The 72,089-nt window shown below is 36.5% G+C and overlaps 1 protein-coding gene, 3 long non-coding RNA genes and 1 pseudogene across 5 annotated transcripts; all 5 read right to left on the bottom strand.

The window, feature by feature from the left end:
• Positions 1 to 43,033: 43,033 nt before the first annotated feature.
• LOC109074918 lies at positions 43,034 to 43,769 on the bottom strand. Its single transcript, XR_002015110.2, has 3 exons — positions 43,587 to 43,769; positions 43,337 to 43,425; positions 43,034 to 43,231 (listed from the first exon to the last, which is right to left on the bottom strand). It is a non-coding gene; the product is annotated as an uncharacterized LOC109074918 (long non-coding RNA).
• A 3,703-nt stretch (positions 43,770 to 47,472) lies between these two features.
• LOC122134645 lies at positions 47,473 to 49,790 on the bottom strand. Its single transcript, XM_042761284.1, has 6 exons — positions 49,581 to 49,790; positions 49,344 to 49,448; positions 48,971 to 49,161; positions 48,735 to 48,876; positions 47,912 to 48,553; positions 47,473 to 47,820 (listed from the first exon to the last, which is right to left on the bottom strand). The coding sequence occupies exons 1-6, from the start codon at positions 49,705 to 49,707 to the stop codon at positions 47,753 to 47,755; spliced, it is 1,275 nt and encodes a 424-aa protein (XP_042617218.1). The 5' UTR covers positions 49,708 to 49,790; the 3' UTR covers positions 47,473 to 47,752.
• An 81-nt stretch (positions 49,791 to 49,871) lies between these two features.
• Positions 49,872 to 51,227, bottom strand: LOC122145815 (annotated as a pseudogene).
• A 176-nt stretch (positions 51,228 to 51,403) lies between these two features.
• LOC122145733 lies at positions 51,404 to 52,884 on the bottom strand. The gene is made up of 3 exons (XR_006160545.1): positions 52,548 to 52,884; positions 51,720 to 51,891; positions 51,404 to 51,506 (listed from the first exon to the last, which is right to left on the bottom strand). It is a non-coding gene; the product is annotated as an uncharacterized LOC122145733 (long non-coding RNA).
• Positions 52,885 to 54,196: 1,312 nt separating this feature from the next.
• Positions 54,197 to 59,748, bottom strand: LOC122145724. 2 transcript variants are annotated; one of them, XR_006160532.1, is made up of 6 exons: positions 59,643 to 59,657; positions 59,448 to 59,526; positions 59,249 to 59,317; positions 56,884 to 57,037; positions 56,609 to 56,701; positions 54,197 to 54,933 (listed from the first exon to the last, which is right to left on the bottom strand). It is a non-coding gene; the product is annotated as an uncharacterized LOC122145724 (long non-coding RNA). The 2 variants fall into 2 exon arrangements; XR_006160531.1 differs by having other exon boundaries at positions 59,249 to 59,526; positions 59,643 to 59,748.
• Positions 59,749 to 72,089: the final 12,341 nt, after the last annotated feature.

Here is a 72,089-nt window from a genome sequence, read left to right as displayed (position 1 = left end):
AGTGTTTAGAGACTGCTAGAGTTGTTATTTAGTAACGTGATGTCAGTCGTAATGGAGAAGTGAGATCAGCTCGAGCCGTTTTAACTGTAAAACCCGACAAGAAACTTAACTCAAACCGTTTGAGTAAACAGATATCCTTAAAAACCTGAAAAGTTATGACAAACCGTTTGAGGCAACCGATTGCCTTAAACCATTTAAGTTTTACAAACTAACAGTTATGAGTACTCTGAACTTAATTCAGTTGAGTTCACTGAAAGAAGATATACTTTGCAATTAAGTAATTAAGTGATTAATTGAGGGATAATTGAGCATTAGTGATGAACAGCTGCTGTTAACAAACAGAATTACTGAAAAAAGAGAAACACAAGAACTACTACAACTGACTTCAGACACAGTCTTAGATAAAAAAAACTGAAATAAAATACATTAAATCTCTCAAGATCTGATTAAACAACCCCACAAACAGCATCACCAGCTCCACTTATTAATAACCAGACTGACTTTATTTCTGTCAGACGTCTACAGAAGATCAATTACGTAAAACCTAACCATAACCACTAACCAGACACGACAGCGATGGTGAAACATGTTCTTCAGTGTGAGAACTGAACACTGTTAACCACTCAACACACATTTTACTCTGAACCCGATCTACAGACTGTTCTTCAAATTACTCTTAGTTCACTTCTTTCTTTCAGCAGTTCAATTCTAGACAGAAAATCATTCAAATATAGAAAACTGATCAAACTGGTTTCCACTATCAATCACTTCCTATCAATGACTTCCTATGATTGTTTTCATACTGAGAGAAATAATACCCATAATGCACTTCCTGTCTGCTGTTTTGAAAATCTTTAAAAATCTACTTTTTCAAACTCTTCCTAAGACTTTCAGTAAAAAATGATAGATTTGTTGTTAATATACCAAACTGTAATGTTTTTACCACATCAACTAATGTGATGACATGATGTCAGAACTGTTTGATCTCTGAGGCTTTCACATGTTGATCTTTCGTCTCGTCTCGATATCCACACTTGAGGACATGAGCACTTGAGAACGTGAATGTGACAGGAATTAAAACTTTGCCCTGTATGTTAATTTAATTTGAAAATAAATAAAAATACAAATTAAAAAATATATTATTTGTTGTAATTTGTTATTGCAAAGGTGTATTGTAAATATATAAAGATGTATTTTGAAGCAGCACCACTGAACAGACAAGTGTGTGAATAAAGCGCTGTATAAACTGTTAGTTTTTCTCTCCTCTCAACACTATGATGGTCGTCTTTCGTCTCTTTGTGGGAACTCAGTGAGTTTGACCGCACTGGTTTAACACACACTGATCTGAGATCACCTCTGAACACAGTTTAGACGGACGCTGTGAATTCTCACACATTCACACAACACTTCCTCTTCTTTCTTTAACTGAATTCCTCAACTGTTTCCTTTCGTATAAATGTTTTCGATAGTTGCTGCAAACCATTTACAAGTTCACTGTTAGTTTCACAGGTTCAGTGTTTCTAAAGTGTTTATTTCAGTGATTTTATGTGAAGCAGGGCTCCTCATCCACACAGCTGGCTGTGATGTTCAAGCAAACTCAAAGACATTGATTAGTTGATGGAGGTGTTTTGAATTAATGTTAGAAAGTGTCTCTCTAGGAGCAGGAACGAGGAACCTGATGCAGCTAAAGCACAGATCTACACACATTCATTTCTGCAGGTTTATATAAACCAGCTGCTCCCAGCCCGTTCCTGAGTTTCCCAAAAGCTTCGTAAGCCTAAGAAGTTCGTAAAAAACGATCGTACGAATGATCTTAATATTACGGTCTGTCTCCCAAAAACGAGTGCTCTGAGTAATCGTATGAAAAATCATCGTAGATCTGCGAGTGCTCTGGAGTAATCGTAATGCCCTTAGTGCATCATAAGAAGACAGATTTATGCAGTCACCTGCAGGACAATCGGCAGATTACACCTTTAACTTTATTCAAGTGCTTTATTCATGTGATTATAGTTAAATTTGAATTTATAAATGCAATAATTAAAAAGGAAAGAAAAAAAATACAAATACACACTAAATTAAATGACTGAACAAAAAAATTAATAAAATAAATATAGCTGCAAGCAGCAATTACGGGGCCAAGCACTCCAGCGGCAGGTTGAGGAGCTAAGCATGGCATGGAGCATCAGACCAAATGCAACAGTGAGCAATAAAAGCAATTTTAGGACAATTGTAATTGTAATGGTGGAAAAATCATAAATACAACCTCTAGTAGCGTGATTTATTGGCTTATCAACTATGACGAATAGGTGGCGCTGTTATCAAATTGATGTGGTGTGTTCTGTGTGAGTTGACAATGACACACACAAAGTTTAGTGTCAATATGCCAAAGCACTGCAGAGGTACAGGTACAAGTGCCATTTTGGCATCATACCTCAAATTCGTTGCTGTGGTATGCGAAAACGGTTTTGTCTATCGACACAAAATCCATAACTTTTTGTCAGCACAGTCTGAAGATCATCTGGCTCGATGTTGATGAAAATTGAACCAACCGTTGATGAGGAGTTCGAAAAAGTAGGTTTTCAACATAAATCAAAATGGCAGAAAGGAAGTTCAGCTTACTCTGGCATATTTGGTATCTATGTTGTATGTCATTGCAATAGGCTAATGCAATAAAAAAGTTATTAGCATTTTTATAAATGTAATTATTAATGGTTAATGAATGGTTTATTACTCTTGACCAATAGGTGGCACTGTTACCAAATTGATGTGGCATGGTCAGTGTGTGAGGTGACAATGACACATAAAAAGTTTGGTGCAAATATGTCAAAGCTTTGCAGAGATATAGCCTCAGAACCATTTTGGCACCGTGCCTAAACTTTGTAACGGTGCTGTATGAAAATGGTTTTGTCAATCGACACGAAATGCATAACTTTTTGTCAGCACAGTCTGAAGATGATCTGACTCAATTTTGGTGAAAATCGGACCAACAGTTGAGTGGGAGTTAGAAAAAGAAGGATTTTAACATAAATCAAAATGGCGGACAGGGAGTTCAGATTTCCTACTAAAAAATTGATATGTCTGTTGTCGGCACGACCCAACGAATATTTTGAGACCAGTTTCATTACAATAGCCTAATGCAATCAAAAGTTATTAGCATTTTTTGGAAATTTTTATAATTAAAGGTTAATGAATGGTTTATTACTTCTTTGCCAATAGGTGGCGCTGTTACCAAATTGATGTGGCATGGTCAGTGTGAGGGGACAATGGCACATACAAAGTTTGGTGTAAATATGTCAAATCTTTAACAGAGATACAGCTCTCAGATGCAGTTTGGCATCTTTCCAGCAAATTCGTTCATGCGCTAAACGAAACCCGTTATGTGTAGCAACACGAAATCCATAACTTTTTGCCAGTTTTGTCTGAAGATGATCCGAGCCAAATTTGGTGAAAATCGGACCAACGGTCTAGGAGGAGTTCGAAAAGAATGTTGCCAACATGAATCAAAATGGTGGACAGGAAGTTCAGCAAATATTGGAAAAATTGGTATTGGTGTTCTCGACATGATCCTAGGAATCTATCAACATCAGTCTGATTACAATAGGCTAATGTAAGCAAAAGTTATTAGCATTTTTCTAAATTTTATCATAACTTTTGACTACAAGGTGGCGCTGCCACCAAACTTTTTGAGTACCTTCAGGGCATGGAGCCGAAGATTTTTGTAATTATTTTCGTAATGATACGATAATGCGTTCACAAAATACAGCAATATAGAACATAATTCAAAATGGCCGACACCTAAAATGGCTGACACGGGAAAATTGGATATCATTCAACTCAACATGGCCCACCGAATCTAATGAGACCATTTTTGTGATTTTTGGCCAAACCATTCAGAAGTTATAAGCAAAAAAATGCATTTTTTCATATCTCCTGACCACTAGGTGGCGCTACGTCGAAACACTGCAGGTAGTCTCAGGGCATGCTTTTTATAACACAAACCAAGTTTGGTCTCAATATGCCAAAACCGTTGTGGAGTTATAGCCCCACAAGCATTTTTGTGTGCTTTTCGTAGAATTTGTTTGCATGGTATTCGAGAACGATTGGACGAATCAACTTGAATTCCATAACTTTTTTCCGGCATCATCTGAAGATGATCTGAGCCAATTTTCCTGAAAATCGGACTTACCGTCTAGTACGATTAAAAAAAACTATTTTTTTCAAACAACTCAGCATGAGCCAAGGATTCAGAGGAAAAAAAGATTTTTCCTTCTGTGCCTTACGGTTCACATGAGCCAAGGATTCAGAGGAAAAAAAGATTTGTCCTTCTGTGCCTTACGGTTCAAAAGTTATTAACATAAAAATATTGAAATTTTGGACAAGTGGTGGCGCTAGAGAGTTGGAGTTAGAGACTCCAAATTTGCTATGGTTAATGTTGACACTGTCCTCTATCAGTGTGCCAAATTTCACAACTTTCCCGCAAGCGGTTCTATGGGCTGCCATAGACTTGCGGCGGAAGAAAAAAATCACGCTAACGGATACAATAGGTGCCTAAGCACCTTCGGTGCTTGGCCCCTAATAATGTAGGAAACATGCTTCAAAGACTGGGAAAAATAGAGATAAACTTAATAAATAAATAAATAAATAAATAAACTGTCAATGACTTACTGACGTGCAGCCATCTTGGGCCTGGAAATAAAGTCTCTACAAATATACTTATTATATTATATTATATTATATTCGAGCTGTCTGGAACGCAGCATTAGGTTAACATTTCAATAAATGAGTGTGTAGCCTACTATTAGAGCCATTCTATTTGGTGACATTTCAGCACTTGACAAATGGATAGCGACTCCTAAGTAGCATTTAAAGCACAGCTACGTGAGATTGTGTTAGGTGCATTTTTGGGAAATGCACATGAAACGATAACAAACATTCGTAAAATTACTCGTAGAAAACGCTCTTAAGTGCTAAGATCAGTCGTTATCGGGAAACCGGGCCCTGTTCTGGAGTCTCCTCAACACTGCACATGCTGAATATCTCTACCACTGGAGTCTCTACCAATGAGCTGATGAGCTGAATCAGATGTGTTTGATTAGGGTTAAATCTGTGCAGGGCTCCAGTGCTCCTGATCTACATTATCATCACCTGTCAAAGTTAAATTTTCAGGACTCATGAACACAAGTGCTGAGAAAGCATGAAAGTAGCTGTTCTTGTAATGGAGGATTCATGAGATGCATCTGCTGTTGCTGCTCTGATGGGACGATACAGATTAAGATTAACCCTAACGTGACCGTTAGTCACTGTGTCAATCATGAGTTAGAGCTTACGCTTCATGATGCTGTAATATATATTACAGAGGAGAGTCATTTTCAGATGTTCATTGAGTCTCTGTACTCATATTTCTCTCAAAGCCCCAGAAACATGTGAGAGCTGGAGTCTGCAGCTTCTGACTGTGTGCTCACAGGACAGGAAGAGTGTCTGACCTCCTCCTGCACTCCTCTCACATCACTTCTGAAACAAGTGTGTTTGGTGGAGATGTGGATGACCCTGCAGGCCTTACTCTGTTTCTTCAGAGGAGAGACACCGCAGCTGTCATGCTCCAGCTGTCAGAGCTGATTCTGACAATACTGCCATCTATCAGACAAGATCTTGGAAGTTTCCACACGTTCTCAACCAAGTGACAGAGACAAAATGATCGTTATGAATTCTTTTTGAGTGAATTATGGTATATAGTCAAGTCAAGTCAAGTCACCTTCATTTATATAGCGCTTTAAACAAAAAACAGATTGTGTCAAAGCAACTGAACAACATTAATTAGGAAAACAGTGTGTCAATAATGCAAAATGACAGTTAAAGCAGTTCATCATTGAATTCAGTGATGCCATCATGCAGCTCAGTTCAGTTTAAATAGTATCTGTGCAATAATTTGCAATCAAGTCAACGATATCACTGTAAATGAAGCAGGTAAAGCAGGTTCATATGAATTGCATCACACTGTTTTTTCACACACTGGAGTTTGCAGTGTTTGCTGCTCCTACTGTGATTCTTCTTAGAGGGTTGTTAATTTTTATTATTTTTTCTTCTGAGAAAACAAGAAAAAAACTCTGACCAGCACTTGACAGCAGATTCCCCTTCAGTCAGGGGCGTAGCGTCTGGGTTTGCACGTACAAATGGGCCCGGGCTGATTAGGGTTCCACCAAGGGGGACCATTTAATTACATTGAGAGAATTAATTTTTAATTCATGGCCTAAATAAGTTTTCTGCATGTCATGTGCAGGGCTCCATAATTTATTGTGTGCATTTGTTATATTGCTGTCGTAGAACTGCCTCTTTGTTTTTTTAAATGGCGTGCAAACGCTGCATTGCCAAGGCCAAATAAAATAATTAATTAAAAAAATAAAAATAAATCTGTGTGCGATTGGTAGCTAGCTTTAGCGACACCTGCAACGTTGTTTCCATTGAGAAAACATAAGCCTTAAAGTGGAAATGAAGTAGTCAGTAAAGTTTGCATTATTCAGGAAAATAACTTCCATTTTAATAAAAATATGTAAAAAAAACATGATTAATGTAACCGTTTTAAAGAAAAAGGATTGTTTTGTTATAACTTTTGGAGCAGGGGCGCCTCCATCTTACAGTACCACTGCATGTGACGTCACGGGGTTGGTTCGCTCGCTGGCCAGTGCAGAAATATAAGCCTTTCTTTACATTCTGAACACACACTTGTTTTGAAATGAGGAAGATAAGATTGAAAGCACTGTTAAGTTCATAATAAGTGCATTAGAGTGTATACGTCGATGGGGCCGAGCAGTATTAGTGATGAAGAAGTCGTGAAGCTGCTGGTTTGGGGTAAAGTGTGGGTCAGAAACAGTACTCATTTACATGGATTCTCCTCAAGACTGTCATTCCGACGTGCTTTGAGTGCATTTGCTGATGAAGGTGCGAAAGAAAGCTCAATTTGGCCTACTCACATGCTGTCCGAGCCCAGCTGTGTGTGTGTGTGTGTGTGTGTGTGTGTGCGGCGTGAACAGAAATGATCGATTACATTCACAACGCGTGAGAACCGCAATTAATCTCTTTCAGAAAAGATCTATCACAGCGTGTAATACTGCATTGAAATATAATCCGTGCTGTCTCACACTTGAATGGCATAAAAACACTTTAATATTTAAATGACACAACGATTTAAAACACGTGAGAATGATAAACTTTATTGAGGAAGCAGCACTGGTCTGATTGTTCAGAGAGCTGATTAGTTAAACACTGCGTCCTGTTAACAGCAGGAAAGCTAATTGTATTCACAGGTGAACATAAAATATGATACATACAACTGGTGAACCAATCAATGTAATACATGTCTTAATGGTCTGACATAACAATAAAACGTGACATGAATGATATTGTATGAAGCGTTGTTTATTTACAACACGTTGTGCCTCGCATTATGAAAACAATGTTTGGGATACCACGATCAAAACTTAGCATATAGACAGTTTGATGTCGAATATTCAACCAAATTATGGTAAAAAAAAACTAATTATTTGTGTGTTATAATAACATTAATGTGTTCAAAATGTAAAGAAATGCTTATATTACTGCACTGGCCAGCGAGTGAACCAACCCCATGACGTCACACACGCACTGGTGCTGCAAGATGGAGACGCCCTTGCTCCAAGAGCTATAAAAAAACATCATTTTTTACTTAAAAATGCTTACATTGTTATATATTTTTCAATCAAAGTGGAAATCACTTTACTAAATAATATTAACTTAACTGATTGCTTCACTTCCACTTTAAAAGTGCCATAGAATGCACTGATATAATATTTTAAATTGTTCTCTGTTTGTATGTGAAGTTTTATCTCAAAATACCCACAGATAATTTTTTTGTATAGCTTGTTGAAACTGCCACTTTAGGGTATGAGCCAAAACGCGCTGTTTTTGTGTTTGTCCCCTTTAAATGAGAATTCTCAGAAGAGGGCGGAGATTCAAGAGCTCATGCTTGCGGGCAGACCACAGGTGTTACGGTTTAACTGCTGGTGAAAGTGTTACTGACCTCACAGTGCTTCCAAACACAATTTTAACTACCACATTCCTATTCACGATCATTCTGGTAGCACTTGAAAGCAGCATTACTCAAAACAGGCAGAGACAATGGTAGCTTTAACAACATTAACCTTACAGAGAGACAAAATATGACACGTGATGATGCTTACTTTGTCTGGAGTCTGGACATATGCACATGAAGCGTTGGTATCCATCCCTCTTTCAGAAGCAATCTTTGCACACCTCCAGTGCTGAACTGACCCTCATTTGCGAGGCCGTCCTGCGTAAAATGTTAGCACAAATGTATAGGACATTTCTGGTTTTTTTTTTGGTTTTTTTTTGGGACATTTCCTTCTAAAATGAAATGTAACCACCGTGTCCTCAGCGCTCTTTGGCGCTGACATGGTATCTCCAGCAGCTACAGCAGTAATGATGGACTGCTGCTTCTCACTCAGGGCTGTGTAAATGCTAAAGTTGAATGGCTGTCAACCATCTCAACATTGTAAGAAAATCTTGACTCTGGAATCGATTCAAAACCTCACCGTAAAAACTTAAAGTGAAGTGACATTCTGCATTTAACCCATCCAACACACAACACAAACACAGAACACAATTCACAATCCAAACTCATAATTAATATCAATTGTCAACTTTACACACACCCGGAGCAGTGGGTATAATTTATGACGCGGCGCCCGGGGAGCAGTTGGGGGTTCAGTGCCTTGCTCAAGGACCCCCCCTTCGTGGTATTGCCGGCCCGAGACTCGAACCCACCCTTAGGGTTAGGAGTCAAACTCTCTAACCACTAGGTCAGACATAGTGGAAGATCATGGAATATGTTGATTCCATAACCACTATAATCATAATCATTTGCAGAAATACAGCAAATAAAAGCTTGTATATGTTCACTCATGGAAGTGTGGAGACAGTAGTGAGCACTTTGTGCAGATTCTCTCCTGACCCTGATGAGGAATTCCTTGAGGAGCGTGGGGACTGGATGCAAGAGTCATGTGGAAACTTCCAAGATCTTGTCTGATAGACAGCAGTGTGGTCAGAATCAGCTCTGACAGCTGCGGTGCCCACCAACGTTTACCATCCAACCTGACAGAACTGGAGAGGATCTGCAAGGAGGAATGGCAGAGGATCCCCAAATCCAGGTGTGAAAAACTTGTTGCACTCTTTCCCAAAAAGACTCATGGCTGTATTTGATCAAAAGGGTGCTTCTACTAAATACTGAGCAAAGGGTCTGAATACTTAGGACCATGTGATATTTCAGTTTTTCTTTTTTAAGAAATCTGCAAAATATTCAACACATACAAAATATTCAAGATTCAAGATTCAAGATTTTTTATTTGTCACATACACAATTATATAGAGCATATATAACCAGCAGTGAAATGTGAGTCAGGTCCGCTCCATGGACAGTGCAATTATTAAAGAATACAACACAGATGAAAAATATACATAAAGATAGCTATGAAACAATGAAATAAAAGTAAACAATAAAAATATAAGAATAAAATATAAAATATATAAAAGAGATGTATACTGTAGAATTAAATATATAGTGGAAAATAATGTGCATGAAAGTAAACTGTAGACTTAAATATTAAGATACACAGGAATGTACAAGAGGCAAATGTGCAAACAGGTTGACACTTTCAGTATGTCAATGTGAGGTAGTGAATGATGAATATCTTACTGATAAAGTGAATATTAAGTGGAGACATGAAGATGTTAAGAGGCTGGTTTTGAGTTAAGGAGCCTGATGGCCTGGGGGAAGAAACTCCTCCCAAATCTCTCAATTTTTGCCATCAGGCTACGGAAACGCTTACCAGATGGCAGCAAAGTGAAAAGATGATTACTGGGGTGAATGGAATCCTTGATGATTTTAACAGCTCTGCTTTTGCAGCGTTTGAGGTAGATGTCCTGCAGAGAGGGGAGAGCAGACCCTGAGACCCTGAGATGCACTCAGCTAAGCGCACAACTCTCTGCAGGGCTTTGCAGTCATGACTGGAGCTTTACCATACCACACTGATATACACTGAGTCAATACACTTTCTATGGCCCCTGAATAGAAAGTTTTCAATATTGCTGGTGAGACCCTGAATTTTCTCAGCTGTCTCAGATGGTACAGTCTTTGCCTGGCTTTATTAACCCGAGTTTGAATATGTGTAGTCCAAGTCAGGTCCTCTGAGATGTTTACACCGAGGTACTTAAAGCTGTTCACCCTCTCCACAGGGGTCCTGCTGATCATAAGAGGAGTATGGGGCTGCTGCTGTCTCTTCCTGAAGTCAACAATCAGCTCTTTGGTTTTGCTCACATTCAGAGAGAGACAATTGTCCTGGCACCATGATGTTAATTTCTCTACCTCATCCAAGTATGCGGTCTCATTATTGTTGGAAATGAGGCCCAGAACCACAGTATCATCAGCAAATTTAATAATAGATGTGGAGCTGTGGGAAGACACGCAGTCATGTGTGTAGAGAGAGTAGAGCAGGGGACTCAGGACACAGCCCTGTGGAGCTCCTACGTTCAGAGTGATGGAGTTAGAGGTGAACTGGCCTACTTTCACCACTTGAGGTCTACCAGTGAGGAAATCAAGAATCCAGATGCAGAGTGAAGAATTCAGGCCGAGGTCCATGAGTTTAGAAGCTAGCTTGATGGGGACTATAGTATTGAAAGCTGAGCTATAGTCGATAAATAGCAGCCTTACATAGTTCCTGTTATTGCTGTCAATGTGTGTGAGAGAAGAGCGCAGGATGTGAGAGATGGCATCATCAGTGGATCTGTTGGGGCGATGAAGGGCAAACTGAAGAGGGTCTAAAGTATCCGGAATGGAGGAGCAGATGAAGTTTTTAACCAGTCCCTCAAAGACCTTCATGACTATTGATGTGAGGGCAACTGGACGATAGTCATTCAGGCAAGAGGGGTTATTGTTCTTAGGCACAGGGATGATGACAGATTTTTTGAAGGAGGTGGGAACCACCGATGTAGCAAGAGACTCATTAAAAATGGATGTAAACAAACCAGCGAGCTGATCAGCACAAGACCGCAGAATACGGCCAGAAATCCCATCAGGTCCGGCTGCTTTCCTGACATTCACTCGCTTTAGAGCCCTCCGAACCTCGTCCTCAGACACGGTGATCACATGATTATCGCTGCTCTGACTGCTGTTTCCTGACGCGCTGATCGGCAGACTCGCGCTGCTCAGATTGCTTTCAAAGCGGCCGTAGAAAGTGTTTAGCTCGTCAGCCAGCGACGGATCTGCACTCACCTCTGCAGAGGATTTATTTCCAAAGGCACAGATGGTTCTTAGTCCTTGCCACATGCGTCGGGAGTCATTGAGCTGGAAATGTGACTCTATTCGTTCCCTGTATCGGAGTTTGGCGGCTCTTACTGCGCGGCGGAGAGCATAGCACGATGCTTTTTACTCACTCATGTTTCCCGACAAAAGACCGGCGTTGTAAGCAGCAGTGCGTTTGTTTACTGCTGCACGGATTGTACTGTCCACCCAAGGTTTCTGATTAGAGAAGGTCCTTATAGATATTGTATCCGTAGCTTGTTCGGCTAGCGTGTTTACAAAGCTTAATGCTACATCCGTGAACTCGCTGACGTCAGATGAACTTGCCCGAAACATGTCCCAGTCTACGTCATCAAGAGCCGCCTGTAGCATGGCTTCTGAGTGGGCGGACCAGCGCGTCACCACCCTCTGCACCGGGGGATCTTGAACGAGCCTTTGTTTATATTCCGGTGTGAGGAAAATGGTGGCATGGTCCGACTTGCCGAAAGCCGGTAGTGAGCGAGCTTTGTAGGCATGCTTAAACTGAGTGTAGCAATGATCCAGTGTATTCGGTCCTCTGGTTGGACAGGATACATGTTGATAAAAATTAGGCATAACCTGCCTGAGGTTGGCTTTGTTAAAGTCCCCTGCGATGATAACAGCAGCATCAGGATGTTTGTTGATGTTGCCGCTGAGCGCATCGTGAAGCTCGGACAGAGCCAAACCGGTGTCAGCTTGTGGTGGGATGTAGACAGCAGTAACGATGATCGATGAAAACTCACGGGGAAGATAGAATGGGCGGCAAATAATAGATAAATGTTCCAGATGAGGCGAGCAGAGCAGGAGCGCGACAGAGTGGAGATATTCCTGGGGTCACACCATTTCTTGTTAATCATGAAACACACTCCTCCACCTTTGGATTTACCGGCCTCGGCTGTCCTGTCCATCCGTAAAACAGAGAAGTTTTCAGACGGCGTTACAGCAGCGTCCGGGACCGAGGGCGTGAGCCATGTTTCAGACAAACAAAGGATGTTACAGTCCCTAATGTCCCGTTGGAAACTTATCCTGGCTCTAAGATCGTCCATCTTATTCTCCAGAGACTGGACATTGGCGAGCAGAATGCTCAGTAGAGGAGGACTGTGAGCTCTTTTCCTCAGTCTGTTGCGGATCCCAGCGTGTTTCCCGCAGTGTTACTTGATCCGTCGCTGCGGTGGGTTATTCAGGTGGCCATTGTTCATCTCGGTGTTCCGGAGAATCTCAGATGGCCACGATGGGTTGGAGGATAAAGTGTCCTGAAACAGGTTAGTGAAGCGGTATCCAATGTCCAAAAGTGTTCCTTTGTCGTAAGTGATCAGTGCAGAGGTTATGTGTGCAAAAAGAGAAAGCAAAAGTAGGTAAAAGAGGAAATAAAAACACAATCTAAGCGGAGCGACCTGGACGGCGACTGAACTCGGCAGCGCCATCTTGGATATGGGGCGCTGTGTGTACATTAATGAGGAAAAAAAAATGAACTTATATGATTTTAGCAAATGGCTGCAATATAACAAAGACTAAAAAATTTAAGGGGTCTGAATACTTTCCGTACCCACAATATATATATATATATATATATATACACACATACATACATACAAAGAAAACAAATATTTATACTTTTTTCCGTTTCTTTATTTAGACATTTATGCATATATTTATATATTTTTCTATAATTATTTATTTCCACATTTATTTATTCATTTCTACATTTTATTTTCACATTTATTCATTTCTACATTTCTTTGTCCGTAGGGTAATGATGAGGCTGGCTGCATCTGCAGCTGACTTGCTGCCTCGCTTCTGTATCAGGCAATGACTTTGCAGGCAGCGTTTTTGCATGAAGTCTCCTCATGAAACTGATTTCTTACAGGCTTCTGAGGCAGAGTAACAGTTTAATGATCTACAACAAAATAGAATTAGTTTTTGTGATAACTAAAACAAATATTTAATTGGTATAATACTAATTTCTCACTAGAAATAACATCAAAAGTGCAAAAAGTTAGTCAGGAATATACATTTACACACAAACTGACCACCAAATGCAACTTTCAGATGCCATCTTTATTTTTTTAGCTCAACCATCACGGAATGGAACACATGGGGTTGTGGGATATCAAAGGCAGCGAAGGATACATCTATGCTGCCTTCAAAATTAGATCTGAAGTAAGGTACCTCTGGAGACAGGAAGTATAGCAGAATTTGGATTCAGACATGCCCATTCCTCTGAAGGAAGCATTTTAGAGTTTTCGGATGCAGCCGGTGTGTTTTTCCTCAGGAATGGTTCTAATTTTGTCAGGTTTGGCATTCCATAACGATCATTTTCTGACAATGTCATTTTTACATTTCTTTGTATATTTATTTATATTTTTTATTCATTTCTAATTTTGTCAGGTTTGGCATTCCATAACGATCATTTTCTGACAATGTCAGAAAGTCAGCATGATCATCACACAGTGTGTTTGCTGCTACGACCCACATTTACTGGCCAGCCAATAAAAATGAGACATGAAATCAACGCAACACGGCGCTTAAACATAAAACTGCTTACCTCGAGCTTTTATCCCTTCCCAGGGTATCTGCTGGATGTTTAGGCTCAAATTTAAGACTTTTTAAGACCTGCACAAATAAAATGAATAACATATGAGTGTGGTAGGCAACATATAATATAAACATCAAACTTAAAAATAAAAATCTGTATTTGATTATCATACAAATAATGCAGATTGCAGACCTATAAATCACAAAATATTAAAAACTATATGTTTTATATATGTGTATTATACAGAATGCATTAATGCTTTGTACAGTACATACACATTTTTAAAAGATACGATAAAAAAAACAGCAAAAAAAAAAAAAAAAAAAAAAAAAAAACGATAAGCCTATTTGATTTTCATGCAAAAAGCTTCAGAAGATTTTTTCATAAATTGTTTTTAAAACTTTTCAAAAGTTTATTTCAGAAGGTTTAAATTTGGGGACGATAAGACAGAAAAGTATTTAAGTGTTACTTTTAAACAATTACACTTTATTTTTAGGTATTTAAGTGTTACTTTTAAACAATTACACTTTATTTTTAGGTTATTATCTGTTTATAATTCCTTAAGTTGCACAAGCTGTGTCATTATAGTTTTGTTACAGCACTTAATTTGGTCATTTTGGAGTTGATATTTTTGTTACAGGTTTTGATAAGTGACTTTGCACATTCATTTTTGACCTACTACTATTGTGCCCTAATTACAATAAAAACAGACCAAATTGCCACTTACAAGCAGCATTCTTGCACGCCTGTGGACACCGTCAAACCAAGAGTCATGCCGGGGGTGACAGACAGATTTGGTGTTAGCAAATCAAGTCTTTCCAAACATCTACATGGTTTTTGTTTGTTTGTTAACACTCACGTGGCACATCATATTTTCTGGCCAGGAGGCCGAAGGCTGCAGATGTCACAGTTAGGTTTTGAGAGAGCTGGTTTCTGAACACAGTTTGTGCAGTTCCCAATTATGAGACCTCGCTGTGATGATACCTTGGCATACTACAAGAGAAAACAGTTTTATTCAGTTTTTGTGATAGCGGTGGTTCTGCCATATCAGTCACAATTTTACAAAGATCTAGAAAGATCAAATCTAGGAGTTATAGAGTAATGATGAACTAAAAAGAGGGACACTTTGTATACTGGCACACATGGGTTTGGTATAATCCATTCCTGCAGCGACTGCCTGTTCTTGAGAGGGAAGCGGTGTGTTTGTGGCCATGTTTTGGGAACACATTTCATTCAGGACCAGTGGAATGGAGTAAATTGTAGCAGCTGGTGCACTTCCAGGCCCAGAACTGCCAAACAGGGGCTGGAATGGAGCACTGGGTGGTTGGAGGTGCTGTAAATTGGGTAATGGCTTGAGATGAAGCTGCAGATGCAGTCAGTGTTACTTAAAGAAATAATCCCATCTGTTCATTATTTGGTACATGTTAACACTGTAAAACCTGACAAGTCACGTAACTCAAACCGTTTGAGTAAACAGATTGCCTTTACTTAAACCATGTAAGTTTTAAAACTTTGCAATTATGTAATCAAGTGATTAATTAAGTGCTGACTGAGCTTTAGTGATGAACAGCTGCTGTTAACAAACAGCATCACCAGCTCCACTTATTAATAACCAGACTGACTTTATTTCTGTCAGACGTCTACAGAAGATCTGAATTAGAATTAACTAAGGTTTAGATGTTGATTTATTGTTTCATTTGAAGTAACCATGTTAGAGATCAGTGTAAAAAAAATCTGAACACAATAACCTATATCACTCCATAAAAATATTTTTTATAACTCAAAAAACCATCTAAAATAGAAACATGTTTGTTATAACTCAAAAACCCAGAGAAAATATTATCAGGTATTGGTTGTTATACAGCATATTGGTGATGACAATCATCAATTATGAAGCTGTTCAGAGTAAATATGTGTTGTATAATTAGTTCAGTTGATTGCAATGAAAGCCATTTAAAGAGCCAGTGGTTGTGTTATAATCAGTTAATATAAAAGACTTTCCAAACAGTTTGGTCTTCTATGGTGTTAATTAGTCACACACAGACATCCATAATCAGAATATGAACCTCAACAATGGTTCCAAAAAAAAAAAACATGCTGCAATGCATGCTGGGTACTATTGTAGTACAAAACTCATCCATGGCTCCCAGCATGCTCTGCTGCATTGTTTTTATTTTTTTATGGTCACCGTTGTAACAATCCCCTTACACTTCCCCAAAAAATTACAATAAGGGATTTCACAGTAATATTTCAAGGGCATAAGTTGGATCCATTTGCGACTGCAACTAACATTTTGATCAAAAAACAACAACAACAACAACAACAACAACAACAACAACAACACACATCATACTTCATAGATTGCTTAAACAAAGGGCGTGTATTGATCTCATTTCTCATCTTCTAAACCACTTTTTCCCCTTGTCACCCCACATAGCTTACATTGCTCATAACCCAGTACCTTTTAAACAATTACAAATTACATTGCATCACCGACAAGGAAATTCCACCATAATAACCTGCAAAGTCCATTAGAACCAATCAAAGTCCGTTTTCCAGTCTCTTCCAATTTAGTCCACTTTAAAACCAGTTCATTTTGCGGCCGTTTGACTCCATAGCGATCATAAGCAGAACACAGCAGTTCACACATTTAAATCCCCGCTGCTTACCACACCGGCACTTTGCGTCAGCACAGCTCACTCGTGGAAAAATACCGTGCTCGGTCCAAAAATCCACCACAGGGCCCATTGTTCCGACTTTCGATGAAGCATTCCACGTAAGTGAACGCCGGTCTAGCTTCGCCGGCATAAGCGGAACTGTCCTTCTGCTCCGTTTGCGCTCCCCTTATATACATCCGAGTCCACACATCATTAACATGCTAGTTCCACCTCATACTTTCTCCTCCGCATCACGTTATCAATCTTCGTTCCCAGATCAGATATACACAGGGTAAATATGACACGATATGCATACAAAATACATGACGATCAAAATAATAATAACAAAAACAAAACAACAATCATTCATGTACAAAATAACATGCATAAAGCAGACTCAGCTAATGGGCACCATTACATCCCCCCCCCCCCCAGCCTATGGCTTGGGGCTACAGAAAAAGGGTTTCAAATTAACTACATTAACTGTATCTGATTTCCCGTCACTCAACACCCCGCTAATTCTATACGTTATGGGACCTAGTCTTTTCTCTACTTAGCTGGCCCTAACCATCGTGGCGCAAGTTTAGCAGAGAATTTACTTTCAGCTTTAGACAAAGGATGAGCCCTTACCCAGACTAGATCCCCGACTTCAAAGTGTACATCTCTGCGTCGTGCATTGTAATATCTAGCTTGTCTAGATTTGGCTACCCCAATATGTCTGTGCACCTCTTCCTGTATTTCCTGTTGCTTTTGCAGAGTGTCATATGCTGACGTATCCGGTATGGGTTTAATCAAACGCTCAAGTGGGCCTTTTATATTCCGTCCTAAAGCTAGCAATGCAGGAGCCACCCCGGTGGTTTCATGAACAGCTGTGTTTATCGCTAAACGGAATTCAGGTAACCATTTATCCCAATCCTGATGATGCTCACCGACATATGAAGCTATCATTGTTTTCAAAACTTTGTTTACCCTTTCCGTTAAATTAGTTTGAGGGTGGTAAGCTGTGGCTAATTTCTGTACCACTCCCCAGGATTCACACAACTTATTCATAACTTGGCCAGTAAACTGGGGTCCACGGTCTGAAACCAAAAAGGCTGGAACACCCCAACGGGTAAAAAATTTCATTTTTCAAGATCTGACAAACTTTTGGTGTCTTAGCATCCCTCAAAGGGAAAAGTTCAACCCACTTCGAATAGTAATCTACAACCACCATTAACATGGTATTACGGGCCTTACTCACAGGGAGCGGCCCCATAAAATCGACACCAAGCATTTCCCCAGGGGTCAACACCTCTACTGTTTGCATCTTCCCTACTGGTTTCTTATTATCACCTTTATACCTCTGACAGGTAATGCACGTACGAACATGGTCCCATACGTCTTTCCTAACTGATGGCCACCATGCCACTTCTAAAATCTTCAAAAGAGTTTTCATTCTACCTAGGTGGCCACCAAATGGACTGTCATGAAAGTAGGCAAGAAACTGTGGTTTCAACTCTGTGGGAACAACCAGTTGATAATTAAACCCACCATGTTTAGATGTCACAACTCGGTACAAACTCCTTGTTGTTCTTTATAGCCAATGTGCCCTGGAGTAAAATCTACATCAGGCTGCCTTAAATCTTCACACATAGTATCAGCTCTTTGAGACTTCTCAATGTCATGCAAGGTTACAGCTAGCTCTGCCCACGACGTTTTCGCCACAGCAACGCACACATCGCCATCTGGCAACTCTGGTGACCTGGACAACGCATCGGGCACTACGTTACAGCACCCTTTTCGATAATGGACCCGAAATGAGAATGCTTGTAACCTCAAGATCCATCTTGTCAGTCATGAAGTAGCTTTTGGACAATTGAAAGCCCAAGATAAAGCACTGTGGTCCGTAAATACATCAAATGTATTAACCTCCAAGTAATGACGCCATTTCTCTACTGCTCAGACCACTGCTAAGCATTCTTTTTCTGCCGTTGAATATTTGATCTCTGCTCCTGTCAATGCCCTTGAGGCGAAAAGCAATAACTTTTTCCTCACAGTCCAAATTTTGCATCAGGACAGCCCCCAAACCAACATTGCTGGCATCAGTATACACTTGAAATGAATGGGCAGAAACTTGGAAAAGCTAATACTGGTGGTTGCAACAATACCTGCTTTAACTTCTCAAAAGCTACCTGACATGCCGGTGTCCACTCCCAAAGTTGCCCCTTCTTCTTCAAATTATTCAACGGGGCAATGATATCTGCCAGGTGGGGAATAAACTTATGATACCACCCCACCATGCCAATAAAGCGCTGTAAACTTTTCAAATCCCCTGGCTGAGGGTAATTACAAATTGCCTTCACCTTCTCTGGATCAACGGTCACACCATTACCTGATACCACATGTCCCAAAAATACTATTTCGGACATGAAAAAATGACACTTTTTTACATTCAAGGTAAGGTTAGCTACATGAAGCCTTTGGAAAACAGCCTCTAAATCTCGCAAGTGCTGCTCTGATGTCTGTGAAAAAAACAATCACGTCATCTATATACACAAAGCATACCGTCCCCTTCAACTCTCCAAGGACATTTTCCATAAGCCGTTGAAAAAGTGGCACCAGCGTTCCGTAGCCCAAACGGCATAACCTTAAATTGAAATAACCCTTGAGGCGTTATCACAGCGGTCTTTTTCTTACTACCCCCATCCATAGCCACCTGCCAATACCCACTCTGTAAATCCAATGAACTAAAAACCTGTGCACCTTGCAGCGACTCTAAAATTTCGTGCACCAAAGGCATGGGGTACGCATCATGATGGGTTTTCGCATTTACCTTACGGTAATCAACGCAAAAAAAACGAAAAGTCCCATCCTTCTTTGGTACCAAAACAGCAGGGGAAGCCCATGCTGATGAGGATGGCTCAATAACACCCTCTTCCAGCATCTTTCGAACATGCTCCATAACAATTGCTTGTTTCTGAGGTGATACCATATAAGCTCTCTGTCGCACTGGTACCTCATCGGTAGTTAGAATCTCATGCAATGCCATATCAGTTTTCCCCCTATGCTCCGTCCACACCGACGGCCACTTTTCCAGCATTGGTCTCACAATTTCAGGTTGTAAATTTAACAGTGGGCATAAAACTGGCTGAGACATCGACTCCTGGACAGCATAGTAAAAAATTCACCTGGGACCCTTGCTCTCCCCACTGCAGTGAGTTACCAGCCTTCTGAATAAACTTATATTCTTTACCCCCTTGTAAGATGTACTTCCCAAGGTAAGGCTTTAACATAACCTGACCTGCACAAAGAAAATCCAACCCCAGCAACAAATGGCATATACAACTGGGTGTCATCCAATATGTAGATATTAACAACTAAATGGGTATCATGTAGGTGAACGAGTAAATTGATCTTCCCTATGGCTCGACTTTCTTGCCCATTAGCCATCATAAACTTTTGACCCATACAAGGATCCAAAACCTCATTCTCCTTCTTAATTCTTTCCCACAAACTTTTACGCATCAATGAATATGTACATCCTGTATCGAACACCGCATCTCCTTCGAAACCTCGAATTCCAATGGGTACAACCAAAAGGCCAGGAACTGCTGAAACCATGGCCACATCAGCGTCCCTTCCCCTATCGTGTCCCTTTTTTCCCGTCTTTCTCAAAGAGCGATCCACCCCAGTCGACTGCACTCTGGACCAGTACTCTTTGGTATTGCTCCAATCTTTTTCAATCAAGGAACCTATCTTTACCAGGTGTTCAACCGTAGGTACCAAACCTCTCAATCCACTGGCCAATCTGGGGTTGCAAGCATTAAGGATACGCCTAACTATTTCCTCTTCTGACATATTTGGTCGCCACTTTAAACACAATGCTCGGTAATCATATGCAAAATCTCTCAAACACTGTGTTGGAGCCTGTACTGTTGTTCGCAACTGTTCCTCAATCTCAGCTTCATAGTCCATAGGAAGAAATGCTTCTAAAAAACTTTTCTTAAAATCTTCCCATGTATTTATCTTAGCCCGAGTTGCCAACCACCAACTTCGGGCTGGTCCTTTCAAAACGGTATTTAACGCACCTAATAACTCTTGGTCACTCATTGGTCGTAGAGATAAAAAACTCTCACACTGCTCAATAAAATCCGTAACATCAACAGACTCTCTTGAATCCCCAAACTGAGGAAAATCCATACGAATGGGAGGCTTTACGGGCGTAGCTTGAGACATAATTCCGGAACTCCCTGCTCGAACACTAACTACAGTTGGGGTAGAACTATCTGCAGGTGTCCAGGACAAACGGCTCTTCTGAAAATTCCTCTTTAGCTCTTCTTCCCATTTCTTATCTCTGCGCTGAAGACATGCTACTAAAGTCTCATCTAAATGTTTCAATTTATCATCAATATACTGTTTCAAATTCTCAGCCACTCTGTCAATTGAAGCTCGAACTGCATCTTCTCTATTCAAAATACTATCCACCGACTGCTTATGATGTTCTTCCAAAATATCCAAACGTTCTCTGAGAAGTTCTAACTGCTCATCTACTGAGTTTTCTTTCTTCCCTACAACAGCCTCCTCTTCCTCCCTCTGATCTATATACATCTCATCCAAAAGACTAGCCAGCTCACTAACCTCATTTCGTGATGCTTTATCATGGCTCAATAAAGGTTTCGGCTGGTCAGCATGTTGATCACCTTGCTCTACATTTTCCTCCGACGATACACTATCCATTTTCCCCTATTTTACATTTATCACCAATTTATATAAATGACCCCATAAATAATTAAATTTAAAATTAAATTTGTTTACAGCACATCAAAAGAAAAACAAACAATCAAAAACCAAATCATACATGCAGATCACCAACACAAATTACATCCAAATTTCCCCGTACGGGCCACCACTCTGTAACAATCCCCTTACACTTCCCCAAAAAATTACAATAAGGGATTTCACAGTATATTTCAAGGGCATAAGTTGGATCCATTTGCGACTGCAACTAACATTTTGATCAAAAAACAACAACAACAACAACAACAACAACAACACACACATCATACTTCATACATTGCTTAAACAAAGGGCGTGTATTGATCTCATTTCTCATCTTCTAAACCACTTTTTCCCCTTGTACCCCACATAGCTTACATTGCTCATAACCCAGTACCTTTTAAACAATTACAAATTACATTGCATCACCGACAAGGAAATTCCACCATAATAACCTGCAAAGTCCATTAGAACCAATCAAAGTCCGTTTTCCAGTCTCTTCCAATTTAGTCCACTTTAAAACCAGTTCATTTTGCGGCCGTTTGACTCCATAACGATCATAAGCAGAACACAGCAGTTCACACATTTAAATCCCCGCTGCTTACCACACCGGCACTTTGCGTCAGCACAGCTCACTCGTGGAAAATACCGTGCTCGGTCCAAAAATCCACCACAGGGCCCATTGTTCCGACTTTCGATGAAGCATTCCACGTAAGTGAACGCCGGTCTAGCTTCGCCGGCATAAGCGGAACTGTCCTTCTGCTCCGTTTGCGCTCCCCTTATATACATCCGAGTCCACACATCATTAACATGCTAGTTCCACCTCATACTTTCTCCTCCGCATCACGTTATCAATCTTCGTTCCCAGATCAGATATACACAGGGTAAATATGACACGATATGCATACAAAATACATGACGATCAAAATAATAATAACAAAAACAAAACAACAATCATTCATGTACAAAATAACATGCATAAAGCAGACTCAGCTAATGGGCACCATTACACCGTTGTTGAGGTTCATATGCTGATTATTGATGTCTGTGTGTGACTAAGTGACACCACAGAAAACCAAACTGTTTGGGAAATGCTTTATATTAACTGATTATCACAGAACCACTACACCATAATCAATCCATTACTGTATTCAAGCCAACTAATTACACAACCACTATTTCATCAGAGATTAGACTCCAAACAGTTCAATAATCAATGATTATCATCACCAATATACAGTATAACAACCAACATCTAGGTACAGGTTAGAGTTAAAAAAAAATGCTACCCTGAATGCACTGTAAGTTGCTTTGGATAAAAGCAGCTTCTAAGAGTGTGAGTGTGTGTGTGTATAACACCTGATGATATTTTATCTGGGCTTTTGAGTTACAACAAATGGTTACAACAGCCAAAGAAAAAACTAAGACAGGAGCTGTTTGTGGGGTTGTTTAATCAGGTCTTGAGAGATTTAATGTATTTTATTTCAGTTTATTTCATCTAAAGGCTGTGTCTGAAGTCAGTTGTAGTTCTTGTGTTTCTCTTTTCTTCAGTAATTCTGTTTGTTAACAGCAGCTGTTCATCACTAATGCTCAATTATCACTCAATTAATCACTTAATAACTTAATTGCAAAGTATATCTTCTTTCAGTGAACTCAACTGAATTAAGTTCAGAGTACTCGTAACTGTTAGTTTTTTCAACTTAAATGGTTTAAGGCAATCAGTTTCCTCAAACTGTTTGAGTTAACAGAACTTGTCAGGTTTTTAAGGATATCTGTTTACACAAACTCCCTAAAAAAATACACAAAAAAGTAAATCAAAATTAATAGTCTTTTCAGTAGTTCTTAGTTGTTCCATTACAGAGACAAGGAACTGTTGATCTGGAAAGTAAATCAACATTAATAGTCTAATACAGGTCAGATCATTACTTCATGAACAGTTCTGCTGTTTACTCACCATTTTTCATGTCAATACACAATCAAATAAATAACGCTATGGTGAAGATGCTTCCCTTGCTGTCCTTCACATTCACTGTCACAATGTCTGTTTTGTTTGTTGTTACACAGAGTAATGAAGAGCTGTTATACCCAATCAAATCAATCAGGACATAACAACATAGACCTGTTCCATTCATTATTACTAATGCTTACCAACATATTATTATTATTATATTATATATATCATTATATTATATTATTTTCCCTATTGGTTCTCATCAATTGCCAGGAAGGCTTTACGATTCAATAATTAACAAAGTTTTGTTTAGTTTTTTTCTACTCATTAAAGTTGTGTGTAAATGTGCAGTGTGTCAATGCATGTAAAGAATTCACCCATAAGACCCAAATGATGAAATATCAAAAAATATATGTGAAGGAATAATAATATTCAAACAAGTATAATCAATAGGTCTAAATCTTACTCGCTGTGTTTTCTGGGTACATGAAGTCTGCATTTATATACAGACGCAGAAAAAAAAAACAAAAAAAACAAAATGAGATAATTACAAATTTTCACTTGATCAGCACTTCTAGATGTATCGAGGTCATTAAAATAAAAATCACACCTAATTACAAAAAAAAAAACAAAAAAAAATGTGAAAGACTGACAGTAGCCTATGAGAAGACATAAAAACTGTGTGATATATATATATATATATAGAGTATTGCTTAAAAGTGAATATGAACTAATAAATAAATATATATATATACATATATATATATATATATATATAGAGTATTGCTTAAAAGTGAATATGAACTTGTTTTCTTTGCAGTATTTGAGGTCTGAAAAAGTACAGAGCATCTTATTTTGACCTGTTTCTCAAGTTTCAAAATTCTGCAAATGAATGCCAGTGAAAACTATACTTTTTATCTGAAAATTGGTAGATATACTGTGAGTAGTTTACAAAATGAAACAAAAATGATAATTTTACCTAAACACAGACCAATCAATAGTAAATTCAGAAAAACTGAAAATAACTTTGAAATGGTCGCTTAATTTTTTCAGTGGCTGTATTTATAATCAACACAAAGTACTGTGTGCATGTGTGTGTAGATATTTAACAATCACTATAAGATTACAATGACATGGAAATAGATAATATAAAACACGGAGCTCGTCAAAGATTGTTTATTGTATAACAGAAACATATATACATATACAGAACATATAGGCCTAAAGAGGATGATACTGTATTCCAAACATCCAAAAAGAAAGGAACAAAGAAAAAGAAGAAATGAAACACAGGGGGATATCTTACAACAAATCAATAAAAGAAAAGGTAGTCTATCAGGTATTCTATACAATCGTTTCGCTTTTTTATTCCTCATATCTTTAAGAGTCTCTAAATAGTGTTAGTTACTTTTATATAATACGACGTTATGTTTATTATTTGCACAATTTTGTTTGTGTAGCAATAAGACATTTTTTAGATATAAGCAATAGGTTTACCAGAACGTTTTTTCTTCCAAACCTTTACTCTTATACAATAAGAATATATATTTACTAGATAGCCTAATCTTATTTTTTTGTTAATGATTTGTGTTGTTTCAATATCAGATATTCAATAGCAATATTGGTTAAATACAGGAACTTGTCTAAGAAAAAATATGCAACACATCGTCCTTGTCATTGCAGAATCTGACCAATGAGAATAAAGTGTGTTGTCATCAAGGCTTTCGCAGCTGATTTTGAGCAACTGCAGTGCCTGACCTCGGCGGCTCATCTCGTTTTGCTATCGCGGTACTTTGAAGACACATATGTGATCATAAGCCGGCAGCAGTGGAGATCAAAGTCGGAAACCAGAATGCATTGCTTTTGTCAGGCAACAGCTGATCTTTGCGAACAAGTCTAATAAGTGTCTGCAGGCTGCATGCATGACATAACCAAGTTTATCAGATCCATGTCACACAGTGTGATCTGCAATGATCTTATAAGATTGCTAAAATCGTGCAGTTTTGAACTCGCCTCTCCCTAATCAAACTGGGTGCTTTCACATCTCTAGTTCGGTTCATTTGGTTCGAACCAAAGGCAAACAATTATACATTGTAGCATTTTTCAGCTTTTTTGGTTCCTTTTCACACCACACTGATTGCTTTGGTCCGAACCAGTTGAAACGAACCAAAATGCAGTCACATGACAACATCCACATCACTCATTGGCCATGACGTATTTCCTAAACTACTTTTCGATTGGTCAGAATTTACGTGCGGGAAAATTCCAACATAAGAGGAAAAACCAGCAAACAACACAACTATGGAGAGACGACTGCGTGGGCTGGTTTTTTCCCTGGCCATAATCTATTACATTGTTTGTATACACCACAATATGCAAACAATACATTTCTATAATTAAGCGCGCGGATGCGGCTTGAAAACAACGTTCTAATGCACTGCAAACGGCGAGCGGGCATCGCTCGTAACGTCAAGCGGAAGCGTGCATTAATCCACGAGCTGCCACGCTAAAGCGCAAACTGTCAACAAACACTTCCTCATCCCATAATGCACAGCGCAGCTGACTACGGCAGCTGGTTTAGTCCAAAAAATGATCAGTACTTTTTGCAGTTGGGTCTGTTCGAGGTTGGATCACGTTCTCACCACAAACGTACCGCTCCAGAGATCGTTTGAAAGCGTACCGAGACCACCTCCTCAAGCAGGTCTCGGTACGCTTGTTTGGTCCGCCTTTGGTGCGCGCCCGAGTGCGATTGCTGCTTTCACACCTGCCCAAACGAACTGAACCAAAGGGGGAAACGAACTCTGGTACGATTGCCTCTCCCTAATCAAACACACCCAATACAACAAACTACACTCTCCCTAATCAAACACACCTGATGCAGCTAATTAGCTCATTAGTAGAGACTCCAGTGGTAGAGACCATAGACATAAAAACATAGACGCCTCATTGGTCGCTTTGAGCCGTTGCTGTGATACGTCAACGTGTCCACCATGTTTGTGAGGGCAAGACTGCTTTAAAAATAAATAGAAGTAAACGGGGGAGCTGCGTTTTTTGTGATCTACATAAAAACATGATAACGTTCACATTTATCAACTGATTCCAAAGTTTTGAAAACTACAAATTTTCGTGAGAAATTGTGAAAGTTTCAGGGTATGTTAGTAGTCATAGCAACTCACTCTCTGAACTTAACGCTCACAGTTGTCTCACTTGTTGATTTTGTAGATTTTTTCGGTTTACAATTCTAATGTTAAAGTAGTATAACTGTGACATATAAATGTAACGAAACATTACATTTCATAAAATGAAATTAAGTTGTTTCATTGCTTTATCTGTCTTCAACCCCAACATTTTAGCTTTTCTTCTGCTTCAGGTCAGAACACCGCTCATTCCCTATGAAATACTGGAAACAGAATCGAAATAATACATCTTTAAACACTAATAATTTACCGTCATTGAGAAAATTGAATAACAACCAGCGAATACAAATGAAAAAGTGACACACTTGTAGTCTGCTTTTCATCCTCGATACCAACATATAGCAGTGGTTCTCAACTCCAGGCCTCGGGACCCACTGCTCTGCACATTTTGAATGTTTCTGAATCTGACACACTCAGTTCAGTTCATGGATCTCTCTCCTAATGAGCTGATGATCTGAATCAGGTGCGATAAATAAGGTAGACAAACAAAATGTGCAGAGCAGTGGGTCCCGAGGACTGGAGTTGAGAACCACTGCTCTATAGCCTACAGGGGGGTATTCCAGAAAGCAGGTTATGTAACATACCCGGGTATGTTTAAGAGTAAGTAAGTGGATAAGCTCAACTTTCGGTTCCAAAAACGGAGGTAACTTTCAGGGTATTAGTCATAGCAGCTCACTCTCTGAACTTAACCTGCTCCGGAGGAGCTTCTGTTCCAGGGTTAGTTCACTTAAGCGAGACTTCAGTGGGCGTGACAGATAGCGCACAACATTATATAACAATATATAATATAGCCTTTTATATTTACATTTACATTTACATTTAGTCATTTAGCAGACGCTTTTATCCAAAGCGACTTACAAATGAGGACAATGGAAGCAATCAAAAACAACAAAAGAGCAATGATATATAAGTGCTATAACAAGTCTCAGTTAGCCTAAACACAGTTTAGATAGCAAGGGCTTTTAAATAATATAATAAATAAAAAGAAAACAGATAGAAAAAGAATAGAGCAAGCTAGTGTTAGAGGTCTTTTTTTTATAATTGTATAATAAATGAAAAGAAAATAGATAGAATACAAAAAGATTAAAAAGGTAGTTAGATTTTTTTTTTTTTTTTAATAGAATTAGAATAGTGAGTGAAAAAGTTAGAGGGTCAAATAAAGATGGAAGAGATGTGTTTTATAAGCCGATTCTTGAAGATGACTAAGGACTCAGCTGCTCGGATTGAGTTGGGCAGGTCATTCCACCAGGAGGGAACATTTAATTTAAAAAAAAGTAAAAGTGACTTTGTGCTTCTTTGGGATGGCACAATCAAGCGATGTTCACTTGCAGAACGCAAGCTTCTAGAGGGCACACAAGTCTGAAGTAATGAATTTAGGTAAAGGGGTGCAGAGCCAGCGCTTGTTTTGTATGCAAACATCAAAGCCTTGAATTTTATGCGAGCAGCTATTGGTAGCCAGTGCAAATTGATAAACGGTGTGACGTGTATTCTTTTCGGCTCATTAAAAATTAATCTTGCTGCCGCGTTCTGGATTAATTGTAAAGGATTGTATATATATATTTGATATGTTAATGAGGAAGCGCTAATATAAGTAATAAATAAGGTAATGTATTATTATTATTATATGATTATTTCTTTTATTGGCATATATAAGAGTTATCTGTATAAATTCTAAAATACTATGACAAGGTAATGTTTAACTTATACACAGTAAAACCCCCAGTGTTAAATTAACACTCCCAGTGTTTATATAATCCACACTCAGAGTGTTTAAAAAAGTAACACTGAAGCAGTGTAAAAGTTAATGAGATAATTAATTTAGTAATTGAGTGATCATTGAGCATTATTGAAAAACACCTGCTGTTAACAAACTGAATCACTGAAAGAAAAAGTAACAAGAACAGAAAAAGAGAGACGATCAGAAATACAATTGACTTTAGCCACAACCATAGATGAAAACAGCACAAGATAAAAGACATTAAATATCTCAAGATCTCAGCAGAGGATAGGACTTTAGATGTTGATGTTTTAGGTTTGTTATCAATTAAATTGCCATTATCGAGGTCAGTGCTTAATCCTTACAATTAAGAGCCATTAACACAAACGCGCATTTGTAAGAAAATTTGCTTAAGTTGGGCTCTTGATACTTGACTTTGAAAACACTAGATTTTCTTTGGTTGCAATAACTGTGTGCTTGTTTGCACATGTTTGTTATGGCACAAAAAAAAAAGGAAATGTGATCAGGTCTTTATGTTTCAATAAAAATATGTTTTTAACATAAAATCACTTGTCTAGCTGATGGTAGTTTAATAAGTTAATTTTTTAATTGATCTTATGTTATATATAATGCTTAAGATATGACTGTTTTAAGATTTATCTGGAAGACTTTTGAAACTTATTCTGTTAAATTTTTTGATTGTCTTTATCTAACAGACTTCAAGAATCAGCATATGAATCTCAACAATGGTGACAATCAACCTAAAGCTCCATGTTGCAGTGCATTCTGGGAGCTCCCGTCAAAAATCATCCATGGCTCCCAGCATGCAGTGCTGCATGAATAAATTATACACCTGAACTCTTTCAGATTAATCATAAAACTGTTGGAGCATGCTTTATATTTCCCGTGATCACTAACAAAATTAGACATTAAACCAATCAGTGACAATGCTCTGAGCAAAATTAGTTCCAAAAGCCACTAAATGCTGATGATTTTTTTATTATTAGTATTATTGAACAGTAACTATCAACACCAGGCTACCATAGCAGACATGTATAAACAAACACAGTTTCAAAATCAAGGGTCAAGAGCCCAACTAAAGCAAACACTGACCTCGATAATGGTAACTAAATTGATAAAACTAAAACATCAAGATCTTGTTAGTAATGCGTGGAGCTGGTGTTGCTGTTTGTGGAGTTGTTTAATTATCCTCTGCTGAGATCTTGAGATATTTAATGTCTTTTATCTTGTGCTGTTTTCATCTATGGTTGTGGCTGAAGTCAGTTGTATTTCTGATCGTCTCTCTTTTTTCTGTTCTTGTTTCTCTTTCTTTCAGTGATTCAGTTTTGTTAACAGCAGGTGTTCTTCAATAATGCTCAATCATCACTCAATTACTAAATTAATTATCTCATTAACTTTAACACTGCTTCAGTGTTACTTTTTTAACACTCTGAGTGTGGATTATATAAATACCGTGAGTGTTAATTTAACACTGGGGGTTTTACTGTGTATCTACTTATTTATTTTATTTATTACATTTTATATTATCTCACACATGGATTTTCTAGAATGTCTAAATTCTAAATCAAAATACATATCTGATATGACTTCATATATAATTAGCATAAAACAAACAATATAATTCACATTCTCAAGGATTAAAGATTAAATGGAAAAAAATAAAAAATGATTGCACAGCCATCAGTTAGATGGTGATATGCACTCAGCATGTAAACAACTAATGAACAAAAGAAGGAAGAAACAGCTTGGCGCGCTTTTTCTTAGCGTCCGTTTCCATAGTGACTCGTCGATTCGTCGCTCTGTTGAGAATGTCTTGAGTCTTAACCGGGAACATACTCTGAGTTGAATGAACTTACTCCCGGACGCATTTTTGGAACCACATACCTCAAGTAAGCAAAGTTTGGGGTTAATCAACCGAGAGTTCAGGGTTTAGTGGAATAATACAGAATAGACAAAAAAATTAAGAATAAATTAATAATAAATTATAAAGTAAAATAAATAATCGTGAAATTAGATTTTATAATAGTATTTGTGTAAAAATTATTAAACAAATTTAGACAACTAATGACACAATACAAAAAAATTGTGGACATGAATTCCAAATTGTGTTTAATTAATGAGCTCCTTAAGTATAATATATATATATACACACACACAAACACACACACACACACACATATATATATATATATATATATATATATGTATGTATGTATATATATATATATATATGTATATACATATATATATATATAAAATACAAAATTCTCTGAATCAATCTCACACTGTAAAAATCGTGCCGTTAAATAACAGTAATTTACTCGCAGCAGGGGTGCCAGTACAGTACTATTAATTTACAGCTCTCGGCCGTTAATTTACAACTCTTAATTTTTTTACAGTGTTTTACTGTAATTCTACCATGGAAATTAACTCTGTTCCACATGACTTTTACTAAAAACTAGCATTCATACAATGTTAGTACTGTAAACTTATTTCATTTGAGTCTATGGGGAAAGAATATTTCTTAATATAAAACTGTGAACACTTAATGTGCAATAGTAAAGTAACTAAAAACATGACTTTTACTCAAATCACTGCAGTTCATTGTCAGCTACAACACACCTGTATTAACACAGAGATAGTACAGGTCAAAAGTTTGGAAACATTACTATTTTTTTATGTTTTTGAAAGAAGTTTCTTCTGCTCATCAAGCCTGCATTTATTTGATCAAAAATACAGAAAAAAAAAAATAATATTGTGATATATTATTACAATTTAAAATAATTGTTTTAAATGTATTATACTTTAAATTATCATTTATTTCTGTGATGCAAAGCGTGAATTTTTAGGATCATTATCACATGATCCTTTAGAAATCATTCTAATATGATGATTCATTATCAAAGTTGGAAACAGTTCTGCTGCTTAATATTTTTTCAGAACATGTGATACTTTTTTAGGATACTTTGATGAATAAAAAGTAAAAAAAAAAAAAAAGAAGCTATGTTTTTAAAATATAAATATTTTGTAATAATATACACTACTGGTCAGTAATTTGGGGTCAGTAATTTTTTTTTCTTTCTTTTTTTAAAATAAAATCAATACTTTTATTCAGCAAGGATGTGTTAAATTGATAAAAAGTGATAGTAAAGAAAATATATTATTAGAATATATATTATTAGAATTTTTTTTTTTTAATAAATGCAGTTCTTTTTAACCTTTTATTCATCAAATATATTAGACAGCAGAACTGTTTCCAACACTCATAATAAATCAGAATATTAGAATGATTCCTAAATGATCATGTGATAGACTGGATGTTACATGTGACACTGAAGGCTGGAGTAATGATGCTGAAAATTCAGCTTTGCATCACAGGAATAAATTATTTTTTTAAAGTATATTCAAATAGAAAACTATTATTTTAAGTTCAATATTTCACAATATTACTGTTTTTTTTCTGTATTTTTGATCAAATAAATGCAGGCTTGATGAGCAGAAGAGACTTCTTTCAAAAACATTAAAAATAGTAATGTTTCCAAACTTTTAGCACAACACGTACTTAACACAGAGATCATCACTGTATCAGTGACTCCACATTTACTGTCTTTATATAAAGCAGCAGAACATCAGTGTTTGTGGCTCATCATTGACTGAAGCACATGCTCTACTCTCCAGCACAATGGTGAACCACAAAAACTACATTAAACTGACAGATCTCTCTTGTGCAATCACACATTAATACAGTTGAGTTCAGTATTTACTCTCATTATCAGTGTATGACTTTGCATAACTTTTTTTCTATGGATGTTCACAAATATTTTAGTCAAATTAACTTTTTTCATTTGGTAAATCCGACTCTTACGTTTTACAGTATATTGCTGTTTCTTCCTTGACTTAATGGCAACAAACTGTAGAAAAACAGTTACCTACAAATAAACTACATTCAATTAAATAAAAATTATTCTTCATATTGTTGCTGTAAATTAATTAGTTAATTGCTGTTAAATCACGGTTTCATGCTGTTCTTTTCCAGCTACATCTTTAACCCTTTAAACCCCGCAACAAAATCCTCAGTTTTAAATGAACACTTATAATGTGAGAGTAACACTGAATCAGTGAAGTTAATGAGATAATTCTGTGATTAGCTGATGATTGAGCATTAGTGATGAACACCTGCTATTAACAAACAGAATCACTGAAGGAAAGAGAAACACAACTACAAACTGACTTCAGACACAGCCTTAGATTAAATCAACTGAAATAAAAGAATTCATCAAATCTCTCAAGATCTGATTAAACAACTCCTAAAACAGCTTCACCAGATTCACATTACTAACCAGACTGACATTATTTCTATCAGATGTCTACAGAAGATCTTATTGAGAGTTACAGAGGTTTAGATGTTGTTGTTTTCGGACACTACCATGATGGAGATCAGTGTTTGCTTAAGTTGGAACAAATGACATAATCATCTTTAAAAATCAGGTTCACTGATTTTGTCCAGAATGTGTTTTTCAACACCTTTGTTGAATCAGGTTCAAAAATAATATCAAGAAAACATATTAAAACAAAAGAAAAATTACAAATGACATAATCATCTTTAAAAATCAGGTTCACTGATTTTGTCCAGAATCTCTTTTCATACCAAAGGAATATTATGGTAACATATTAGAACAAATGAACAAGTGGATTATTACTAAGGATGACATAAATCTCGCAAAAAAAAAAAAAAAAAGTACTGCCATACTATGAAACACACACATGAAAAATCAGGGTATGAATCTCAACAATGGTGACAATCCAAAAAAATTAATAAACAGATTGACTCTGAACATCACAAAACACGCTACTAAAACTCAACACAAAAACAAAAGCAAAAATAAAAGCACATAGTAAGAATTAAAGAAAATAAGTGGACAGTTCAGGTGGGAGTCATGGGTGAGTTTTGTACTGTGCTGTTGAGATTCATATGCTGATTCATTAAGATTTTGTCACCATTGTTGAGATTCATATGCTGATTCTTGATATCTCTGTGTGTCAAAATCATGCATTGCATTAAAGGCTTTGAACATAAGTTTTCAAAATACATCGTGGTTCTTTATCATTTCATTTTGCAGTGACATATAGCTGTTGTAAATTAGTGGTGAAAACAGGAAACAAGTAAAAAACCATACTACATCATCATCAGTAACTAACCAAAGCTTTTCTTGCTGTAATAAACGTGCTTTACAAAACACAGTTTCAACGACTAGAAAAACTAACTATAAAAAGTGAAGGGTCAAGAGCACAACTAAAGCAAACCCTGATCGCCACGATGGTGAGGTCCAAACAAAACGTTTTCAATAAAACATCTAAACCAATGTTAATTCTCAAATTGTTTTTGTAGATATATGACAGAAATAAAGTCAGACTGTAATGTGTGAAGCTGGTGAAGCTGTTTGTGGAGTTGTTTAATGATCCTCTGCTGTTTAATTTCAGTTGATTTCATCTAAGACTGTGGCTGTATGTCAGTTGTAGTTTCATTTTTCTCTTTTCTTCAGTGATTCTGCTCGTTAACAGCAGCTGTTCATCATTGTCTGAATTCACTCATTAGTTTTCAAACAACTTGATGATGCTTGACATTTTGCTCTACAATGCAAATTACACACACTCATGCAGAAAACACAAATTTTGAAACAGTTGTTTATTTTTCCATATATGTTAATACATATGAATGTTTGGGGGTGAGTGTGTGCAGTTTACGCTGTACAACAAAATGTCAAAGTATAGTTATGTTTATCACAGACCAGAATATGAGATGCTCCCCCTCAAAACTTTCTATTAATCAAAATTAATAATCATTATTACAACATCAAGGGCAATAATATACAATGATTTTGTCATGATATGTCAGCTTGACTCACTAATGAGTTCCTGTGTTTTTCATTTCTACGCTCTTTACATTATGCAGTTTTTGTGTAAATACACATACAGTACATGATCAGCATTAAACAGGTTTAATCAGCATTAAACAAGCCTGTGTAAATCATTCTGAATGCAGTTCTGGGCACTCAAAGACTGAAGAAACTGGTTATATTTAAATAATAATAATTAATAGTTCCATACATTAATATAGTGCTTTTTCTGGGCACTCAAAGCGCTTTACATAGAAGGGGCAATCTCCTCGTCCACCAGCAGTGTGCAGCATCCACCTCTAAATATTTGACAAAAACGACAGAAACATTTAATAAGGTAATTATATTAAATGATATTGTTATAAAAATTACCCTTACAAAGGTAAAACATGCTCTTGGAAGTATATTCCAGGGAGAGAGAGAGAGAGTGGTTTGAATAAGACCAGGGTCATTCTGGCCATTCATTCAGGGTTATTCTGGGTTTTAATTAGTACCAATATAACATTAGGCTGTGGAAGTATAGCCTTGTCTCTTGGAAATGCAGAGAACAGCTTTCTTCAGCTTTCCTTAAGGCTTTCCTTGTCCTGTTTGCAATTGGCAGGGAGTGGGGGGGGATTCAGTTTTTTATGATAAGCTATGAAATCCTTACAATCAAGTGATGATGAAACTTACTCTTTGTGAATAAATAACGTTAGTGAAAATAAATACATACACATAAGATCCAACAACAATTTGTGTTAAACCAGCTGAGTTCCCACAAAGAGGACGACCATCATAGTGTTGAGAGGAGAGAAAAACTAACAGTTTATACAGCGCTTTATTCACACACTTGTCTGTTCAGTGGTGCTGCTTCAAAATACATGCATCTTTATATATTTACAATGCACCTTTGCAATAACAAATTACAACAAATAATTTTTTTTTACCAAGTTATATGTATTTTCGAATCAAATTAACATACAGGGCAAAGTTTTAATTCCTGTCACATTGATGCTCTCAGGTGCTCATGTCCTCAAGTGTGGATATCGAGACGAGCCGGAAGATCAACATGTGAAAGCCTCAGAGATCAAACAGTTCTGACATCATGTCATCACATTTGTTGATGTGGTAAAAACATTACTGTTTGGTATATTAACAACAAATCCATCATTTTTTACTGAAAGTCTTAATCATAGGAAGAAAACAGCAGACAGGAAGTGCATTATGGGTATTATTTCTCTCCGTATGAAAACAATCATAGGAAGTCATTGATAGGAAGTGATTAATAGTGGAAACCTTTTCAGTAACAAACCAGTTTGATCAGTTTTATATAATTGAATGATTTTCTGTCTAGAATTGAACTGCTGAAAGAAAGAAGTGAACTAAGAGTAATTTGAAGAACAGTCTGTAGATCGGGTTCAGAGTAAATGTGTGTTGAGTGGTTAACAGTATTCAGTTCTCACACTGAAGAACATGTTTCACCATCGCTGTCGTGTCTGGTTAGTGGTTATGGTTAGGTTTACGTAATTTAGAAGAAACAGTAGAGAACAATGGTGTTGTGGAGCAACTGGGGATCATGTTAAATGGGCATGTGCTCATGAGCTATTTTGCTGAACTTTCCAGCAGATTCATCAGATGTGAACTATGAAGCTGCAAAGAAAACACATTTGGTGCATTATTAATGATCTTAAAAATGTTGGTACAACTATTACACTGTTGTTTCCTCAATATCTGTGCTAAAGTATTCAACACAGTTTTAATGTAATTTTAACATGATTTCACATGGTAACAGGGTTCACAAACCACACCCACATTATCTTGAGACATTCACTTAAGTGTAATATGACGATTGCTCAAGTAAACGCATTGCATTTCAAGTGTAATTCAATTTCCTGCAATGATCATGTTTCAAATTATGATACCTAATTATTAAAATATCTGTTTTAAAATCTCTACTATCTGTTTTAAAATCTCTACTTTTTTATTTCAAAATCTCTACAAAAAAAAAAAAAAGTTTGTTCAGTGATTCTTCAGCAGTTCTTTGGGGAGGTTGAGGTGCTATATAGCACCACGACCGTATAAAGAACCTGTTAAACCCTGTATGGTCCTTGAGTGGTTCTTCAGTGGTTCTTTGGGGAGGTTGAGGTGCTATATAGCATCACTGCTGTACATAAAGAAGCCATTAAGCCAGCCATTAAGTTTTATAACTGTGTTTGCACTTGGATGGGATTAATGCAGAACACTTTTTGCAGTAAATTGCAGTATAATTGCAGTAAATTAAACTTAATTTATTAATTGTATATCAGATTTTAATTTATTATATATATATATATATATATATATATATATATATATATATACACACACACACACACACACACACACTCAAACCCACACAATCTTTTTTTATTTAATGAACACACAAAATAAAATGTCTCTGTAACTCATTTACACATACCATATAAAAGTAAAATCAGTTAAGAGTTAAAGGGTTACTCCACCCCAAAATGAAAATTTTGTCATTATTCACTTACCCCCATGTCGTTCCATACCCATAAAAGCTCTGTTCATCTTCGGAACACAATTTAAGATATTTTGGATGAAAACTGGGAGGCCTGTGACTGTCCCATAGACTGCAAAATAAATAACAGTGTCAAGGTCCAGGAAAGTATGAAAAGGATCGTCAGAATAGTCCATCTGCCATCAGTGATTCAACCGTAATGTTATGAAGCGACGAGAATACTTTTTGTACACAAAGAAAACCAAAATAACTACTGTGTCTGTGTCTCTCCGTATCACCGTATGCTGTGTATGCTCTTCTGTATCATCCACGCCACAAGGATGCACTGTTTCTATGTGTATTTAGCTTTGATTTGAAAAAAAAAAACCAGCGCATCCTTACACAGCATATGCTGATTTGGAGAGACACAGAGGAGAAGACTTATTGAATAAAGTCGTTATTTTTGTTTTCTTCGCGTACAGAAAGTATTCTCGTCTCTTCATAATGTTACGGTTGAATCACTGATGACTATTCAGATGATGCTTTCCTGGACCTTGACACTGTTATTTATTTGACAGTCTATAGGACAGTCACAAGCCTACCGGTTTTTCATTCAAAATATCTTAAATTGTGTTCCGAAGACGAACAAAGCTTTTACGGGTTTGGAACAACATGGGGGTAAGTGAATTATCCACAAGCTTTTTTAAAAAAAATTTCCTAAAAGTTCAGACCCATTACCTATGTAAGTTTAATTTGACTCCCAGTACAATAGATGGCGATAATGCTCTTAAGGAGTTATTCGCCATTAAACAAGAAGGTGTTATATCCGGGATATTTACGTACTTTTTGCATGCCTAAATGGGCTGAAACTTTTCTCACAGTCGGGGGTGGCCAAGATGGCGCTGTGAGTGGATGGAACATTCATGCTCTCAGCATCAAACTCAGTTAATTAGGATAAATTAGTCTTCTGAAAGATCTTTCACACTGAGCAAAACTGTACAGTATTTTTTACATCATTACATTAAAACAAAATGCCTAAATCTGCACAAAAACAACCAAGTGCTTTTAGCAAAGCAGCGAACAGTGATGGCAGGGTGACTATAACTGATCATGATTATGAAGATGGGATGATTCATGATTCATGATTTCCCAACTTCCCTTGACACCCAGTAAGCCTCCAATCGCCAAGAAACCTACACTGTTAAAAATCACTGTAAAAAAGCGGCCTTTTTTTAACAGTAACATACTGTTTTTCATTAAAAAACAGTGCATTCTGGGTAATATTCATCTTTTACGAGAAGGTAGCCTGCTGCTATATATCGTAAATTAACAACATTCAAAGTCGACACTCAGAGGCTGTGTTTCAAATCACACCCTCCACCCTACACCCTCATTCACTATTCCCTACATGAGTTTACTAATAAAGTTCACCTGACAGAGAGAATTAAAACTAATGAATGAATTAAGACACTGATGAACAGCTGCTGTTAACCAGCAAAATCACTGAAGAAAAGAGAAACAAGACAAACACAAGAACTACAACTGACTTCAGCCACAGCCTTAGATGAAATCAACTGAAGATTTAAACAATCAACAAACAGCTTTACCAGCTTCACTCATTACTAACCAGACTGACTTTATTTCTGTTAGATCAGAGAGCAGAAGATCTTATTGAGAGTTACAGAGATTTAGATGATGATGTTTTATTGTTTTGTTTGATGTTACCATTGTGGAGATCAGTTTTTGATTATTATCTCAGCATAAAAAAAACAGCTAATATCTGCTCACTGTACAGTATTGAGCTCTCTGCTTTATAACACTTCATGCATTGTTACAGAGAAATATCTAACATTAGAGTCAAGGGTCAAGAGCCCAACTAAAGCAAACACTGATCTCCATGATGGTGGTACCAATTTTAACCAATAAAATATCAACATCTGATCCTCTGTAATTTCAACAATAACAGCAGGTGTTTATCACCAATGCACAATCATCATTTAATTAGTCAACTAATTATCTCATTAACTTTAACTCTTTGAGGACTTGGGATATGACTTGAAGACTTGCTTGTGACTATAAAATCAAAAGAAGCATGGGTACCATCACAGAACAAAACTCATCCATGACTCCCAGCAAGCATTGCAGCATGAATAAATTATGCCCCTAAATTGTCCACTTATTTTCTTGAATTCTTATGCACTGTAAAAATTTTGCCGTTAAATAACAGTAATTTACCGGGCTTCAAACAGTTCGAGATTAAAAACTAATTTACTGCTCTCAACCATTAATTTACCACTCTTAATTTTTTTTTACAGTATTTTACCGTAAATTCTACCATGGAAACTAACTCCACTCCCACTGCTTCAAACAGTTCGAGATTAAAAACTATCATTCCTACAATGTTAGTACTATGAATTTATTTCATTTGATTCCAGTAAGAAGGAAGATTTCTTAATATAAAACTGCAAAGACTTAATGTGTAGTAATACAGTAACTAAATGCATGACTTTTACTCAAATCACCATAGTTCATTGTCAGCTATAGCACACATGTATGTACTGAAATACTTAACACAGAGATCATCACTGTATCAGTGACTCCACATTCACTGTCTTTGAATAAAGCAGCAGAACATCAGTTTTTGTGGCCTAACTTTTTTTCTGTGGATGTTCACAAATATTTTAGTCAAATTAACTTTTTTTCATTTGGTAAATCTGACTTTTACATTTTACAGTATATTGGCGTTTTTTCCTTGACTTAACGGCAACAAACTGTAGAAAAACACTTTTTTGCTGGCAACCATTAAACAACAAAAAAAAAATATACACATATAGCAATCAAATAAAGCAAAGTTAAAAAGTCAAGGGTCAGGAGCACAACTAAAGATCTCCACAAACGAAACAGTAAAACATACTGTTAAATTGTTTCATGCTGTTTTTTCTTCATCTTTAATCTTTAACCCTTTAAACCCCACAACAAAATCCTCAGTTTTAAATGAACACTTATAATGTGTGCACACTACAGAGTGTTAGAGTAACACTGAATCAGTGAAGTTAATGAGATAATTCTGTGATTAACTGATGACTGAGCGTTAGTGATGAACACCTGCTATTAACAAACAGAATCACTGAAGGAAAAGAGAAAACACAACTAAGACATCTAATCTCTCAAGATCTAATTAAACAACTCCTAAAACAGCATTACCAGCTTCACACATTACAGTTTGACTTTATTTCAAAAAACCTTCACATTACTAACCAGACTGACTTTATTTCTGTCATATGTCTACAGAAGATCTTATTCAGAATTAAAGAGGTTTAGGTGTTTTTTTTTTTTCACTACCATGATTGAGATCAGTGTTTACTCACGAACGTGACTTTTCAACAATTAAGGTTTTTTTTTTTTTTTAACATGCTGTAACAATGCGCCTTTGGAACCTGTTATAGCAAAACAAAAGTACACAAGTCAACAGCGTAAACGAATGTGGGTCTTTATACATTGACCATAACAAAACATTCTCTTATTTTTGATCCAATCCTGTGTCTGTTCTCTTATTGAGTATTGATACTACAGCAAAAGAAGAACACTGCTGAGCTGTAAGTTATGAAAGACTATTAAGAAAATATCACTCATTTAAAAAAAAAAAAACCTTTGTTATAATTTAGACGGACACATCAAGAATCAGCGTATGAATCACAGCAATGGTGACAATCCACAAAATAAATAAACAGTTAAGTTCTGAACATCACAAAACATGCTACTAAAACTTAAGACAAAAGCAAAAATATAAGCACATGAGAATTCAAGAAAATAAGTGGACAATTTAGGGGCATAATTTATTCATGCAGCAATGCATGCTGGGAGTCATGGCCAAAGAGTAACCAGAGGTGGGAAGTCCAGGGGCCAAAGAGTAAAAGTCCTGCCATATTTTTTGCTCCACCCATGAACTCAGCAGCTGATTTCACCAGAGATGGAACCAAGTCATTCCTTCCAAGTCACAAAACAAGTCCCAAGTCCTCAAAGAGTTAAAGTTAATGAGATAATTAAGTGACTAATTAAATGATGATTGTGCATTAGTGATGGACACCTGCTGTTATTGAAAATTACAGAGGATCAGATGTTGATGTTTTATTGGTTGATGGGGGGTCATGAAATGAGAAACCAAATTTGCCTTGATCTTTTGGAATATAAGAGGTCTTTGTACCATTAAAACGTCCTGCAAGTTTCATAGCTTAAGAGGTCCTCCCCATTATAAACGAGCCATTTATTTAATCAAGCTCTAAATACAGCTCGTTCTGGATCCATGGTAAGAAGTGACGTCACGGTGCGAAGTGAGGTTCCAACCATTTGCATATGACCGCCTCCAGCACAAGACAACTACGCTCATTTCGTATCGTTGTCGCGCCGCGCGTCTCACAAGTATTCAGTCGACAGACAGCGAGTGGGTCTGTGTACAGGAAAATTACAATGCCACGCAGATGTGCTCAAACATATAAGGTTTTATCATTGCAAGAGCCATCGCTTCGAATGCATCACCCGCTACTAAACAGTTACGCTCAATCCGCAAATGTTCTGGCTGGGGGCGTTAATAATTGATCCATAGGCATTGTCGTTAGCCAATCATAACAGTGGGCGTTAACACTGAACTCTTAAAGGGGAAACAACCCAAAAACAGACTGTTTGAATCAAAGGACGAGAAACAGGGTGGGAAAATGTCATAATTCACTACATTTTAAAAGTTTTTTTTTTTTTAAACTATAGTAATACTATAATTGCACCTAGGGGACCATAATAATAAAATAAAAAAAACCATGTCATGACCCCTTTAAAATGATGCCACCATCATGGAGATCAGTGTTTGATTTAGTTGTGCTCTTGACCCTTGACTTGTTGCGCTAGATTTCTCTCCGTAGTTCTATATGTGGTGTTGTAGAGAAGAGAGAGATTAGTGATATATAGTGAATATATAGTCACAATGAGCTTGTTTGATTATGTCCAAAAGCTCTAATATTTACAGGGACATAAGTTTAGATTTTTAATAATCATCCCAGTGAAACTACAGCACGCAAAAAAGTGCTGCTCTAATATTTACAGGGAATGCATTTTAAATTTGTGTAATGCACATAGAAAATTTGAACTCTAGTGCTTTTTAGACACACACAGATATCAAGAACCAGCATAAGAATGTCTACAAAGGTGACAATCAACAAAATGCTTCATGTTGCAATACATGAATAACTCCCATAATGCACTTCAGTATGAATAATGATTTTCACCACTGTTGAGGATCATATGATAAATGTTCATGGCTAAATGGCCTAATCTTAAACTGTTTTTTTTTTTTCTTAATATTGAAGCATTATGGCAGCATTTGCGTAATGAGACTTCTCTCTTTTTTAAATCACAATCAAGAAATTTAAATCAAGATCATACAGTCATCAAAATCATAAGTTACTAACTAGCTCAAGATTTAATTAAAACATTGTGCAAACTTTTACTGTAAAACAGTAATACAATTGCTTCAACGCAAATTTATCAAAAATACTAAAAGGCTCAAGAGCCCAGCTGAAGCAAATACTGACCACAAATATGGTGGAAAAGTTAGTTGATTTCATCCAAGGCTGTGCCTGGAGTCAGTTGTAGTTCTTGTGTTTATCTTTTCTTCAGTGATGTTGATTGTTAACAGCAGGTGTTCATCACTAATGCACAATCTTCATTTAATTAGACACTTAATTATCTCATTACCTTTAACTGTTTGAGGACTTGGGATTTAACTTGAGACCAGTTTGTGCAATAGTATGTTCCTGCACAACCGGAGGCTGCAGTTTCAGGACCGCAGATCTAGGACCGCAGTTCTAGGACCCTGTTGGTTTAGTTTGTAGTCATGTTTGTATATAGCATCAATATATTAATCTCAGTAGTATTTGTTTTTAAATGTGATTTTTGATTCAAAATGCAGCAGAGGTTAATTACTAAGTGTGCTTTGAGTCACAATTTTAAATTTAAACATGAATTTACACAAAATATAAATATAAAATGTATATCAATTTTAAAACAATAGTAAAAAAATGTGAGAACTTTAAAAGTCTTAGTCTCTTGAATTATACAGTATATTGATTAACCTCCTTAAGGTGAATTAGCTCATTATCAGGTAAGTTTAAAGTTGGAATCAGCGTATGCAGTCACTAAATTACAGCCGATATTTTAAAGGTTGTTGAGAGACAAGACGAGACAAGAATGATTCAAGAATGTTTTATTTATATATAATATATATATGTCATTTTTGCGACAACATCACAACAGCACCAAAGCGAACCCCTTTTCCATCAGGCTTCAACTCTAGAGAAAGAGAGAGCGAGAGACAGAGAGAGAGAGAGATAAATAAATAAGAAACATTTGTTTAACATTCAACTGGAATAAATATAAATATATATATATATATATATATATATATATATATATATATATATATATCTGATTTAACACTTATGCACTGTTGGAGTTTTAGAGAGAGAGCCAAACAGAATATTCATGTTACTGACATCTAATCACAAACTTCAAATGTGTAAGTACATAAGAGCAATACCCACCAATTGAATGATCTCCCTTCTTTCCTCAATTGTTTGTCAATCTTTCTATTGAATTCTTCCACTTCACTGAAATAGTTATCAGAGAACAAATCACTTTTGTGATAACAGAAATATCAGTAGCAAAATGGTGCACTAGGCATTGTGCAAAAATAATTCATATTGTACTCTGACCTGAAATGATAATATGGACCAGAAAGGAAGACCTGCTCAGCCTCCTGCAAGGACAAATTCCGGAGGGCAGCCAGGGCATATATGATGGCCTATGAAAAACATTAATATAAATATACTGTTATAGCACTACTGAACAGCAAGCTATTAAACATGGGTCCATGCACGAGTAGCACCAGCATGTAGTTTATACAGTAGCTTTTGTAAGCGCAGGAGCAGGACACAAACAAACACATTACATGGACCGGCATACCTCCGGAAAAAGAACATCACAGATGAACTGCACTTCATCTGTGAAGCTCAATTCTGTTGGTGTTCTATCCAGCACTCCTCTCAGATAAGCAAACAAGATGTCCTGCTGTTCCTCACTGTCGAGGTAGACAGGCACCCGGGAAGAGGTTACCTTATGTAACCACTTAGAGGGCTTCCCGTTGAGTACACCTTATGGACAAACCATGGTTCAAAAACAGTTATTTATAAGAAATGTATACTTTTAAGATAAAGATACAATAATTTGCAGCATAGTTAAAAGATACAATTGTACCACCAAATGCTCCTCAGATCCCTGTAACTTTACTATAAAGTCCACCAGTCTCTTTTCTTCTGTGGTGCGGTCATCCACAGACTCAATGTGGACTGGGACCTTCTCAGAGACAGCACTCTGTCTTGGGACTCTGTAGACAGGCTGAAGAGTTCCTTGGACCAAGCTTCTGGCCTCATCAGTCCAGAAGGCAAACCGCTGACCATGCCTTTCAGACATTAAGAAGATTAATCTAAAGTACTGCATAGGCAAAAACTAAGGCATTTGGTGTACAAGTGACACACACAAATGTCTAATTGACTGAAAGGTGTGGTTTAAACTGTTTAAAAGCACAGGTAGGTCCAGTCTGTTTGTACAGAAATTAATATACATATAATGTTTAGTGGTGTCATACCCTTCTATTTTGAAGCGCTCCATCAGAAGAAGACACCACCACTTTCGAATTAAAGGCATGTCCATCTGAAAGATGCGTGACAGTGATGAGGAGAATCGTTTAGTTCATGATGTATCTATTTTCTTCATGATGAAGAGTGTACACACAGACAACATGTAAAAGTGAGAAATTTCCTTGTACATTATTATTTTTTTTTAAACCAACTAACCTCCTGGAAGTCAAACCCCACACCTGTCACAATGCAAAGGGTATACTGCAATAGAAAAGATGGAAGACATTTTATTCACAGTGTTGACAGAAACTTGTATATAGTTGACAAAAAATTGAGACCTTACCATAAGCATGAAAATCCCGCAGTCATTTCCAAAGGTTTGGCGTGGCAATCCCTAAAAGCAGCAAAAAAGGTAACACACAAGTCAAATAGATGAAAGCCACTGCCACTCTTTTAAATTATGACATCTACATGATATGCAGAATATGGGATATATATTTGTTTGGAGTATCTAAATGTCCATTTATTAATCACCGCAATATCATGCCCAGTCTTTTCAGTCCAGCTCCCAGGATCTATTGTTTGTGCAAGATTCCTACAAAAAATGTTTTTAAAAAATTAAAATGATAATAATGTAGCCAAAATATTATCAGTACAGGCTATAAGAACGTAGCCGAAATATATCAGTACAGGCTATAAGAACGTAGCCGAAATATATCAGTACAGGCTATAAGAACATAGCCGAAATATATCAGTACAGGCCATAAGAACGTAGCCAAAATATTATCAGTACAGGCTATAAGAACATAGCCGAAATATATCAGTACAGGCTATAAGAACGTAGCCGAAATATATCAGTACAGGCTATAAGAACGTAGCCGAAATATATCAGTACAGGCTATAAGAACATAGCCGAAATATATCAGTACAGGCCATAAGAACGTAGCCGAAATATATCAGTACAGGCTATAAGAACGTAGCCGAAAGTATATCAGTACAGGCTATAAGAACATAGCCGAAATATATCAGTACAGGCTATAAGAACGTAGCCAAAATATTATCAGTACAGGCTATAAGAACGTAGCCGAAATATATCAGTACAGGCTATAAGAACATAGCCAAAATATTATCAGTACAGGCTATAAGAACATAGCCGAAATATATCAGTACAGGCTATAAGAACGTAGCCGAAATATATCAGTACAGGCTATAAGAACGTAGCCGAAATATATCATACAGTACAATAAGCAACGTAGCCGAAATATATCAGTACAGGCCATAAGAACGTAGCCAAAAATATTATCAGTACAGGCTATAAGAACGTAGCCAAAATATTATCAGTAAAGCTATAAGAACGTAGCCGAAATATATCAGTACAGGCTATAAGAACGTAGCCGAAATATATCAGTACAGGCTATAAGAACGTAGCCGAAATATATCAGTACAGCCCATAAGAACGGCCATAAAAATATTATCAGACAGGCTATAAGAACATGCCGAAATATATCAGTACAGGCTATAAGAACGTAGCCGAAATATATCAGTACAGGCTATAAGAACGTAGCCGAAATATATCAGTACAGGCCATAAGAACGTAGCCAAAATATTATCAGTACAGGCTATAAGAACGTAGCCAAAAATTATCAGTACAGGCTATAAGAACGTAGCCGAAATATATCAGTACAGGCTATAAGAACGTAGCCAAAATATTATCAGTACAGGCTATAAGAACATAGCCGAAATATATCAGTACAGGCTATAAGAACGTAGCCGAAATATATCAGTACAGGCTATAAGAACGTAGCCGAAATATATCAGTACAGGCTATAAGAACGTAGCCGAAATATATCAGTACAGGCTAAAGAACATAGCCGAAATATATCAGTACAGGCCATAAGAACGTAGCCAAAATATTATCAGTACAGGCTATAAGAACGTAGCCGAAATATATCAGTACAGGCTATAAGAACGTAGCCAAAATATTATCAGTACAGGCTATAAGAACATAGCCGAAATATATCAGTACAGGCTATAAGAACGTAGCCAAAATTATCAGTACAGGCCGTAGCCGAAAATATAAATTGTTATTTTGAACATGTCAAACAGTATGCCTCATTTGTGAACCTAAAAAATGGCTCTGTACTCATCATCACCAAATCCAGACTCATGCATTGCGTACAGTGAGTCTAAAAAGACAATCTCTCTCATGAGTGGCTTCATGATCTATAATGTGATATTTGGTAAAAGATACACAACATTTTAAGAGTCATTAGGACAAAAAGTAGAGCTGGAATTGACAGTTTGAACTTTCATGATTTAACAATTACCACTACATGTACTATCTAGAATCTTGTAACAGTACCAATCCCTTACACCAGAGAACGAAGGGTTTCTGGCCCATTTTCCTAGTTAAAAAAAAAAAAAAACTGAAAGCATGTAAAACATTAATCAAATGTCTTGTCATTAGACATATATCTATATATGTCTTTTCCCTATAGTTAAAAAAAAAAAAAAACTGAAAGCATGTAACTACTTTGAATAGACAATAATATGAGAGAATACAGTAACATACAGTACATATTATGTTAATTTAGGCTTTAATCTTGTGTTTCTATACATGTCACATACATGTTGCTGAGCTGCTTCATGAATCAGTTTGAAGCAGGCATTCCCAATCTACAAGAAAACAACCAAAGCAAATAAAAAAAAAAAAAATACAAAAATGACTAATCCCATCATATTTTTTACAAGCTTCACACTATGCACCTGGGAATCCATGTCTCTTTGTAACCCTAGGCTCCAAAACTCTTCACGGGTGAGACATGTGGGCCCTTCTTTTATAATAATTTCTGCTCCAGGCCGTCTCGTGTCCAGAACATAGCTGAGCTAGAAATAACAATTATTAGTACAGGAACAAATATTCTTGCATTCGGATGGTTTACAATGACTTTAATATTTAAACCAGAAAGACTTAAAAACATGTAGATGATAAACTTTCACTATATCATGGTTACACTGTGCAATTACACAGTGGGTGACATGCACACTGTGCGGTGTGGCCTGTACAGATCATAGATCAAATATCTGTTACACTCATAACTAACAATCAGATAATAGTTTGAGGCATAGCAAACAAATCACATTAATTAGCTTACCAGTTTGTCCTGGATAGGATTCAATTCTTTTTCCCGGGCTTACACAGTTTTGAGAAGCCGAAAGGTGGTGGCTTTGGCGCAGTGAGGAACGATGGCTTGGGTGCAGTCTTGGGAGCTCCCTTGGGAGTGTCAAGGGATGCTGTCTTGGGCACTGGCTCTGCTGAAACTAAAGCCGAAAATGACTAAGTGTTCCTATTCATACAGGTCAGTCCATGTTCAAAAAAAGGTTAACCCATCAAATGAAAGAAGTTCTTAGCACTGATATTCCATAAGCCTTTTGTCATACAGAAAAACATAATTAAGAATTTGACAAGAGAAGAGCAGAATGAGTCCCTCATTACTTACCAGTTGGTACATCAATGCCCATTGGAACAGTGGAGACCTTCTCTGGGGAAACTGGATTTACTAAAAAAAAAAAAATAATTATTTCAAAATTGAGCAATAAATGTGCTGCATTTAAAACAGAATTGCTTAAAAAGAAAAAAAATAAAATTACCCAACACTGCCTGGCTGTGCCTGTTCATTGTGACATCATTTCCAAAAGCCCTTTTTATGTTGTCTAGACGTTGTTCATTTCTGTACGTGTTATGATGGTGTATAATATTCCTCATAAGGAACAGATGTGTTGAAGGTAAAGCCATGTTTAAAAAAGTAATTATTTTCTTCATTCTGGAAAATAGCTGTTCTGCAACTTGACTGTTTACTTTTCCAGCCAGTTGTGGGACCGTGCAAAGCTTCCGCAGGACATCACGGGGATCTTTCGTATTGTCCTCGTGGAACCGGTCATACAGAGCATAATGCTCTGCTGAACCAGTCACTGGATGGCCTTCAGGGTCTGGAATCATTTTTTTACAATTCAGCCAAGGTAGTGAGACCTTCAGTTTCCCATCTTTGGCTTGGGCTATGTTGTCTGGAGTTGGGGGGCTTAACCGTCCTTCAAAGGGTTTGAAAGGTAAACTTTCTGGTTCTCTAAGATTCATGTGGGTTGCTAACCCACGTGCAAAGTCATATATGATAACATTTGGCATGTGCTTCCAAGAAAGCAACATGTCTGCAAAGTCACGTGGGCTTTCTGCTCGAATGTTACACTTTATGCTGTACACAATGCCGCATGGGCACATAATTACAGCCCAACCACCTGAGATGGGGGAAAAAAAAAGTTGTTTAACCAACTAAAAAGGGTTCATCCGTACAGAGTACATTGAAAATAAAAGTCAGATAATTAAAGAGAGGCACCTTTGGAAGTTATTCCACCCAGGGGCAAACCCTTCAAAATAATGCTAGCACACACAAAGTAAACTATGTAAAATGTAGCCTACCTGAAGCAGCCCAGATCTTTTGAAAAACCTTGTCGTATGTCTGCCTTGACTTCATTTCATTTGACAATCTCAGAAGGAGGTCAGCTCGTGATCCAGACGAATCTAACCCACACTCCTTACATAATTTCCTAACCACCTGAACCTATAAAATAAAACAAATTAAATGTATGAGGAGACACATGTTTTTGAAAATAATGGCAACTAAAAATAGAAAATCTAATGAATTGTGTTTTTACCTTCTGCTTGTATAGTTCCTCTCTTAGGCAGTCCTCTATTACTGTCATTTCAGAGACCTCAGCCGGTTTTGGAGGACGGACTTTTTGATATTCCGTATTAAGGACATGGTTTGATCTACATGTTTTTGGACCTATCCATGGTGCCCAAAAGTTATAACTTGGTGGGACTGTAAATGGATTTTTTTGTTGACCTTTGAAAATATGACATCAAATAACAACAAATAATTGTTAAAATAGCTTAATATTTACATAGTGATAAATGTAAACATATTATCTATCTATGTCCATGTTACTTTGTTTGTTGCCACACAATTTTGCAGTCATTAAAAAAAAGGCTAACATATTCAGAAAATTGTTTGCTTGCTTGAATTACTTGTTACAAATCCTCGACCAATCCTCTCCAATGAAAGTGCCTCCCAAAAAATTTGCATATCAACCTCTCCATTGAAGTCTTCTGGGGGTGGTGAAAGGTCACTTACTAAAGAAATAATGTAAAAACATTACACAGAAGTCAAATGTGTATAGAAATTAAAAGCTGTGTGAAACTCTGGGTGTATTTGGGTGAAACTTAATACTAGAAGATAACACTTTTCAATGAAAGCATGCTTACCTGACAAATGGAAGGCCCCCTTCTTATGGAGGTCCATGATGACAACTGGTGGATGGTCCCCACAGTTCACGCAGGAATACTCATAGTCATGTTCTGTAAGAGCTTCAAAGTGAAGATATCCTTGCATAATCGTATCAGCTGAGGGAAACTGCACCCCTGTAGTCCTTTCCAAATACTCTACCACTCTGCTGAAAGCAGTATGGACCAAAGAAAGAAACATAATAATGAAAAAACAATTATACCATACATTTTTAACTGTACATTTCCCCCACAAAAGGACTGAATTACAGACTATACTAAAATTAAGATACAAAATACTGTAGCATATTCCTAATAGTTATGCATAAAGGGAGGTCAAGGAGTATCCGATCATTAAAATTGTGTATGCCATCTTTCCACTCTTGGTAGCAAAAGTAGGCTCCAAACTGATGACAAGACTTACAGTAGGTAGAAACATCTGGAAATTCAAAGATTCAACAAAAATCACAGTTTCCAAAACATTGAATGATTTTTAAAAGTATCCCAAATCTCCCATAGCAGATTTAAATTTTAATAATAATAATAATAATAATAATAATAATAATAATAATAATGAATATACATTATGGAATTACCTTGAACAATACGTGAGCTGGTGAGGATTTTCACCTTTTGTGTGATAAGGACCGGGTCACTCAGGGGTACATTGCCAGGGCAGTGCTGGCACATCATCTCTTCTGGAATTAGATGCCTTGGGTATTCCTTTTCCACTGATGGAAGCCGAAAATGTTCAGGAAGTACAACAGGTAACTTTTTGTTCTTCAGAATATACTGGACCATGACTTTCAATTGTTCATCTTTTGGTGGATACGTTATGTCACCCAGATCAGCCTCATCATCTCTGTTTTCATCCCCTGCTGATGTTAGGACTTCCACTTCCTCAGTGCTCCGCACTTTTCTGAAAAGTTCACGGTGTGTCTGAAATAAGTGCCATTTTCCTATATATTTGTGTACGCATGATCTCTTTGTCCGATGACAAGGACAGTGCCATGAATTTTTTTTTTTGTGTCATATGACACAATGACCCTTCCCAATCGACTGTAATATGACACTGTAAGGCTCATAAATAGAGATGTATTTCACTGACTGAGGCATTCCAATTTTGCAGTACACAGACAAAGGTACATGGTTGCTGTTGGCAAGGTTTTGCAGATCAAAGCAAACCTTCTTTTTATCCTCACCAAACCACTTGCTCTTCACCCATTTCAGTAAGTGTATCTTCACTCAGTACAGGAAAGGAAGCATAGGATGAAACAGTATGTTATTGATTTAAGGTGTATGCACTGATATGCTGTCAACCCACTCCTCCATGCCAACTCCATGTTCACCTGGCACTCAGTGGATTCACAGAAAACATGTTGATTTTCCCCCATATCTTATTTTGAACATGCAGAGGTATACTGGTACCATGAAATGATTTGTTGACGGTATAAATTCCATTCTCCAGATCGATACATTCATTCTGAAGGTGGGAGGGTGCTGTGATGTCCTTTCCGTTTACTTGTGTGCTTCCTTTCTATGTGCCTCTTTAAATTTTGTCTTATGCATGAGATGGTGGCATATGGGACACTTTTTCTTTAGTTTTGTCTTCACACAGACCCTTTGCATCTGTTCACTTGGGGTTGATGGCAGAGTGGTGGTGGTTGTAATTGGATCTGGGATGGTGTTTGGTTGCTGTTGTTGGAACTGCCAACTTGATCTTTTTTGGAGATGGGATGGTTGTCAATGTCAGAGCTGGGATTGTGCTGGTTATGTCAGGGTGCTTCTCGTTGCGCGAAGACAAGTGTTTAATGAAATCAGATTTACGTAACAGCATTGACTGGCAGTGGATACAGTGGTAATGCAACTGTGGTTGGCAATGTAACCCACATCTGTGAATGGTATACCCTATAATGGTATAAACAAGAACATAGAATAGATCATATATTTCAATTTGTAAATTATGTATACCCAAAATTTGAATTAGGTATTTGGTTTTCAAAAAACAAATCAGAGAGCTTTGATTCACTGCTCAAATGGAACTGATCATAAATACATTCTGCTTTTAATGCACATTTTAACTCCAATTGCATTTCCTGAGGGAATGTTTGAAAATTTTACCTTCATGGATAACTGCACGATTGAAATGGCTCTCTAAATGGGTTCTGATCTTGCTCAACTTTGATGGGTGGAACAAAGCTGAACTACAGAACGGGCAGTGAAAGTCCTTGCAGCATGTGGTGCATCTCTTCAATTCGGGCAGGGATCTCCCTTTTTGGATTGTTATATGCATCTTGAAAAGAGAGAGCCTACTTGTTAGAATATTTTGAGATCATGAAAATAGCCCTAGTGCCCTTTTTAAATCATCTGTCCTACAATGAGCCAAACCAAATCCATAAAATCACTTCATATTGGCCATGCAGAATATGACAGAAACTAACACATGATAACAATGGACTGTATGTGGAGTAGGCCTGCAGATTAGGACAAATTGTAACAAGCTATTAAAACTGCCAAACGCCTCATTCATCATTGCAAAACAATGCCAAAACAACAGGCTAACATGCAACTAGGCAGTCTGTGCAGTTTAATTATGAAATATATTTTATACTTAAATATGGTAAAACAACGAATATTAAGCCAGTATTCACAGTAATACATTAAGCTGCAGGTAAATCTTACAAACCTTACATCAACCATGCTCTTGTCATCTGATAAGTTTAATTAATGTGTTGGCTAGATTCACTTATAATACTTCCTCATTAAAACTCAACAAGGATTTATGAAATCATGGCCACGAATTAACGTCGCAGTAATTAATAAAACTAGCTCACGAATTCTTAATTAGGTGGGAATTAATTATTAATTCATAGTTAGCAGTTCTCACTATGTAAACTTCGCACCGTTTAAACGTTATAAAATAAAACTTAATTAAACATCGGTACTCACCGTCTGATTGCGGTCCACGTCGTCCATCTTTAATTAGTGTTGATCCAGTACAGTAGGTGGCGCTGTCACAAAAAAACTAGGGTCCTAGAACTGCGGTCCTAGAACTGCGGTCTTGAAACTGCAGCCTCCGGTTGTGCAGGAATACCCTTCTCGCTCAAGAAGGAACAACATCAGGATTTACTCAGTGCCCGAGAAAAGTGAGGGAAATAATATGATTGACTTTGTGTCGAATCTGATTCGGGAACAACTTGGTGTTACCGCAGAGCTTCGCATTGAACGCGCGCACAGGATATACGTGCCAAAGAGGCCTGGGCAACATGAGCGTCCACGGTTTATTGTGGTGTTATTTCAAAGCTATGCCAGAAAACAGAGTGTGCTTAAGGCAGCGTTGATGAAGAAAATCGTACAAGTGAACGGTAACAGGATCTACTTTGACGAAGATTTTACTCCAGCTGTCTACAAGGAAAGGGGAAAATACAAAGGTGTGTGTAAAGTGCTGCGCGAGAGGAAGATTAAACACCGCATAACACCTGCCCAATTAAAGATTTTCTGTGAAGACGGTAATGTTAAGATCTTTGAAAACCCAGCGGCAGCTATGCGAGGCCTATCTGAGGTCGGCATCACAATGGATCTACCTGAGGAGGAACCAGACTTGGAGACAACGCTATGTGCAGCTGGTTGGCAAACTGTCAGTCCTCGCAGAAGGCAAACGTCGGAGTGCAATTTCGTAGATGCTGTCAAATCATTGTTGGACAATAAGCATCTAACTGGAGCTACATGTTTAAGTCACAAGGGGTTTTGGAGCGTCTACGGATCAAGATTATGGCTGGGACAATGATATTAAGAAGGGAACGCGCGCACAAGGTACTGACTACAAGTTTTTATTTTAAAGGCCTGGTTCATCATGGAACTGTCGAGCATTGAGTTTTGTTCTTGTGCATTTATGTTTGAACATATGATTAATGAATAATGGCTGAACAAATGAACTCATTAGAAATTAGAGAAAATGGGGAATATAAAATATATGATTTGGATGTAGAATTGGATTCAGAAAGGCATGTGCGCAACCATAATTTAATTCCGTGCGAATACTATAGTGAGGACGAATTCAACTTAAATGTTAAATTAGATAATAATTTTTCACTTGTCCATTTTAATTGCAGAAGTCTTTATATAAACCTTAATAAAATTATAGGGTATTTAAATACATTAAAAAGTCAGTTTGATATTATCGCTTTCTCTGAAACATGGTTAAATGCCGACAAAGGTTATGATTTGGGAATTGATGGATATATAGTTTGTATCATGTTGACAGACCGGGAAAATGAGGAGGAGGTGTGGCATTGTTTGTCAAGGAAACATACACAAGTAAGATTGTTGAAAGGATGTCTGTGGCTATACACTGTAAACCCTAATAAGTTAAGACTACTCAAATGATTTGATTAAAGTGGTTGCGTAAGTAAAATTGAGTAATGGCAAAATTGACAACTCAATTCAATTGAGTTGACCTAATGTTGGTCTCTTCATTGAATTAACTTAAATGTTTAAGTACAGATAACTTAAAAAGGCAAATAGACTTAACTTAAATTTTCGAGTTTTATATGGTCGTTTACTTGTTTTAATGATTTATAAATAATTTAATACAAATATTGTATTTCCATAAACTGCTTTATTTGGTTTATACATGTACATTAATTTAGGAAACATTGCTCACATCAAGCTTATATTTTTAAGCCACATTAAGACACTTGAATGGCACTTTAAGCTCATATTTTTAACAGTAAGCTAATTTTTAACAGTAAGCTGCATTTTTAAGTCACATTAAAAAAAATAAGCTCATGTTTAACAGTAAGCTAACATTTTTACAAAACATTGAGCTCACATTAAAAAAAAACCCAGTAAGCTCATATTCATAACAGTAAGCTCACAATTTACAAAACACGAGCAAAACAGTAAGCTCATTTTTAAAAGACACATGAGTAAAACAGTAAACTCGTATTTTTAACAGTCTCATTTTCAAAAGACCATGTGTAATGTAAATCTGTTGCTATTAAAAGTGCGTTATGCAATTTCTCCATTTTAACCAAACAGCTGGTTTGCCAAAGACTGTGTTTTAGGCTGCAGGTCTTTCTGCCCCAAGGAAAGTAGAATGCGCTGAATGAAGTCAAACGTGTATATCAGCGACTTTGGGTAACTCAGGTGCAATGCATAAATTAGTCAGAACAGAAGGCACATTGCTTCAGGAAGGTCATGTAGATTGTCCATCCCTAATTTTCCCTCGATTACTATTCCAATCGAAGAGGGAGACGAATGCAGAGAGTTGAGGGGCTTAAGAGTCGTCCCAGCTTCAACTATCACAATCCCCACTGGCACATCAAGAATTGAGCTGTGACATCTAGTGAATAAACATTAACAAATTAAAATTCACATACATGCAAGCTAATTTACATTTCAAAAGTTGCAACTTAAAGGGTTAGTTCACCCAAAAATGAAAATTCTGTCAGTAATTACTCACCCTCATGTCGTTCCAACCCCGTAAGACTATCGTTCATCTTCGGAACACAAATTAAAATATTTTTGATGAAACCTGAGAGCTGTCTCACTCCTCCATCGTCTTCTCTGTAATTTAAACTTGCCAGTCCAGAAAGTTTTCAAGACATTTTAAAATAGTCCAAGTGACCGCAGTGGCTCAACCTGAAGTTTATCAAGCGACGAGAACACTTTTTTTTGTTTGCAAAAAACAAACAAAAATAGCGACTTTAAGTATTAATTTTCCTCTTTGTTTCTCTGAGTGAGTTCATGTAGTGTAACAGCGCAGCGCTTCTGGGTTGAGCCTACATTCTGACCCAGAAGCACTGCGCTGTTACACTACATGAACTCACTCAGAGAAACAAAGAGGAAAATGAATAGTTGAATAAAGACGTTATTTTTGTTTTTTTTTTGCGCACAAAAAGTATTCTCGTCGCTTGATAAACTTAAACATCAGCCACTGTCACTTGAAAAAATTTAAAAACGTTTTTACTAACTTTCTGGGCCAGCAAGTTACAATTGCAATAGAAGCCTATGGAGGAGTGAGACAGCTCTAAGATTTCATCAAAAATATTTTAATTTGTTTTCCGAAGATGAACGAAAGTATTACATGTTTGGAACAACATGAGGGTGAGTAATTACTGACAGAATTTTCATTTTTTCTTTACACATTCACACTATCTTTCACAAACACTGTATCAATCTCAATCTAAAGGGTTAGTTCACCCAAAATTGAAAATTCTGTCATTAATTACTCACCCTAGTGTCATTGCACATCTGTAAGACCGACGTTCATCTTCGGAACATAAATGAAAATATTTTTAATGAAACCCATGAGGTTTCAGTCCCACCTTACTAGAGATCCAATGCAATTACCACTTTCAAAGTCCAAAAACGTATGAAAGACATCATTAATCCATGTGACTTCAGTGGTTTAACCTCATTTTAATGAAGCTACGCAAGTGCTTTGTTTTGCGCAAAAAAAAAAGTACTACTTTATTTACAAAATATAATCTCCAACGCCCGTTCACGCAATTACGTCTGCTCTCGCATGAACACAAAACTCAAGCATTGTGGTGCTATGTGAGTAGTGCTCATGTGCGAATCTGAACACACATGCTATACTCTCATAAACAGGCGTTGCAGATAAACATTTTCAAAAATACACTGGTAAATTATGTTTTTTTGCACAAACATAGCACTCGTTTTGCTTCATAAAATTGAGGTTAAACCACTGGAGTACTGTAGTACAGAGTACTGTAACAAAGTCTTTCCTATCGTCCTTGAAAGTGTAGTTGTGTTGGATGTCAATGGAGGGTCAGAAAGTTACCGAATTTCATTAAAAAATCTATTGTGTCTTGAAGATGGAACGACAAGGGTGAGTAATGAATGACAGAATTTATTTTTGAGTGAATTTAGATTAATACAGTGTGTGTGTGTGTGTGTGTGTATGACAGATTGCGAATGTGTGAGAGAGTGTGTATAGAGGGTGAGAGAGTGTCTTTTGGACATTTTCTCCTTGGAATACTTACCAAACATGTCTTAAAGAAAGCAGGAGAGTCATCTCCAAACCAAAGGGGTAGTCCTTGAAGCACCAGAGTTCGGACTTCTGTTGGCTCTGATAGCTTGTGTGGAAAAAATAAAATCATATTAAATCCAACCACTTGATATTAATACATTATAACATCCTTTAAACATTTACTCAGAGATCAACTATGAAGTCTATATTGCAGTTTATACAGGTTTCACATCAATCTACTTTCTTCTAAGATATATCTAGGATAAATTATTGGGACTTCTAACTAACCTTTGTTTGCTTCAGAAGGTTCATCAAGAGCTGACCAGCAACTCCCTTTTTGGCTCTGAAAATGTCCAAGAGGCATGTACTATGTTGGTCAAGGGTCTCGTTAAATTCCCTTTTTCAAGTTCTTACCAGCAATCCTATTAAACTCCATGTAGATCTGAAAAAATTAAGAAGGGGCAAGTAATGACATGCATGCATGGTATGCTTGATTATTTTTTTAAGATATCAACAGGTTCATCCCAGTCCAAGTTACAAAAATGTGTTGACCTAAAAAGAAAAGGTTCATTATTTACATTTAAAAGGATTTTTAATTCAAGACTGAAAAATTGCCGTCAATTTACTCACACTCAGGCCATCCAAGATGTGGGTGACTTTATTTAGTAGAACATTAAAGAAGATTTTTAGCTGAAACCATTGTCTTTTGGTGATATATAACGCAAGCCAACCATCTCTTTGAGGGTCAAAAAACATGTACAAGCAAAACAAAATTAATAACTGTGGCTCCTGACGATACATTGGTGTCTTAAGAAACCAAACGATAAGTCTATGCAAGAAACTAAACACACATTTTATATATATATATATATATATATATATATATATATATATATATATATATATATATATATATAGTATCTTATGCCAACCAATTTTTTAATGTTTTTAAAAGAAGTATCTTATGCCAACCAAGGCTGCATTTATTTGATTAAAAATACAAACAAAAACAGGAATATATTGTGAAATATTATTCCTGTCATCAAAGCTGAATTTTCAGCATCATTAGCCTACTCCAGTCTTCGGTGTCACATGATCTTCAGAAATCATTCTAATATGATGATTTGATGATCAAGAAAAATTCATTATTATTATCAATGCTGAAAACAGTTGTGAACAAATTTCTTTCAAAATTCTTTGATGAATAGAAAGTTCAAAAGAACAGCATTTATTTAAAATAGAATATTTAACATTATAAATGTTTTTACTGTAACTTTTGATCAGTTTAACTCATCGTTGATGAATAAAAGTTTACTGACCCCAAACTTTTGAAGGGTAGTGTTTAATGTAACAAAAGCTTTAGATTTCAGATAAATGCTGTTCTTTTGAACTTTCTATTCATCATAGCATCATGAAATAAAAATGTAAATAACTGTTTTCAACATTGATAATAATCATAAATGTTTCTTGGGCAGCAAATCATCATATTAGAATGATTTCTGAAGATCATGTGACACTGAAAACTGGAGTAATGATGCTGAAAATTCTGCTTTAAATCGCACAAATAATTTATTTTAAAAGTATATTAAAATAGAAAACCATTATTTTAAAGTGTAATATTTCAAAATATTACTGTTTTTGTATTCTTGATCAAATAAATGCAGCCTTGATGAGTAGAAGAGACTTCTTTTAAAAAAATTTTTAAAAAGTAATGCATCCAAACTTGACCAGTACTGTATATCTTGGATGGCCTGAGGTTGAGTAAATTAAGAGCAAATTAAAACGGTTTTCATTATGAGGGTTATAGGTAATCTAAACTTTATTTTTGTTAGTCACTATTAGCCACTAGAGTTTTAATAAATCTTAATAAAAATTAAAAATATATATTTTAACAATTTTATATTTTATAAATATATAAATTTTGAAAATATTTATTTTAACAAATTCACAAAGTTTACTTTTAGTGGTAACACAGCTTGTCACTGGGGTATTTACTCTCAAATGAACACCTTTATACTTTTTTTTTTTTTTTTTTTTTTTGTTTTACATATTTAAAACGACAATCTGTTACCTGACAGTGAAAATTATAAATAGTCTACAAATCACTCATGGGGACATGGCAAATAGACACAGCTCTGCTAATGGTAACTTGTTAAAGAAGAAAATAAAAATAAAAATCCATAGATGCATTTAAAAACTACTGTAAAAAGAATAATTAATATTATGCACCAGGGACACGTTACATCCACATAACTATTAATTAATAATAGATCTCTGTAAATGTGTTCGCAGGCGGGAAAAGGTCTGCGGTTTTTAGTGAACATGAACCGCCAAAGAAATTCTTAAAACGATTAACGTTAGGCCTAAGTCAGTATTCACGCGGCTGCCCAATTTTACACCAAAAAAAAAAAAACGTCATTTCACAACAGAGACATTTCAGTGTGTCTGTAAATAGATTTTTCTCGAAGTTTGAGCCGCAATATCATGCTAAGGCCTATTGTAAACTAACAGCGCTAGTCTGTAAAACAATTGCTAGGTTTGGAAGTTGGGTGATTTTAACTTAAAGCCATTTATACCTTGTCCATCCGTATAAAAATAAAACATTTAACAGACAATAAAGGAAAATGTACAGGCGTGTTATAGATGAACTTACCAGTGGAACGTCACTCCTGTGGCCTCACGACTCCTCGTCTGCTTCATAACCGCCTGCCTGCTACTGTCCCTGCGGGAGGAAAACGGGAAATTCACATGTTCTTACAGAAAGTTAGTAACACAAACGTGTTTATAACGCGAAAATACACGAAGGCAACGAAGCACAATTTAAATATATATTTTACCATTATTCTACGTACCTGTGTACTCTGAGTCTTTCACGACGACTCTCTTCCCGCCTGCTTCGCCGCCTGTGTGGCTGCTTGTGCCGCTGGCCCGCTGCCAGAGTAAAACGGTAAAGTGTTTTCACCATGCAAATAACATTACAATAAAACGTATAAGGAAATAAAAAAAATGTCTGTATATTTATGCGTTGCGTTTAAATCTTTACTTACCTATTTAACTTTATTATTTAGTTCTTCTTTCAGGTGGCTCTGCAAATGACTCCGTTCTGGCCTGCAGTCAGTGCTTCGTCTTCAGCAAATTCGACAAAAAATTCCCGCCTTGTGTTATATTGGCCAATCGGCACTGTTGTCAAGGCAGAATTTCAAGCACGACCAATCATTTTTAAACAGAGATGTAGCGAATAATTTAAATAAATGGAAATTCTGAGTTTATAACACTTAAAATCTTAATTCAAAAGATTTTTACTGCCAATGAGTAAGTTAAACACACCTGTTTAAGTTTTGATGGCAAAACTGTGTGTTATAAGTAATGTGAAGTTATGTTAACTTGATTTCTTTATTAATGACAACATTAGGGTTTACAGTGTAGAAGGTCTTCTAGAATGTGCGGCGGTGGAGATTGAGTTGGAATCAAAGCAAAAAATTATTATAGCTTGTGTGTACAGAGCACAAGGCTCAAATGTAGAAGTATTTAAAGATAAACTCACTGAACTTATAGATTGTACAATGTTAAACAAGACCATGTGGTTATGTGGTGATGTTAATGTTGATTTAATGAATCCACAAGGCCAAACAGCAACCCATGATTTTTTAAACGAAATGTACAGTAAATGTATGTTTCCAGGGATATCACAACCCAGTAGAGTGACACGGACAACTTCAACATTGATAGATAATATTTTTATCAATAATATTGACATTACCTTCTATAGGGGGCTGCTATTATGTGATATCAACGATCACGCATCGTCTGTGGCCTAAAAACTGCTAAGAAAGTTAAAGATGTTGATAAAGTTAAATACATTCGAATTAGGACAGAGAAGGAAATAGGCTCATTTAGGAAGGATCTGATTAACCAAGATTGGAGTAAAGTTTTGGTAGAGGATGTTAATAATGCTTATGAGGTCTTTCTATATTTGTAACTCTTTATAATAAAAATTGTCCTTTAAAAATGGGTAAAGTAAATAAGTTCGATAAAAAACCATGGATGACCAGTGGGTTACAGAAGGCCTGTAAAAAGAAAAACAAACTATACCGAGATTTTATTAAATACAAGTCTAGTAATCATGAAATTAAATATAAAAGATATAAGAATAAGTTAATAACTATAATGCGACAGGCCAAAAAAAAAACTATTATAAAAACAAATTGTATGATTATAAGACTAATATTAAAGAAACTTGGAAAATTTTAAATAAGGTTATGAAGCCAAATTCTCAGAGTAAAAATTTACCTAAATATTTTGAGCACAAAGGAAAGGTTATTATTAATGGAATAGATATTGCATATGAGTTAAATTCCTTCTTTGTCAATGTCGGACCTAATATTGCGAAAAGACTTGAAAAATCCAAGCATGTAGCTTGGTGTAATAGTGCGACAGGAAGTAGTAGAATCTTATAGTCAATGTTTCTTAAAGGTGCCATGTGTCATGTCTTGCAAAAAAATCAAGTCATACTCCACATTCCATACCAGATGGGGGCAGTATGCCTCAATAAAGTGAATTGGTCTACTCTAGAGTAACAAACGAGAAACGGCATAGTCTCTATGCTCCGCCCCTACCTTCACAACAACCCTAGAGCCATAGCCGAAGCCGAGAGGACGTTTTGCCTCCAGAGGAACGTTGGGTGATGTCAAGTGATTTTGAAACATGACATCTTCAAGCTACTCCCCTTCACCTTTACCAGTGAATATGTTCATATTCGTTTTGTTCATAATAAATTATTATTAGTATATACACATTATTTGAATTAAATTAATTTGACAGACAGCATTCTGTCAACATCATTGGTCAACATCAGACAGCTGATGTTGACCAAGCTAGCGCCAACCAACGTAACCAGAGCTGCCAACTCTCAAGCATTCACCGTGAGACACACGCAATTGACTCTTTTCACACCACACATCAATTAGTAGATAGGGACGATAAAGTATTCTTAGATGCACATATACAAGTGAAAATAGGGACAACATCTATTTAGAGTGTTACGTATGCTGCCCGCCTGATGCTAATTTAGCAGCATATATCAAGTTTAATTTTCATTAGCAAAAACTTGACCGCTCTGAATATAGTGAGTGAGTGCACGCGCGGCCGGGGCCCGCTCTCTCTCTCTCTCTCTCTCTCTCTCTCTCTCTCTCTCGGGTTCATTATCATCGAAGACATTTCAAGCTTCTTAGGTAATGTTACATTTTAGCATCAGCTTGGTAGAGACGGGCTTTGGTAGATAACAGGTGAAAACCGGATCGGATCTGTGGGTAAGTTATAGCTAGCTAATTATCAAACGCAGCTACGGTTAGCCATCGCTAACATTAGCACGTTTATCGAACAGCCTTCGATACAGTCTATGTTATAACTTCCCGAAAAAAAATATGCAAACATATAAAACAAAACTTCTAGCGAAATACTAACAGCATCTTACTTACCAGTTCAAAAGAAATGTTGCAAGTTCGGAGTCGAACCTCATTTCTTTCAAGTCCATCAGTTGTCTCCAGCGATGGAAAGCAGTGCCGATGTTTACTCTGGTTCGGCTCCTTTTCTTATCGGATTTGATTTGTGATTCCGAGCGCGTTGTTTCCCTGTAGCGGGTGGTGGTGGTAGGTGTCTCTTGCCAAGGGCTTCAGCCATCCTTCCGCTCTATTCCCTGAACTGAAATGAAGTAGTGGGCTGTACTTTCCACACGATTGACAGCAGGTTCCAGTACGCCCACAAGCCGTGCGAGTTATTCGTGTATTGCAGGTTGGCTGGTGGTTATGTTGCCCGCATACCGCCTCCCCATGGCCGAAACTGGTATTACGACACCTGTCGGGCCGTGGCTAGTAATGCTAATGCTAATTAAGGTTGATCTCTGCAGCACTATAACTTGACATTTTTTTAATGACATCATCGCCCTTATTTCTTCTCATTCTTTTGATGCGTCAAAAGGTAAGTGTCATATCCTGCGACGTATCAAAATTTAACATAAAAACAAAAATACTCACCAAAATTGAAATCTTAGATATTGTAAGTGTAAAACTAAAACTTCTTGTGATGGTGATTGAATAGATATGAGTATTGTAAAAAAAACCTGTAGATTGCATACTTCAACCTCTAACTTATATTTTCAATCTTTCTTTTAGTTCAGGTGTTTTTCCTCAAAAGATGAAGACTGCGAAGATAATACCTATTTTTAAAAAGGGTGATAGACATCAGTTTAATAATTATCGACCTAGTTTCAATACTTTCACAGTTTTCTAAAATAATAGAAAAATGGTTTGGAAAAAAATAATTTACTTTTTGATTATCAATACGGATTCAGATCCAATAGATCATCCGCCGTTGCACTAATTCATTTAACTGAAGAAATTCTTGTTGCAATGGAAAAAAAGCAGTATCTTGTAAGTATATTCCTGGACTTACAGAAAGCGTTTGATACTGTCAACCATAACTTATTGTTGACAAAATTACAACACTATGGATTAAGGGGTCAGACATATAAATGGCTTGAAAGTTACTTAAGTAATAGAAGCCAATATGTTCAATTTAAAAACCAGCACTCGGAATGTACTGACTTGTATGCGGAATTCCCCAGGGTTCTGTAATTGGCCCTAAACTTTTTATATTATTTATTAATGATATATTTGAGGCTTCCAAAGACATTAATTTTTTGTTGTTTGCTGATGACACAACTGTGTTCAAGACTGGGACAGATTTAAATGAATTAATGGCCATTATTGAAAGGGAAATGACAGAATTAAATAAATGGTATGATTATAATAAATTGTTTTTAAATTGGGACAAGACAAAATATATGGTTTTTGGAAATAAGGGAAAACTTGAATGTACTAATTTAGTTATTTAGGATGTAAATATTGAATGTGTTTCAGAAATTAAATTTTTGGGGGTTATCCTAGATAGCAAACTTAGCTGGAAGCCTCATATCGATCATATCAAAGGTAAAGTTAGTAAAAATATTGGTATTCTTTAAAACGTTAAACACATATTGGATGAAGCTTCATTACAGCTTGTATACTCAACCTTAATTGTTCCATATTTAACATACTGTACCGAAGTGTGGGGTAATGCATGCACCAGTTATACAGAAAGGCTGTTCTTACTTCAGAAGAAAGCAATAAGAATTATGACTCACAAAGGTTTACGAGACCACACAAACAAACTGTTTATAAAATTGCAGAACTTGAAATTTAATGAGTTGGTCAAATTTAAAATATTAGAAATTATGTGGAGAGTGAAAAATTATTTGGTGCCAATACATATCCAAAACAAATTTAAGCTTATCACAGACAGTAACAACAGAAGAAAAGGCAATTTTTGTGTACCATATTCACGTACCTCACAAAAACAAAAAGGGTTTCTTGTAATTGTGATCAGTTTATGGAACTCTTTGGACATTGTTCAAAAATCATGTAACACGATTGTTCAATTAAAATAAATGTATAAACAAAATGTACTTGGAAAATACGAAGGCAGTGAAACATAAGAATCAATGTTTGACAAATTTGAAACTGTCATTTATTTAGATGTGAAGTAATATTGTACCTTGACATAGGGAAAAACAAGAAAAATAAAAAAAAAAATTAAACAAAACCCGACGAGCCATCTGTTTTGTGCCAGATCAGATTATTGAAAAAAGGGGCATGAAATTATAAGACTATGTCTTCCTCATGCTCCTATTCAGCATTGAATGTATTATGTTGTTGTGGATGTGATTTTTTTTTTGTGTTTGGAATAACATCATGGCTGAATAAAAGAACTTGAATTGAAAAAAAAAAAAAAATGAATTGAATTGATATTAAGGCCAGCAAAGTTATTAATGGGCAAAATATCTATGGACCATAATGTTTCTACAACAAATAAAAATAAAGACACTCAAAGGGCAACCTTGACGTATTCGGTGAAGAATAGGAAACCTTGCTGATGTACGTGAATTTAAAATTATACAACTATCTATTTCTTTGTACAACATTTAAACAATATGAGTTTCGAGTGAAATCCAAAAGCCTCTAAAGAGTTAATAAGGAACTGGTGCTTTACAGTGTCGAAGGCCTTAAAAAAATCAAGGAATAAGATAATTGCATCAGACTTGATTTCATCTCTATAATCAATAAGATCCAGAACAAGTCAAGTATTACAACTAATATGACAACCTTTCATAAATCCAGTCTGTGTTTCATTAATGATGTGATGTAAATGTTGTTTTAATCTCTTGGCAAATATGGAAGCGATTAATTTATAATCAAACAGACAGTTTCTCAAGTGCTTTCCGCGAGCGCGATTTAAAACACGGACTAATGCGTTTCATTCATTCGTTCATAACCACTCATACCCCACTCCATAGATATGTGTCCCGCGAGAATGTTTACATCAGAGCTGCACAATTAATCATTTAAAGATCGCGATCTCAATTCAAACACACACACAATCTTATTCCTGAAAGACAACGATTCAGCTATGTCTATTACAACTGTTTCACATCGCGAGTGTCATTGGAGCTGAAGCACGTTTTGTTGCTGTCCATGTTAATGAATCATTCATGCTGCTGCTGATCCAGAAAGAGCAACACAAAAAGTCTTACAAAAGTAAAGTGACGTGACTTCCCCTTTTCAACCACACATAATTATTTCTGTGTTACAGATATTTAATTAACATAAGTACTCGAATAAATGTTTATAGTTTGGGTATAAACACTTATTCTCTACAGTAGCGTTCAAAATGAAAGTATCTTAAAGGGATACTCCACCCCAAAATGAAAATTTTGTCATTAATCACTCACCCTCATGTCGTTCCAAACCCGTAAGACCTCCGTTCATCTTCGGAACACAGTATAAGATATTTTAGATTTAGTCCGAGAGCTTTCTGTCCCTCCATTGAGAATGTATGTACGGTATACTGTCCACATCCAGAAAGGTAATAAAAACATCTTCAAAGTAGTCCATGTGACATCAGAGGGTCCGTTAGAATTTTTTGAACATCGAAAATACATTTTGGTCCAAGAATATCAAAAACTACTACTTTATTCAGCATTGACTTCTCTCCCGGGTCTGTTATGAGCGCGTTCACCTCACATCCGGTTCGCGAACGAATCACTCGATGTAACCGGATCTTCTTGAACCAGTTCACCAAATCGAACTGAATCATTTGAAACGGTTCGCGTCAACAATAAGCATTAATCCACAAATGACTTAAGCTGTTAACTTTTTTAACATGGCTGACACTCCCTCTGAGTTCAAATAAACCAATATCCCGGAGTAATTCATTCACTCAAACAGTACACTGACTGAACCGAGCCAGATAACGAACGAAACATTGACTCGTTCTCGAGTCAAGAACCGTTTCTGTCGGACGCGTCCGATTCGAGAACCGAGGAGCTGATGATACTGCGCATGGGTGATTCAGACTGACACACAGCGCGTCTGAACCGAACTGGTTCTTTGGTGATTGATTCTGAACCGATTCTGTGCTAATGTTATGAGCGCGGGTAAACCGAAGGCTTCAATCAAGGGCAATCATCGCCAATGAAGTCATTACGTCGAGCGCAAAAGAACTGGTGAACCGTTTTCGGCAACCGGTTTATTGAATCAAACTGTCCGAAAGAACCGGTTCGCGGAGAAGAACAGAACTTCCCATCACTACCGGTGATCCGAAAACCGATTCAACCGGTTCTTGACTCGAGAACGAGTCAATCTTTCGTTCGTTATCTGGCTCGGTCATCAGTTCAGTCAGTGTACTGTTTGAGTAAATGAATTACTCCGGGATATTGATTTATTTGAACTCAGAGGGAGTGTCAGCCATGTTAAAAAAGTTAACAGCTTAAGTCATTGGTGGATTAATGCTTATTGTTGACGCGAACCGTTTCAAACGATTCAGTTCGATTTGGTGAACTGGTTCAAGAAGATCCGGTTACATCGAGTGATTCGTTCCCGAACCGGATGTGAGGTGAACGCGCTCATAACAGACCCGGGAGAGAAGTCAATGCTGAATAAAGTCGTAGTTTTTGATATTTTTGGACCAAAATGTATTTTCGATGCTTCAAAAAATTCTAACGGACCCTCTGATGTCACATGGACTACTTTGAAGATGTATTTATTACCCTTTTGGACGTGGACAGTATACCGTACATACATTCTCAATGGAGGGACTGAAAGCTCTCGGACTAAATCTAAAATATCTTAAACTGTGTTCCGAAGATGAACGGAGGTCTTACGGGTTTGGAACGACATGAGGGTGAGTCATTAATGACATAATTTTAACATTTGCCCGAACAAAAAAATTAACACGTGTGTGTATTGTAACGCTTACACTCTTCCTCCAGCAGGTGGCGACAGCTGCCCGTTTAAAAAAAGTATTTGTCATTGAATCATTCATTCAGGAGATTCCAATAGTGTCTTTATTAAATGAGACACTGAGTCCATTTATTCATTTTTTTCATTTTGTTCAAATTAATATTTTTTTAAAGACTTAAGCAATAAACATTTTGTCAAAACCACTAGTAAATTGTTATTTTGTTTAGTTTTCTAATATTTTTTTCTTCAGAATTGTGAGATCGTGATCTCCAATATATATATATATATATATATATATATATATATATATATAAAACATGATTCTCAATTTATCCAGAATCGTGCAGCTCTAGCTTACATGTTGTTTATTGCTGTATATAGACATATTTTATTATATAGATATAATAGAAGTTTAATTTCATAAAGCACTAGTTGATTTCAAAATGCACCTACATTTTTTGCATTTTGTGTTTTTCAGGTAAATAAAAGACTATTTTTCCCTATATATTTCATCATTGAGGATTTCTTTGAAAAAAAAGTCTAAAAATCTTGTCTTGTCTCGTTCTTGTGAACCCAGTCTCGTGTCTCATCTCGTCTCGTGGGATAAGTGTCTCGTCACACCCCTAGTATTTACACAATTTATGTTCACAAAATATTTACCTCTATTAGCTCTGGCACATCTGATCAGAGAATGAGACAGCCTTGAATCTCTTCATGAAGTGTCTGAAGTATCACTGTCTGAACTATCAGTGTCCACACAAACAGACTGATGCTCTTCGTCTTCGTCCAGATCGACAGGTTATCGGTCTATCCACGACACAACTAGAAGTTTCTGTGTCTGTAAAGACATCTCTCTCACTGACTACTTCGTCCTGATCAGATTCAAAACATGAGTGATCGGAGTCCGAGTCCATCAACTCCTCCAGTGTCTGTTCAGCTGTATACAGTACCTCTTCATGTTTAGATGTGATATGATCTACATTTTCTCTGATCCTTCCTTTTATGCTGATCATCTTTGTATTTCGCCGGGAAGACCCAAAAGTCCCATAACTACTACTACTTCTTGTACGATTTAATGGCGGTTGACAAGCCAACTTATGTTGTATTAAAGTCCCGTAACTCTCTCTGGGCATGCACTAGGGCCTTCCTTACCGTAATACACCTAGAACACGGACTGCTGTAAAAACTCATCTTTGGCGATGAAGAGGGGTCTCTTAATAAACAGGATGTCTTGTCAATGGCAGGGAAAGAGTTAAATGGAAGATTGTATTGAAATGAATGTCATGATATTCTCACTATAACCACTAGATGGAAGCAAAGGATTATTCATTGTCTCATTTACCATTTCCACTCCGTAATAGTATATAATATAACATTTAAAAATCACTTCTTTGTCAAAGTTCAGCATAGTTTTATACGAAGTATGAAGTAGCAAGAATTTCAGGCAAGAAAAACCCAGGCGCTGCTCCAAAACATAGGACACCTTTCTCATCAGTCACTTTGTTACAGAGAGACTTTCTAGGTGTACAACAATATGTTGTGTAACAATATATCACAATACAAAAATACAACAAGTATTGTAGAAAGTTACTGTATCATCTGTGGATCAATTAAAGTGAAAATTTAGACAGATTTAATTTAACATCGAATATAGTGAATCCAGAAGATCACACATTCAAGCTTCTTTCTTTATTAATGATCATTAATTTTAAAATAAAAATTCATTACATCATAAAATTCAGTAATTAAAATATTTTAAATGTATGTAGTGAGGGACAGAGTGAAATCATAAGGGTCTAATATAATTCTGTATTTTTAACTAAGCAGAATCATGAATATTTCTGTTCTGGTGTCTCTATTGCTCTCTGCATGAGGGTCTTATTCAAGTCCATTCCTGATGTAACACTACATTTAGGTGTCACTGTAAGCCAGACACATTAAACATACAAATAGCTGCAGAAAAAAATAAAAATAAAAATAAGATAATAAGAATCCTGAAATCCTTCACGACTCCTCAGAGCCTCCTCAACAAACTAAAATAAGAAAACTAATGACAGCACACAAATAAAACAGAATCAATATTATGAAATATGACATAAAATAATAAATTGTAGTTTTATAACTCATTTACAAAGTATTTTTCCCTGAAAGAGCTGTTTGAGTCACTTCATATTTTTTTATTTCTTCACAGATTTACCAACATCTACACTGACTGTGACTCCAGACAGTCCTGTATTCACTGGAGAGAGAGTGAGTCTGAAGTGTGTGATAAACTCTGATCACAGTGACTGGAGATATGAGTGGAATAAAGGCAGTGTAATGTTACAGACGTCTGAGCGTTACACTGTAAACACAGACACACTCACTATCACAGCAGTAACTACATCTGATGCGGGTCAGTTCTGGTGTAGAGGACAGAGAGATGAAAGACCAAAATCATCACAATCAAGCTCTGTTTCTCTCACTGTGACGGGTGAGTTAAACATCATTGTCCTCATAAACTCACTCTGTTATGATCACATGTCCATCTGAGAGACTGTGGTTTTGATCAAAATGGAAAACTCTGTTTACCAAATTCAGCTCAGTATAAACTCTATTCTTCCTTTTTCTTCATTTGAAACAAATCACATCATACATCGAGTGACTCAAACGGTCACATGACTTCATTACATTGCACGTGTATTTCAGCACAATTTTTACACTCTTAAGTTATGTAAATGTTGTACAGTCTGCAATTGTATTATCTGTGAATACAACAGAACATACTGGATACTAATATCAATGTTTTATCTTATACCAATATTTACAAATATTTTTAATGTAATTAATATCAACGACAAGCAAACCAAATCTTACATTTAATGCACACTGTTAGACATTTCAAGGGTTGACACTGTTGCCAATAAGTTACTGTAATTAATATTACTGTAACCATAACTGTACTTCAGTTTTACAGTAAACTAACATATGAAAACAATATGAAATACACAAAACTCTCAAAATCATAGTTTAAGTTCTTCTCTTGTCATGAATTATCAGTCTCAGTGTGGCTGTCAGAAGCTCATGTGTTTCTTTTAACAGTAAACCTCTGTTGTACAAGAAACAAACAAACAAAAACTTTTCAACAAGTTTCATGATTTTAACTCATTAGATTTTACTGAAGCTATTATATTGAGTTGTAGTGTTTACTCCAGACACTAGAGAGTGTGTGAGGATTTAGAGGAGAACAAACAAACTTTTTGACTGTGCTGTACGAGAGTTGTTTATAGTCTTAAAACTATTCAATAATTTAATTTCATTGCTTGTGTCATAATAACTGAAAATTAACACAAAACAACCATGTTTCAAAACAGACCAGAAACAGAAACACACTGGACAGATAAAGTGTGGTGTGATCAGGGCAGGACTTAGAGGGGCGGAGGCCCCTGGACTTGAGGTTATGTCTGGGCCCTATACCCATACACTACAAATGCCATCAAATAGAACATCATTGTGGAGTAACACAAAATACACAAACATATGCTTTGAGGTTCATAAATAGTACAATTAATATTCAACATGTCTAGGCTATAGTCAAAGCTTAAATGTAACATAAAATCTCCATTATAATATAATAAACAGGGTGTTGAGGGATCAAAACTCTGAAATAACTTTGAGCAAAAAAAAAAAAAGTCATATATGTGTCCTCTTATTAAATCAAGACATGCTGGCTATTTAAAATCATCTGAAATCACTACAACAAAATTCACAGATGGATTATGCATAAATGTTAAGTTTAAATATAACATTTTAATGTAGAAAAATTAAATGATTGCAAAAATGAAATAAGTTATACTTTTTAAAATATGAAACTAGAACCGCCAGTAGGTGGCAGCAAGTGACTGTCTTAATGAGTGAGTTGAATCAACCGCTTCGTTTAAAAAGCTGATTCACTTAACTTTGCAATCGACTGTAGCCTACTTCTAGCCTGATTGAATCATTTGCTGCTCCGCTGAGGAACAAAACACTGTTGTTCGGAGACGCAGCGGTTCTCCTGTTCGTACTATTTTCTTTCTGACGGAGCAAAACGTGATTTTGTGTCTGATAAAGTTACTCTGTAAGTTGTTTATTGTACATTTGCGATCGTGCAGAACTGCAGATATTCGAGAAAAAAAAACAGGACTCTTGTTTGTGTGATAGGCTAAATCCTAGGCATAGCTATGTTATTAAAACAGAAACTCATTAAATAGCTAATTTTTATTTAAAATAATTTTGATGACATTTCTTCATTTCTTGTGTAATGGCAGTAAGACGAGAGAGAGCGCTCAAAACTCATCAGATGATCGCATAATTTAGTGGAACATTAATATAGTAATATATAATCATCCTCTGTAAAGAAATGAGGTGTGAACATTTGAGAATTTATTATCTTTCTAAATGTGCTAAAAAACCTAAAGCTAAAGCTTAATGGAGCTGTTTAAAGTAGCCATGTGATAAACCAATCGGTGTCATTCTTCTATGTGAAAAAATAATAAATACCAGTTTATGCTGTTTGATAGTTGCCTCGAAGGTCGTGGTTGTAAGACCGGACATACTGTAGGGCCTCGCAAAAAAATGGCACAGGGTAGCCTATAGTGTAGGCTACCCTGTGCCATTTTTTGCGATTTCATCAAGGTATCAACTCACACTGTACGAGCAGATCGCATGCGATATAAAGTCAAAGCTCACGATTTACGGATAATAAATGATTAAATTAGCCTACTCCTCATTGAAAATGATTTAAAACATTTAGATATATTACACAATGAATAGGCCTATAATTAACATTCTGTCTAAAGTAGCCTATGTCCGAACACTGTAATAATCAGTCATCGATGAAAATATAAAACTTGTTTCAAGGCAATAACCAATGTCTCTCGTCTCCTCTAAGAAGATGTGCCGTTAAGCGTCAGATGCAGACAGCTCGGTCAGTTTTTACGTTCTCTTTCTGAAGCTTAATGAATTGACTGGAGTTTAAAACTTATTCACGGGCATAACGCTCGTGCAGTTTGCACATTGTTTGTGCGGCATGCACTGGCTCGCCTTCATGGTTTAAAACTTAAATATTTAGAATTCTGCGGCGTGTTTGTCTTTATCACTAATTGCAAAATGATTTATTGTCCATCATTTTGAAATTCACAT

Source organism: Cyprinus carpio, chromosome A7, assembly GCF_018340385.1.
Source record: "Cyprinus carpio isolate SPL01 chromosome A7, ASM1834038v1, whole genome shotgun sequence".
Lineage (NCBI taxonomy): Eukaryota > Metazoa > Chordata > Actinopteri > Cypriniformes > Cyprinidae > Cyprinus > Cyprinus carpio.
Note: the sequence above shows the minus strand (reverse complement) of the source record. Positions and strands in the feature narration are given on the sequence as shown.

Bases quoted from the DNA above. Each gene is read 5' to 3' on its own strand.
- LOC122134645 (XM_042761284.1), bottom strand. From the start codon at position 49,707: ATGCAAGGATATCTTCACTTTGAAGCTCTTACAGAACATGACTATGAG. The intron at 48,554-48,734 runs GTAGGCTACATT...CCCCCATCTCAG, and splicing joins AAAGATCTGGGCTGCTTCAG to GTGGTTGGGCTGTAATTATG. The intron at 47,821-47,911 runs GTAATTTTATTT...TTTTTTTTTTAG, and splicing joins GCACAGCCAGGCAGTGTTGG to TAAATCCAGTTTCCCCAGAG.